General features: G+C 42.3%; 2 protein-coding genes across 3 annotated transcripts; both read left to right on the top strand.

The window, feature by feature from the left end:
- The first annotated feature begins 13,204 nt into the window (after positions 1-13,204).
- Positions 13,205-17,511, top strand: LOC147905657 (subtilisin-like protease SBT2.1). The gene is made up of 10 exons (XM_087373110.1): positions 13,205-13,352; positions 13,483-13,622; positions 14,131-14,525; positions 14,724-14,819; positions 14,939-15,005; positions 15,081-15,363; positions 15,592-15,911; positions 16,043-16,292; positions 16,466-16,726; positions 16,964-17,511. The coding sequence occupies exons 2-10, from the start codon at positions 13,515-13,517 to the stop codon at positions 17,509-17,511; spliced, it is 2,328 nt and encodes a 775-aa protein (XP_087229236.1). The 5' UTR covers positions 13,205-13,352; positions 13,483-13,514.
- A 19,202-nt stretch (positions 17,512-36,713) lies between these two features.
- GI (gigantea protein (GI)) lies at positions 36,714-68,392 on the top strand. Of its 2 annotated transcripts, none has more exons than XM_087373904.1 (14): positions 36,714-37,160; positions 44,865-44,936; positions 45,081-45,135; positions 45,249-45,391; positions 45,624-45,910; positions 46,092-46,150; positions 46,327-46,567; positions 46,675-46,825; positions 58,295-58,507; positions 58,605-60,176; positions 60,305-60,373; positions 60,745-60,966; positions 61,115-61,198; positions 67,858-68,392. In XM_087373904.1, exons 1-14 carry the CDS (start codon positions 37,074-37,076, stop codon positions 68,158-68,160), a joined length of 3,558 nt encoding a protein of 1,185 aa, XP_087230030.1. In that variant the 5' UTR covers positions 36,714-37,073; the 3' UTR covers positions 68,161-68,392. The 2 variants fall into 2 exon arrangements, with proteins under 2 accessions (XP_087230030.1, XP_087230023.1); XM_087373897.1 differs by having other exon boundaries at positions 45,615-45,910.
- Positions 68,393-72,089: the final 3,697 nt, after the last annotated feature.

The following is a 72,089-nucleotide window of genomic DNA, read 5'->3' as shown; positions in this document are numbered from 1 at the left end:
TTTGGGATGGTCACACTGAGGCGATGCGACCACGATCAGGGTTGCCCTTGCATATTTTACGTTGTAGGCACCCCATCATAGCAGCACACATTTATCTGAGATATCTCGCTACGAATGGTGGTCGATTGCCTCACAACCGTCAGATAGCCAGGTCATTTGCCATGTAGCTATACACTGAGTTTGTGCTTGGTCATCGGGTAGTATACCTTAGTACCCGTCCAGGATCGGGAGCAGGACATGGTAGGATGGGGCATCAAGAGCATCACACTGCAGGTGTTCGGTGTCGACGCGAGGCACCAGAGTTGCACACTATCCCTGCACCAGCATTGCAAGCTGTTGGAGGATGGATTAGGGGGGATGTTCATTCAGTGATATCATCCTTGCACCACATGGTCTCTGCCCTATCGAGATCACTTTCGATTCCACCTCCCCCACCTCCCACATCGATGGAGCCTCCCACATCTACACTGCCTCCCACATCTACACCACCTCAGCATGAGTTGGAGACTCGAGATGCATGGATTGTAGAGTTGGAGGCATTGTTGGCCGAGTCTAGGGACAAGGTTAGTTATTCTGATTATTTTAGTTTATTTTTTTGTAGCGTGTTTTGAACTGAAGTTTTTTGGTTAATTCTCACCATGTACGCGACATGTTTGCATTGCAGGAACATCTATTGTGACAGGATATGGAGTCTCATGTACGACTGTTGGAGGTAGATTTGGAGGAGCAGAAGATTCGGACACACATAGCATACCATCGTGCGGAGCACTATATTTTGCAGTTGAGACATATTAGTCGTGATCCATCTCGCCATAGGATCGACCCCAACGTGGCCCTATACCCTGCTCCTCCTATAGATGTGCTGACTAGGACACCCATAGATGCAGTAGTCATAGCCAGGCTTCCTACCACCACTTGCGTCCTTTGCCACGAGGAGTTTGACACCGTAGGGTGGTTTGGACTAGGGTGTGGCCACATCGCACATCTCCATTGCATGACCCGCCACATGGTGGCATGATCAGTGTGCCCTGTATGCTTTGCTGACATTGATGTGGCCACATACAGAGGACTAGGCATGGATGATCTGTATCTTGGTCATCGTCAGGCCATTGATCCATTCGCCCACGTGGTCTTGATAGAGCACTACAGGGAGGAGGCGTAGAGAGCTTTGCTGATGCAGGAGGGTGTTGATACATCTATGGTTGCAGCGTGTGTTCCACGATGCTTCTCATATGGTGATTTCATGCCAGGTGACAAGACACGAGTAGAGGAGGCATGCCGTATTGAGCGAGAGGCAGAGCTGCAGACATCATTGTAGCAGTGGGTGGAGCAGCAGCTTGGGCGGCGGGGCCGAGACCAGCATCTTCTACATGTAGAGATGATTACTCGCGCTAGATTTGAGGCACGAGTATTCGTAGATGCATGACTTTGGGAGCTGAGATGCACATACATAGAGAAGGCAAGGGAGGTAGAGATGGCAGTGGTGGCTCATGCAGCATGCTCTCCTCTTCATTAGGATGAGGCTGGCCAATCTCATGTAAGAGATGAGGCTGGCCCATCTGATCGGCTTTGCCTGAGGGCACATAGCGGACGGTTGCGCAGCAGGTCATACAGGAGCCACGTCAGAGGATGACTAGAGGATCATATGTGGAGTTATCAGATTCTAATTCAAGATGATTGTTTAGGCTTCACACATTTCTTTTTTAGGGATGCACTTCTGCACGATGATGATGATGATGTACACATTCATTTTGGTACTTTCATGATATTGTTCTTACTTTTATGATGTATGAGCATTTTCGTACTTTCATGATGTTCTTCTTACTTTGTTTATCTCAATTTATAGTTTGTTCAAATCTAACATAAACATTTAAAATTAGGAGTATGATTTTGAATTTCAAATATCTCAATTCACACATCTAATACATAAGGTATTTAAAAAAGAATGCCATGTGAAGTAATTGTAAACATTAAGCATTGAAAAAGTGTTCAAGTATAAGGTCTCTCTCTCTCTCTCTCTCTCTCTCTCTCTCTCTCGTGCTATGAACTTTATCATTTTGAATATCATATTGAATTTCGTATATATCAATGCTTGCAATTATTATACTAAACCTAAGAGCCGTGCGAAGTTTCATCCCCATGTGCGTATTTAAAATTAAGAGTATGATTTTGAATTTTAGATATCTCAATTCACACATCTAATACATAAGGTATTTTAAAAATAATGCCGTGTGTCATAATTGTAAACATTAAGCATTGAAAAGGTGTTCAAGTATAAGGTCTCTCTCTCTCTCTCTCTCTCTCTCTCTCTCTCTATCTCTCTCTTTCTAGAGCTCTCTCGTGCTATGAACTTTATCATTTTGAATATCATATTGAATTTTGTATATATCAATGCTTGCCATTTTTCATACGTAGTCACTAGTAGGGATTATACCTTCCACGTGGCACATACGAAATCAGTTGGAGACCAAATCTTGCATGGATGTATGCATTATACCTTCCATGTGGCACATACCAAATCAGTTGGAGACCAAATCTTGCATGGATGTACGTCTAGGGTAGCCTAAGAGCCGTGCAAAGTTTAATCCCCAACAGATAAGTCCACATGCATATTTGGTTAGTACGTGCGCCATTTTTCATATGCAATCACAAGTAGGGAGTGCTTGCAAAAATGTACGCATTAGACCTTCCATGTGGTGCATACCAAATTAGTTGGAGACCAAATCTTGCATGGATGTATGTCTCGGGTAGCCAAGAGCCATGTGAAGTTTCATCCCCAACAGGGTTTAGGGTTTAGGGTTTAGTCATGCTAGTACGGATTATAAAAATGTATGCATTATACCTTTCACGTGGTGAATACCAAATCAGTTGGAGACCAAATATTGCGTGGATGAACGTCTAGGGTAGCCTGAGAGCCGTGTGAAGTTTCATCCCCAACAGGGTTTAGGGTTTAGGGTTTAGTCGTGCTAGTAGGGATTGTAAAAATGTATGCATTATACCTTCCATGTGGCGCATACCAAATCAATTGGACACCAAATCTTGCGTGGATGTATGTCTAGGGTAGCCTAAGAGCCGTGCAAAGTTTCATGCCCAATAGGGTTTAGGGTTTAGGGTTTAGTCGTGCTAGTAGGGATTATACAAATGTACACATTATACCTTCCACGTGGTGTAAACCAAATCAATTGGACACCAAAATTTGCATGGATGTATGTCTAGGGTAGCCTAAGAGCCATGTGAAGTTTCATCCCCAACAGGGTTTAGGGTCTAGGGTTTAGGGTTTAGGGTTTAGTCGTGCTACTGGGGATTGTAAAAATGTACGCATTATACCTTCCTCGTGGCACATACCAAATCAATTGGACACCAAATCTTGCATGGATCTACATCTAGGGTAGCCTAAGAGCCGTGTGGAGTTTCATCCCCAACCGGGTTCAGGGTTTAGGGTTTAGGGTTTAGTCGTGCTAGTAGGGATTGTAAAAATGTACGCATTATACCTTCCACATGGCGCATACCAAATCAGTTGGACACCAAATCTTGCATGGATGTACGTCTAGGGAGTCTAAGAGCCGTGTGAAGTTTCATCCCCAACAGGGTTTAGGGTTTAGGGTTTAGGGTTTAGTAGGGTTGGACACCAAATCTTGCGTGGATGTACGTCTAGGGTAGTCTAAGAGCCATGTGAAGTTTCATCCCCAATAGATAAGCCCACATGCATATTTCATTAGTACGTGCGCCATTTTTCATACGTAGTTGTGCTAGTAGGGATTGTAAAAATGTATGCATTATACCTTCCACGTGGTGCATACCAAATCAGTTGGACATCAAATCTTGCGTGGATGTACGTCTACGGTAGCCTAAGAGCCGTGCAAAGTTTAATCTCCAATAGATAAGTCCACATGCATATTATGTTAGTACGTGCACCATTTTTCATACGTAGTTGTGCTAGTAGGGATTGTAAAAATGTACGCATTATACCTTCCACGTGGCACATACCAAATCAGTTCGAGACCAAATCTTCCATGGATGTATGTCTAGGGTGGCCTAAGAGTCGTGCGAAGTTTCATCCCCAATAGTTAAGTCCACATGCGTATTTCATTAGTACATGCGCCATAGCTTTGCCACAGTCGTGCTAGTAGGGATTGTAAAAATGTACACATTGTACCTTCCACGTGGAGCATACCAAATCTGTTTGAGACCAAATCTCGCGTGGATGTATGTCTAGGGTGGCCTAAGAGTCATGCGAAGTTTCATACCAACAGATAAGTCCACACGTGTATTTTATTAGTACGTGCGCCATAGCTTTGCCGCAGTCGTGCTAGTAGGGATTGTAAAAATGCACGCATTATACCTTCCACGTGGTGCATACCAAATCAATTGGAGACTAAATCTTGCATGGATGTATGTCTAGGGTGACCTAAGAGTCATGCAAAGTTTCATCCCCAATAGAAATGTCCACATGTGTATTTCATTAGTACGTGCACCATTTTTCATACGTAGTCGTGCTAGTAGGGACCAACAGATAAGTCCACATGCATATTTCGTTAGTACGTGTATGAATTTTCTTAGTCACGTTTTTAAAATGTCCTAAAGCACAAAACAAATGACAAAATTACTGCTAATAAACAATTTTTTATTTTACAAACACAACAAATCCCATTGAGAAGACATCGGACATCATGTATAAAATAGAATCTAATACAATGATGTGTATGAATGTGTATACAACCATCAGAGTGAAATACAAAATATGAGTCCATGAAAATTACAATGGTACGGTCACATAGTGAGCCTATACATATCGAATACAAAAATGTGTAATCAATTAGTGATACCCAATAAAAATCAATCTGATCAACTGATGATCCCAAAAAATATGATATGTAATGTGCTACTCCTCAAGATCAACTCTCATGCCAATAGTTGCAAGTATGCTCTCGTGATCCGCCACTGCAAGGTGCCATCGTGGAGTGGATGTCACCTTGCGAGTGCGAACACGACTCAAAGTAATCTTGATCGCAACAACAAGATGAGAATACATGTATGCCTCCTGATCCACCATGTACTCCTGGAACTCAATATAGCGACCACGCCTCTGTATCTGCTGAAAATAGTGGCCACCTATGATCATGCTATGAGCATTGAAGTGCATCCCATGCCCATCCACTGTATCCTCATTTAGCACACTCTTCAGCATAGAGCATCACAACAAGTAATAATCCACACCCTCCTCATTGCCCTCCGAAGCAATAACCGCGAAGATATCACCAATACACAAAATATCTGTAAGCTAGTCATAATATCTAGAGGAACTGAATCCCGCATCCTGATCATCATGTACCTCCTCCCAAGGCTGGAAAGGAGAAAGCACTCGCCGTACCCATGGATCGGCCCATGGTATCATGGAGCAACCTCTCCAATCATCATCAATGCATGCAGAGCAAAAACATGCAAACCGTCGAGAAAAGATCGCGGGGTGAGACTCACCTATGCTCCTGATGGAATGGAAATCAAGAGTGCCAGACATTGAACGACAATCAAAAGGCCTAGACCAATCAAGACTCCCAATGTCCACGCACCAAAAATACTGACTCACCACCCTATCGTCACGTGACTGAAACGAGGAGATAGCACTGGTGGATAAGTGCTGGCTACACCACCGCACCACATCATGTGCATCCTTGAAGCGATCGGCACTGTGATGCAACTGGTATCGATGCAAAGCATGCTTTACGTAAGCACCTGCACCATCATGCTCTCCCTTACTGTGCCTTGTCTCGAAGTAGCTCCATGTGATCGGAATGCCTGTCTCACGGTGCCATCTGTAGAACCAATAAAATTGTCTAGCAGATTTGAACTGACCACCACAGCCATCTAACCAGATCCAGTGCCACTGCCATGTGACACCATGATCCCTCAAGAAACTATCATGCAAAGTGAAGCAATGTTGCACAAAATGGGCATCATGCGATCGATCATCACTAATGTAGAAGTGATACTCTCGCACAATGACGCGTGAGTCCATGGTGCTATCAATGCCATCCACATGAGTCTGTGCATGACGATAGCTAATGTGCACAAATATAGCAACCTACAATATGGCATTGAAAAAAAATATGACTATTGAAATAATTTAATATAATGAGGCGGGGAAAAAATCAATACTCAATCACATGTCACCTGTTTGGAGAAATAATACTCCGATTGGATCTCATGCTGTGGTGCAAAGGTGTAATTCTCTGCAAAGTCCACCACTGAGACAACCACCCCTGTAGGAAATGTCCTCAAACATGCATAGAACTAACGATCCTCCCATTTCGCAATGTGCGAGTGGTGTATGTAGCGGTACAGCTTCCCTTGAAAACTGTCGATGAATGCAACATGTGTCTCCTTCCCCACAAGCTGCAACCTCCTCGACTGTGCACCACCATCTAATGTCAAGGTACTGTACTCATACTGCTGCCAACAAACCATCTGCACATCACAAGTATCTAGTGCAACTCGTGGCACTCTAGCAAAGTCACCACACAAATTACACCTGCCTTCCACACAATCAAGGGAGTGGAATAAAGCATCACCATCTCGTGTACACAATATGGAATGAATGAAGTCGCAAGGGCTAGTAGGAACCACTCCCCTATGACCATCAAGGGAACGGAATACGTCATACATCAATCCAAAATCCACATGGTAGCGACAACAACATGTGTCATGCTCCTGAGAGCATCGCACAAACCATGGCCTGCATCGCTCAAATGACCTCTGCCCAATCCTAAACTCCAAGTGCGCCTCTACAAACTGAGTGTACAACTCAGTCTGGGTACACTCCAAAAAACATGCACCATGCTCAATGTACACACCGCATGACACCCTCTTCTGCAATGCCTTCTTGAACACCGAGGATGCTCTGCAATGCTCCTCCCAAAACTATTGTATGAAGGACCTAGTGGAATCATCCAACAATTGATCGCTGCGAGGTGCACGACCACTCGAAGCCCAAAGAGCATCAGTCTCACTATCCTCTAGACTCTGCCTCCTAATCATGCCTACTCGTAATGTGCGTGGTGCAATCTAAAGAAGACGTGAAGCGGTACGCACATGGCCTATCACATGAGGTCTACTAATGGCAGCCACAATAGCACGACGTGTTGCCAAGGCATCACTGGAGTTCCTATGCTTAATAGAAGCCTAGGAACGTCGAACACTGCTAAGGACCTCGCTAGATACAACCCTATCTCTATGTGCACCAAGGCCAGCAAGCCTCCTACACTCTACCAAGTCAGGGTGATCAATCAGGGACGTGAGAAGAGAAGACTGCAAAGCTGGCATGAGGTCACAAAAAAAAGACTGCACAATCTTGCTAGTACGACGATGGATAGTGAACTTCGGCAAGTCACATCATGAAGCAACACTACTGCTGCAAGTTGGGGCAAGGGGATCAATGGGAGATGGTAGGGTGGATGGGGGAAGGGAGGTGCCAAGGGGAACGGGGGGAGGGGGAGGGGGAGGGGGGAGGGTGGAGGGGGAAGAGGTAGAGGTGGAGGCCAAAATGTAGGTGGCTAGGGGAAGGGCGGAGGCTAGAGGTAGGGGAGCGAATGAGGATGGGGGGACAATGGAGGTGGGGGTGGGGGTGGGGGTGGAGGTGGGATGTAGAGGTAGAGGTGGAGGTGGATCGGTGGTGGCAGCGCGAGCTCTAGCTCTAGATGCTCTCTTGCACTCACGAGCCTTCCGCTTGCGCTCCTCGTCAATGAGATTTGGGGGGGGGGGTTCCTACATCTTTTACGTCTACTAGCTCTACGGCTTTGAGAACCCATTCTCAATGAAAGTAGGATGGAAGGTGTGACAAAGTGATGAGGAGGCAAGAATGGCTAAGAATGGGTGAAATGAACCAAAACGTTGTGTCTTATAGAGAGCCTAAACTCATCCACTAGATTGCTCTTCATTATTATTGGTGGAGAAGGTGCTAAGATTGAAACTAATTGGCTGGAATCCAATGTTAATTTCGAATATTTGCATCGTTTGATTTTATTGCAGTTTTGTACCTACAAATACCTCGATCGAGGTATGCTATGCCTAGGTCATATACCTCGATCGAGGTATTTGACCCCTCACGCAGGTATAAACCTCGATCGAGGTACCCCTCAGTCATAGCACATACCCCACAGTCATATACCTCGATCGAGGTATTCTATGCCTCATGCAGGTCATATACCTCGATTGAGGTATTCTATGCCTCGCACATCGTGATGTGTATACATGTGGCTGATGTGGCACCATGCATGGTCATGATGTGGTGAGATAGTCTCTTCCATGATGTGGAAAGGTGATGTGGCATTATGAGTTGGCATTCATGAGGTGGTAGATTGACATGGCAAATTGAGGTGGAGGGATTGGTGATGTGGCAAGGTTGACGAGGTATGCCAAGGTGGCAAGGTGTGATGACATGGCTCATGATGTGGAAGGATGAGGTGGCACATGTGGCAGCACGTGTGGCAATGTAAGGTGACATGGCAAGGAGTGATGTCACATCTCCTTGATGACATGGCACCACATGGTCTAACAACGTGGCATGGTTGCAAGGCAAAAATAGATGACTCAGCCTTCCGCATGGGTAGCATGCACACTCCAAAGGCTTGCCACTAGGGTCGGTGATGCTCCTAGCCTACCTTGTCTTGGTATTAGGCTTGGGTGGCCCTTTTTCCCCCACAAAAGGGAGATTTCACTCTTGGAGGCCATATCGTACGTTTCCCTTACTCAAATTTAACCAAAATTTTTTCCTCTTATTCATCATGAGGAGGACTAAAAATATTGACATTTTTGAAATGTTTGGTCATGTTTGAGAATTACTAGATTTATTTTTAATATTCTTTGTTGATCCTCTGAGGAGTAAAAGTAAAAATTAAACTTCAATCTTCCTAAATCTAACTGTTGGATTTGGGATTTGATGATTCAACCACACACCTAAAAAAATGTGGTGTGCTACTAAAATGCATGTATTTTATGTCTTTATTTATTATAAATAATTATTTATAATTAGATAAATAATTCAAAAGATTACCAATAAATCAAGTTAAGCTCTACATAATGCAAAGAGACCACTTACAAAGTTTCAATAACATTTCGTCTAAAATGAGTGAGAAATTTAGAATTTAATATGACACTCTCTGTTCGTGACAAACGTGTGACCACCCTGGAACCATGCCGTGTGACACAAAGAAATTTTATGTGTGTGCATCGAATTTTCGATCAGACTATATGATTGTGTGCATAATAGCAAGTGTGATGTTGTGTCAGAAGACTTCATAGACTAGATCCATAGGGAAGTAGGTGAGATTTGCATTTTTGTGTTCTAAAAAGCTTGTTTTTCCACCTCCTAAGGATTGGGGAGTGAACAAAAAGTGGACACCCTTAGCTTGCTACTTCCCTCAAGAGGGAACTCAACTTGGCGGTGAGCTCAATCTAGCACAACATTCAATATTGGATAGGGAACTCAATCTGGTGGTGAGCTCCAGCACACTAACACATGCTCTCAATGTGTTATAGCATATCACCAGGTTGAGTTCTCCTTCCCTAGCATCGAAGGTTGTGCTCAATTATGAGAGTCTCATCACCAAGTTGAGTCCTCTGCCAGTGCTTGATGGAACAACGATGACCTGTTTCCCTTGGCTCCCCATCCTGCAACTCCCTTGGTCATGGCTATGGCTGGTAAAGTGTTACAGGATGGAGAACCAATGTAAACAATGGATCCCATGACTTGGGCAGCATTATGAAGGGGCATCGAGATTGCAGCAGAAGATTCATCATAGGGGTAGCAGGGGGCTTGGAGAGAGCATGGAAGGGGGTAGGAGAGAAATTTTCTTGGGTTGCATCAATTGTTTCTTTGCTCTTAAGGCCTTTATATAGCTATAGACTTGCCACCCTCCCACTCTTTTTCCCTTCGTTTCTTGTGTCAATTATGTGACTCTGGGCACTTATCGCTATTGCTAAGAGCACACAATCCACCCGTTGGATTTTTTTGGTAGCCCAGCTTAGTGTAGGCAATCATCTACATCATCATCTGGCCATGACGTGCGATTAGATGGTTGCCATGCTATAATTTATTCGTCATCAGAGCCAAGATCATGATAATTCAATAGGAAGAGGGGGGGAGTGGTGGCACATGCACCCAACTTACTGGTATCCTAGCCTAGCCTAGGCAGTCATTTACATCATCGTCTAGCCATGACAAGTGATTAGATGGTTGCCGTGGGAGAATTTATCGGTCATCGGAGCCCAGATCATAATAATTCAATGGGATGAGGGGGGACGAGCAGTGGCACATATACCCAGCTTTGATGATAGCTCAGTCTAGCATAGGCAGTCATATACATCATCGTCTAGCCATGACGTGCGATTAGATGGTTGCTCATGATGTGTAATTAGATGGTAATTCTAACAGTGTGATATGTTCTTACAGTCTATCTCAGCTTAATGCTAGTTCTCATTCTAAACTATTGCTATTACAGCCTGATAAAATGATTGAATGCTAATCTAAGCTTGTGAACTAGATGCAAAGTCATTGGTATTACAGTCTAATTTCAGCTCAATGCCAATCTAAGCCTGTGAATTAGATGGTCCCTCATGCACAATCTTTGTCACTAAAACAAACTCGGTGGTTGTTTAGGATTAGGATACTATTTGGGATTTACATTTTTCCTTGTTTGGGATTTATTGATTGTGATTTACTTAAACAATTGCGGTGCTTGTTTAGGATTTACTAAAAGTTATATTTTGGGGGGATTGCAGGTAATTCTAAACTAACAAAAATGCATTTCATTGCTAGTGCATACCTCCTCTGACCAGTGCCTACCTCCTCTAGCCTTAACTGGTGTTTGAGCTGACCCAATCACGATTGCATGATGTTCCAACCACCGAGCTGGTTTAGGACAATCACATTAAGTCCAAGCCATCCAAGTTTTGGTATTTGAGCTAAACTAGCCAGACGGTTGCATGATATTCCAACCATCGGTTTGGTTTAGGCAATCACATAATTGGTGTTTGAGCTAACCCAACCACGATTGCATGATTTTCCAACCACCGAGCTGGTTTAGGACAATCACATTAAGTCCAAGCTAGCCTGGTTCTGGTGTTGAGCTGAACTAGCCACACGGTTGCATGATATTCCAACCGCTGGGCTAGTTTAGGACGATCACATTAAGTCCAGGCTAGCCTACTAAACTATCCCAAAGCTCAATCACAAACAACCACCAGCCTGAGGCAACCACCCCCACTGACCTACATTGTATCAAGAAATGAAACAAGTAAACTATCCCAAAGCTCAATCGCAAGCAACCTCTGACCTGCATTGTATCAAGCATGTGTATGATGTGCTCATCAAACATCTTGCATCCCACCTACTTTCTACAAATGTCCTTGTTATTTGGAGAAACTCTCGAGAGATGCACAAAGAGTGGAAGCATTGATTGCAATAGTGGTGACATTTTGGCATGAAAATACAAGGTGTTGGTAGGGTTGTCACTCTATGAACTTTAGGGTGCAGGCTAAAGCTTGTGAAGACTCAAAAATGGTAATTACCTGAATGGTTGGATGTTGCTTCCTAAAATGCTACCACCAATCGTGACATCACAGCTTGTTTTCTTCGCTCTGATAGCAATGATCAAATGCGTACATCTACAACAATTGCTTCCTGCTACTGCTCTGCAAGGGTTCTTCTGTTTCTTGTGCCCTAAAATTTTGATGTTTTTGAATAAATTGCTATATCCTATAGTCTTCAAGATGCATGCTTCAAAAACATGTCTCGTTCCAAATCCTTATTCCATAATTTTTTGCTCTCATGTTCAAGTTTGGAATATGTACTACAACTTGAAGACAAAGTTTGCTAAATTTTGTTGAGCAATGCATAAGTTATGGATCATGCAAGATACCTATATACAGAAAAGTCCCTAAACTTCACCAAAAATAGCTACACCCAAGCAAACAATGACCCAATGTATTGAACTACCCTCAACCCCCTCAATAGTGTTCATTACTAAAGAAGCTTCGTAAGAGACCAATTAACCTTATTCGTCTTGCCGAATTAAAATTTGATAACCAATGCTCTTGGTTGCACCTTACAAGCTACCAACAAGGTGCCACCAAAGAATGGAAGGAGATGTTTCCAACACATGTCATAATAATGGTCTAATAATTATGGCATCACCTTCAATTCTCCATTGCCTCGAAAGTATAAGAACCATGCCACTGTGGGACATGAAGATAAATCTAGTGAGCTTATGTTTGTCTTTAGTACATATGGGGCCCTCTATCATGCCAGGTTTTTCCCCAAGCTACCGAAAATAGTCCTCAAGAAAAAAATAAGGACAAAGAATTTCCACAATGCACATGTCCTCAAAGTGCAATGTCCCTATCCAAAATATCCACAATGGATACAAACTTTCGCTAGGATTTAAACCTCAAACCTCAGTATCCATAGAGAAAGACTTTACAACTAAATAAGCTCCATTGTTGTTGCAATATCTCGTTTACACATGTGCATAAAGCAACATGTCATAGAAGGAAAAGATGTTACATGCGCTTGTGCTAACGGCCGTGTGCTTTTTCGGCCGGCCTATGCCGACCCTAGTCCCCATTAGGAAAAGATGAAGCTCATTTTGGGGCCTTTTAGGTTAGGCAAAAATAGAGATCCTCCAATGAGAGACATGCCAACGACGGTTACATAAAGCACTTTATGCATCCCCAGGCCACCGCGCAGTTAATGAATGAATCTGCATCATGAGCATTTTTGTCCGCGCACCAAACTTGGGCATGCCCGTAAGTCCCGAGGTGCCATGTAGAACTCATATACATCTGCAATTACATGTCAGTAGATGCTATTGCATGTAATTTAGCTCCTGTAGCATATCTACCAGCGGATTGTCCAAAATTATTGGACTCTTGTGCGTCTTTAGATTATCGCCCATTCTGTCGCATTGTATAGTTCTGCACTAAACTTATTCTAACATTAATAGCAGGCGCAGATCATGCACCGATCAAAGCCATAACATGCTGCTAATCCAGTCCCAGGTCCTCCAATTGCGTGTCGCACGACAAGATTCAAGCTCATATCGCAGAATTAACACTATAAGTTGATTTCAGCCAAAGAGTACGCAGCCATTTCATAGATCCTACCAGGTTTCCAATCATCATGATGCGTGGTCGTCTCTCAGCTGTGCTCACACTCTTGCAGCTGATGCTTCTGGCTCTCGCCGCATCTGGGTCAGATATCTACATCGTTTTTATGGAAGAAGATCCCGTCGTGACCAAATTCTTGGGATATAGTGGTGCTGCAGAGAGCACCAACGTGCATGCCTTAAGGTAAGCCAGTCACGTTATTCCTTGATATCAAGGGTCTGTGTCTAATTTCAAAGTTATGCTTTATCTCTGCGATAAACAGGAGGGTGTCAACAGCTGAACTCTCAGTTTCCGATGTTGCTTATTGTTTCTACAGCCCAGAAGCTCAACGGTATACGGCTTACCTGACAGAGATGCACGATTCATTGCTGGAACAGACTTTGGAGCCGGGAGGCTACCTAAAGCTCTACTCCTACACCCATATTCTGAATGGATTTGCTGTTCAGCTCAGCCATGAGAAGGTAGTCGCAATAACATAGGCCTTCTTATATTACATCGAAAGCGTGAATGAAGTGAGAATTAATATTTGGAACTAATGCTGGTATTGGATGGAACAAGTTGTGTTCGGATAGATTAAATAAGGAATCAATCGGCAGATAGCCTTGTTCCCGATAATCATGCTTCGAGACTCAGAACCGAGGATATGTTTTGAGCTCAACAAGAAGTGTCCTGATAATTAAACTACATGCAAATGCTGTGAGATTCCATGTAGGTAAAATTGAAATTATGCGAGGGATTGCGTGGTAGCAATCATAGGAAGTCATGTTCATATGAATATAAGCATATTTCTACTCAGGAATTTGTTATGAGCTTCATTTTGAAAACTAAACAAGGGTGACGGAATTCACGTGCAAAAAGTGTTGTGTTATTTATCACACATAATCAACGTATGTTAAGAAGTTGATAACTTTAAATCAAATCGATGATCTGATTGATTGTGAAAGAAATTATTGTGTCGTGATGCCGCAGATAGAATTACTAACATCAGCAACGGGGGTGAGGCACATCCAACGTAGCCGTCAGGCGAAGCGTCAAACTACACATACTCCGGAGTTCTTGGGCTTGCCTGGGGGTGCGTGGCGTGATGTGGGAGGAATTAAAGATGCAGGAGAGGGAGTGGTGATCGGATTAGTGGATACAGGCATCGACCCTACCCATCCAAGCTTTCTGGACGATCCATCCAAGCCTTATCTTACCCTCCCAAACTTCCAGGGCGGTTGCGACGTTGGACCCATGTTCCCTTCCGGATCTTGCAATGGCAAGCTCGTTGCAGCTCGCTTCTTCAACAAAGCTGTCATTGCTTCAGGAAATTTCAACGCTTCTGTTGATTACGCATCGCCTTTCGATCAAGACGGGCACGGAACGTAAATATGCTCCTCTCTGTATCCCATCACATACATCTACATCATCCTAACCCTTCACCTAAAAAAGGTTGTTGTGGATAGATCTAGTGTTGATCGATTACGTTTCTTGCATGCCTGTTATTTTGTGCAACCTCTTTGTCCTTCTCGAAGTTCCTGTTGGCATAACTAGCTCGTTGACTTAGGTTGCTGGTTTGATAGGCATACAGCTTCCACTGCTGCTGGAAATTCAGGCATTCAAGTTGTTATCAATGGAGTGAATTTTGGTAATGCCAGTGGTATGGCTCCCAGAGCACGGTAAGAATTTGGCGCCCTAGTTATCGAGAGCAGCACACCTCAACATTCGATGCTGGTGTTATCCACATTGTTGTAGCTTGTGCGCGTGATGATATCTAAGCATGTGTGCATTTTTCCAGACTGGCGGTTTATCGATGTCTTTATTCAGTTGCAGACGAAGCGGATGTGGTTGCAGCAATCGATCAGGTGTAGTTTCTCAACATTTGCACAATTTTTAAAGCTGAAAAAAGACTTTCCATGGATCGTCGCTTCTCGATGCAGGCGGTTCGAGACGGAGTGAACATCTTGAGCATCTCATTGAACTTCGACTTGGATGACGAAAACATAGCAACATTCCTGAGCGCGTTTGACATAGCTATGCTCTTTGCTTCCAAAGCCGGAGTGTTCACAGCAAATTCAGCTGGCAATAGTGGCTCTAGGCCGAGTAGCATGCAATCTAATTCCCCTTGGGTAATGACGGTAGCTGCGTGCTCTACTGATAGGACGTATCCGAAGGGCATTGCGCTTGGGAACAATCTGACTGTGAATGGAGTAGCTTTATCATGTAAGATCTTATCATTCACCCATCAATTACTGGTCTTTTGATTACTAATTGTGCTTTCGTCATCGAGGATTCCCGGATTGCTAAGCTTCTGTACACTGCAATTTGATCCATGGCTTGTGGAGTCTGGATCTTCTTTCCTACCTCATCTCTGTGAGATCCTCGGTTCTAAGACTGCTAACGTTGCGATTCTCCATCTCATCTAGCCCATGTCTTCCATGCCTTGTGTAGCGGGTACTTCAGAAGGAATTATGTACCCTTTGATCGCAGCGAAGAACGCTTTGAAAACAAATTTCACAAATCAAAGCTTCCCATGCCAGCATTCTGAGTTTTACGACAAAACGTTGACCCAAGGAAGCATCCTCCTGTGCGTCTTCCCTCAGTCCGTCGACCAGATGAATACGTCGCTGCTACTATCTGTAGAGAAAACTGTGAACAACCTTGGTGCAGTGGGATTTGTTCTAGATATCAGCAATTCAAGTCGAGGCAACATGCTTACCTTCATCGTAGAAACGCCAGCCGTTGTTGTTTATGACAGCGATGATTCACAGGTGAGAATTCATGGATTTGTGTCAATAAAAGCTGCATATTCAAATCCATGAATTCTATCTAAGGAATGCTATTCAAATCGATTTCAATCATCAACATAACTTATCAATGCCTTGAAATGTATCTCTGGCAGGCCATTTCTGAGTACTACAACTCAGTCAAACATCCGATCGGGAGAATTTTAGGCAACATAAAGGGCGAATTTGCAACGAGGGCGCCCCTCGTAACAGGCTTTTCATCAAGAGGTCCAAGCTTTGCCAACATTTCAACGGAGGAGCCGATCGATTTGCTGAAACCCAATATCTTAGCTCCAGGTCTCTCCGTCTGGGCTGCGTATAGCCTAGGTGCAGAAATGCAGGACGAATACCACGACGAATTCTTCGGTAAACTCATGACTTGAATGCAAAGCGAGCGTTCCAACAAATTATTCAACCGCTCTTTCTATTCATGTCGCCAACAACAATATGATCATGGCAAATGATTATGCATTGTAACTAATAATGGAATAAATTGCTGATGATTATGCATTGTAACGAATTATGCACATTGCACACAGGTGCCAGATTCGCTTCTCTATCTGGTACGAGTATGGCTGCACCCCACATAGCTGGAGTAGCAGCACTGATCAAGCAAAGGCACCCAACGTGGAGCCCTGCAGCCATTGCCTCCGCACTGTCAACTACTGCAACCACAAAGGACAATAGGGGATGGATGATCCGTAACGACGAGAGCTTGAAACGTGCAACTCCCTTCGATTTCGGGTCCGGATTCGTGAATGCAAAGGAGGCCATGGATCCCGGTCTGATCTTTGATGCAGGTACAGTGAAACTCAGTTCTAGGAGCCTCGTTACCTACGGAAAGCTACGAATGCAAACCACCATATTGACACGCTAGAAGTTAGAGTCGTGATCTAGATCTAACGGGGATCTAACCATTGCAAGCTATGCAGAAAACTCGGGGAAACGTTGGAAGTGTGTGACTTGGAGGATTGATCAAAATTTAAAAAATGGTGAAAGGAGTGGGTTATCTTTCTAACAGTAGTGGGATTCTGCAGGGTTCATGGATTACATAACTTTTGCATGCGGAGTAAGGTCTGGGGAGGAGGTGCATAATGTCACTGGAGTTAGCTGCGAAAGGCTAACGTACTCCCAGTCGGGCACTAGTAAACCAACAGACTTGAATCTACCATCCATCACGGTGGTAGCTCTGCCTCATAGTCCACTGCAAGTAAGACGGACGATCACCAATGTGGCTACGATGTCCGAGAAGTATACAACGGTAGTTAGTCTTTACAAGAATCGAACCCCGCTGGTAGTGACTATCTCACCGCCCTCCTTCACATTATCGTCGGGAGCCTCAATCAACCTCACCCTCACCATCTCTGTTCATCATCACCATCAGCAACATCAACAGCAGCAACAACCACAACAATACCAACATATCCATAGTTCCAATGCAACCCTACCTGGACTTGGTCGCCAACCTCGCCACCATCATTATTGCTTTGGAGAGATTGTCTTCCATGGAGACCAAGGCCACTCTGCTAAAATCCCCCTTGCTATCTTTCCTGGCCCCACCCCCCTGCCCCGTACTGTCTCCTAATAACCTTCTTCTTAAAGCTAAGTTTCTACCCTTTCTCATCCACCATGCATAACTAAGCTCTATTTGACAAATTTGGCAATGAAAATGCTCTGAAATTCTTTCAAGATGTTCAAGGGAATGTTTTCAGCAATCTTAAGTATTATGAGAGAAGAGCTTATGGTCTTCGAATAGCATATATGGATTTGGAGTCTACCCTTTACTTAAAGGTCAATTGTAGTTCTTGTTTTTTTTTCTTTCTATTTTGATTTGGACTTTCTTGCTTTGTGTGGATTTTTTTTGAAATGGTCACCTCCACTCAATATCACTTGGTAAACTTTAAAATTGGGGCATTACATGGGTCAAGTCCACACAAATATGGCCTAACAAAGCCAAAAATTCAGTGAAGTTTAAAGTGATGACCTCCACTCACTTAGACATCATGGGTACATTTGCAGCACTACATGGGTAACCTCCACATGAATATCGATGCCTAATAAACTTAAAATTCCACTCAAATTCCACCAATGTTGTCAGTGGTGACCTACACTCAATAATGATGTAGTAAACTCCAAAATTTGACTCAGTTATAGCACATAACCACACATTTGTGTGGAGGGAGAGTTGGCACACCATACCATTATCGCCAAAACTATTGTTGCTATTACTTCGGTAGTGAAAGTGGCTCTAAAGAAGAACAAATGTCATATTTCTTCCCTCGTTTATATTTTACTGCAACCATAGGGATCGTTGCACAAGCAATTTTTGAAAAAACTATTGTTACTGTAGTGAAAATGGCTCCAATAACCAGTACGGTGGTTTAGAACTATGATAACTCCAATAACCAGTGCGGTGGTTGCAAGAAAACTATACTAAATTGCAATGCCTGCATTTTCCTTAGCTTGCAACTAAACTAGCTCCAAGAATTTGTGCGGTGGTTGAGAAATTATTGCATAATGCATAGTAAGAATAGAGGAAATATGCATGCCTAAGCATGAAAATGATATTTTATCCACATAAAAATTTGCAAGCACAAGGATATTACTCTCATTAATGCCTACACAGAGTAGCATATCCATAAGACACACACACACACATTGCTAGAGGGAATTTTGGACTCAAAAAGGGCCTCTTGGATTAGTCCCTTAAGATTTGTGATTAGCAAACCAGCCAATGGGAAGGCTTGGGCATTAAAAGAGTGGAGGATTTCATATTGGCCTCTCATTGGTGGAGAGTACTCCTTGGTCCCCACTAGGCTTCCACTTGCCTCTCTCTTGCCCCCACCACCTCTTAAGGCATTTACTCCCCCCTTTCACTTTTGGATGGTCCCCATACCCTCCTAGGCTCTCTTGGTAGGCCCCCAAATCCGTGACTTTTTTTTCCCTCCAAAAAAGCAAAAATTTCCAAAATTGTCCCTAGCACCCCAAACTCCTCCCAGGAGTCTCCCCAAACTATCCCCATTGACCCCCACCTTTCTCTCAGCCTCTTCCTCCTCTCTACCTTCTCTCAACCTGCTCCCAACCTCTTCCTCCTCTCAACCTCCTCTCAGCCTCCTCCCAACCTCTTCCTTCTCTCAACCTCCTCTCAGCCTCCTCTCAAACTCTTCCTCCTCCCAACCTCTTTATCTTTGCTTGCTCCCATTCTTTCTACAATCATGAAGGACTCCCCTTCCCCTAGGCCAAAGCTATCAATTCAATCTTGTGTGGGTTGCATTTTAAAGGACAACAGTGATATTTGGATCCCTCAAGAGTTTAGGTTAATATCAAGGGTCACAATGCAACCATCTGCAATAGGTCCATTGAAGGTTTCTAGAAAGGATAGACCAAAGAAAGAGAAGCATTGGAAGGGTCGCATTGTTGGGCTTTGTAATACAAAAAAAGGACTTAAGATGAAGGTTCAGCATGTGTACATAGCTCGAGACATGAACTTGGATCCTGCCAGCCAAACTTGCTTTCCTTCAAATTGTATTTCTCTTTTACATTGACTTTTTTTCATTTTCAATTCACTTGTGTATTCTAATGATTGTATGTGAGCATGCGTTTTGAGAGAGGGTGTCATGGTGATAGTAGAGGGGGAGGGGGGGAGGGAGAGAGAGAGAGAGATGGGGGGGTTGAGGGGGGCTAGGGGGAGATAGTAGAGGGGAGAGATTTGTGAGAGAGAGAGAGAGAGAGAGAGAGAGAGAGAGAGAGAGAGAGAGAGAGGTGTGAGAGACAAAGATAGGTAGAGAGTGAGAGAGACAGATTGATTAGCCCATTAACATCTTTCTTTGCTTTCTATGTAGATATCTTTCCCTCTACCAAAGTTGAAACCCAGCCTCTAGATAGTCTCACGAGAATATTTCAAGCTTTCCATTCAAATATTGGGGAATTAATGTTCTCAGGTCGAAGTGTTACCTCCTTCACAAAGTCTAGTATTTTTTTCTATAATTCATGTTATCAAGTTCCTTGAAGAGAAGGTGCATATGGAAGCCTACGTCCTATTCCTCTCCCTAACTTTGATATTCCAGAATGGCCTCTTCCTGATCCATTCTCTATAGATGCATTTAGAAATCAGATATTCAATCATCAATGAAGTTTACTTTCGGTTCAAAATCTGTGGGTGTTAGTTGGTTCATGCCCTCCATTACATTTATTTATTTTTTCAAATCAGTCTTCATTCACAAGACAAAGACCACATGGGTATGCAAAGGCCTAGAAAATGAATTTCTTGATAATCTTCTATACCCAATGTGGGATGTTAGAGAGGGTTTGCAGAAGAGAGACCATTTTTGATGTATACTTACTAATTAGTAATAAGATATCAAATAGGGTGGAGTATTTGCTACATGAGATATGCTTACAGAAGTTGGAAAAATAATCATGGCACATGGATACCTATGGATTGTGATGTAGTAGGGACACCACAGAGGTAGAGGTACGTATGCCCAATGGGGATATCCAATATCTTGAGGTCACATGTAGTTGGAGCTTGAAGCACGTATCGTTGTCACCTTTGATGATAGTGATTTTTTCTTTACACTAAAAGGGAAGATAGTGAGAAGGCGACTCGAAGGAACATCAATGCTTGAGAAATGGAAGCCTCCTTGTAATGTCCATTCATACTGGTATTGAATAAATGTAATAGTTTTTGAAGTGTGATGTCATTTGTACTAGCAAAAAGAGTATACTTAATAAAATTAGTAGTTTTTTATGTGTGTTGTAATGTTTTGAAAATATGATATAGTTTTTGAAGTGTGTTGTAATAGCACTTGAATAAATGTAAAAGTTTTGAAACTATGTTGTAATAGTTTTTGACTAAATGTAGTAGTTTTTATTAAGTGTGATTCATTTGTACTAACGTAGGGCCCCCTAAATTCCCAAAAAAAAAACCATTATTTTGGGTGGCAGGGGGAGGCAGGAGTGGAATATGATGGCAAATAGCAGCTTGGGAGGGGGGAGGTTAATTTAATTAAAAACCACCCCTCCCAACCTGCTACGCGTGCAGCAGGTTGGGGGGAGAGGGGAGGATTTAACGTAATAACCCTCCCCCCTCCCAACCTGTTGCATGCGCAACAGGTTGGGAGGGGCGAAAGGTGTTAATGTAATTTAAAAAACCCCTCCCTCCCAACGTGCTGTGCATGTAGCAAGTCGAGGGGGAGGGAGAGGTTAACCTAATAAAAACCCCCCTTTCCTCCTAACCTGTTACGTGTGCAGCAAGTTGGGAGGTTAACCTAATTAAACCCCCCTCCCTCATGTTGCACGCACATCACATTAGGGGGGGGAGAGAAATTAACCTAATTAAAAACCCCCCCTCCCAACCTACTAAGTTATGCTAAAAATTTATCCCTCCCTCTATTTTTTTACTTTAAAAATAAATAAGTTAAAGACTCTCTTCCTTTATTTAAAAAATAAATAAATTCAGTTAAGTTAATTGTTTGTATTATTTGAATTTTTTTATTATGATAAAATTTAAAAAGTAAAAATAGAATAAAGTTACCAAATATGAAAATAAAGAAAAGACACGAAACATTTAACGTGAGAAATTTTATAATTAAAGAAAAAGGAGGTACAATTTATGTTTATTTTCTTTTAATCTCTTTGTAAATTAAAGCAAGTTTATTTTTCTAGTTAAAGCAAATATTAAACAAATTTTTTAAAGTGAAGAAAAAGAGAAATATACATCTCCCCTCTCTCTCTGTTATTAACCTTCCTTGAAATTTAAAGAAAGGGAAATATTAAAGAGGAGAAAATTCAAAGTGGGAAAAAATTCAAAGTGGGGAAAACATTAAAGTGGGGAAAAATATAAAAGTCAAGAACAAGAACTGGAATTGCGAATGTATATGTTTACTTGAAACTTTTTGTGGAATTTTTAAATTCTTGATGCTACGGATGCTATCGACGTAGAGTTATTGTTAGGGTAGCTGTTATGCTTTGGTTAGTAGTACTAAGGAGGGATTTTCAACTCCAAAAGACTTAAGTAGTTAGACACATGTTTTTTAGATAGTTAGACACTTGCTTTTTTACATCTCCCATGAAATAAGTTCTAATGTAAACAGATATAAATTTGCAAGAAATCATGGAAAAGTCTGTGGCTCCCAAGGTCATTAACAAGGAAATCACGGCACAGTCTGTGGCTCCCAAAGGTCAAGGTCATTAACAGATACATCGATCATGGCTGGTACTTCATGATAGGAAAAAATGCATCATGTTTTTTGTTAGTCTCACTGAGCAACATGTTTCAAGCCCAAAATCTAGCATAGAGGCAATAAGGATTGCTGGCATGTTCACAAGGATAGATATTCAAGAAGAAAATGGTTTGATCAAAGTTATGTGTACAGGCAAGAATAATGAATTGCTACTCCATACTCTATGAGTTAGCGAGACAAGAAGAACTTCATAAAGGCTATACCAGACTCACACTTAGTTCAAGGATCTTAAGAAATACTTCTAGCCTTGGGATCTTTGAAAAACATATGGGATGCATTCATAAACATTGTTTTACCTACAGCAATTGTGCCACCAATAGTATCTCGTGCTGAAGGAGAACCCCTCGCAACATCTAAAGTTGTAACAAGTGTGCCACCAATAGCATCTCACTATAAGGTTGTATTATCTTCGACTGCAACAATAGGAACTCCAAGGATTCATCTTGAGATTGATTCGACTGCCACTGCTATTCAAAGAAAAAAAGCCAAAATAACTCCAGTGCCACGTGTAGATCATTTGAGTGTAGCTTATCTACAAGTAGGCGAGAAGTTGGATAATGATGAAGAGGATGTAGATGAATTAGATGATTCTTTACTAAGCTGAGCTTTCTGAGGGCATGAAAAGCTTACATCCTCCCGAAGACGAGGGATATATTTGGGGATTGTCTCAATACATCATGATCATGCCAATGATTGATTGTGCTTCCTTGTTCACCAATCAACAAAATCTTGATGAGGAATTTGCATGCAAATTGTATGAAGATACGAGGGCCAGTAAATTGCCATTTTTTGGTGATATCACTCTACATCCCATGTCATTTAAGAGACATCAAGAAGATGATCCTCAATTGCATGTTGTCAAATTTCAAAAGGCCGAAGACTTTCACAATGCCTTTGAAAGCTTCAAAACTGGTCAAATGCTTGACAAGACATGGGGTAGAAAGTGGTTGAGTACAATGGATATTGACGGCACACCAACAAAGTATCTTAGAGCAAAAATGCCAAAGATCATAGAGATAGAGTATGGAAACATCAAGAAGAAGGTCTTGGAGCACACCTTTCAAAAAGTATAGCAACTCATTCTGCTTTTAGCTTCTCCTATGATATCTTGTTATCATAGGAGCATACAAATTCTATACACATCAATGGCCTTGATATAGAGTGCTTCATGGCAATGAGAGAAGATGCTTAGGAGAAGCCATGTGTATTTTTCATTGATGAGTTATAGGACCTTACAGTGTCGGGGATAGTTGATCTCATATGGTTTATCATAGAAGGTCCTTTGGGTGATAAGAAAAGATCAACTTTGGTTCTATTCATGATAGAAGCACAAAGGGATCCCTTGTATGCAAGATTGACAACTGTCATTGGTACCCCCTTTCAAACGTATATCATGGTATATTTCAACACCATAACTATACTCTCACAGGCGGCACTGCCATTCATGTCTTGCATCCTTTCTTGATTTGTTTCTTATCAAGGGGTGGTGGTCCTCTATTTGAAATTCCTATAAAGCTTCTGGAGCTATTTTACGTTGAGGAAGAATTGGCTAAACTAAATGCAACAATACAGGACTATCGAAAGCCGAAGCATCCCAACTTGATAGAGGAGATGCTAAGAAACTTATTGAATGTTGGATGGATGGTAGCACTTTATCGAATGGGTTACGCTGCAGAAACATTGCTATGGATGGGTATTAATGTAAATGTCATTGATACACCCCATCAAGTGAAATTTTTTAATACATATTACACTTGCACTACCTTCTTTGCAAAGGAAAATGTCAAAGAAAATAGAGAAGATAGTGACTCAAAGACTGATGAGACTCATGATTAGATATGATTCAGAGGAGGTTGAAAGCTCTACATCAGGTGAGAACACACCAAATGAAAGATGCTTAAAGTTGCGAGAGGATCGTAAATCAGAAAGAAGAGTCAAGGAGGTTCACCTTACCATATGGGAAGGTCGAAGGAAGATCGTAATCCATGAAGTGCAAGGAAAAGGGAAGGCTATAGAAGTGGAAACTAGAGACAAATTAAAACCCATTGAGCCACCCAAAGTCTCATTAGAAGGTGGTTCAAGCAAACAAGTCTTACCTATAGAAGGTAATGATGAGCCAAAACTTCAATAGCCCGATAGCTCCAATGGATCCTAGTAAGGAGGTGCATGAGGATATTCATAAGGAAGAGCCGATAGCTATAGTGGATCCTAGGAAGGAGGTGGAAGAGCCTGCAACCCTAGTGGATAATAGCAAGGAGGTGGAAGAGGATCCTAGTAAGGAGGTGCATGAGGATCTTGATAAGGAAGAGCCAACAGCTCCAGTGGCAAATCCTAGGAAGGAGGTGGAAGAGCCTATAGCCCTAGCAGATACTAGTAAGGAGGTGGAAGATCTTGCAACTCCATCAAATGCTAGTAAGGAGGTGCAGGAGTATCCTGATAAGGAAGTGAAGACTCCAAAGTAGCCTATTAGTCATGACCCTAGTAGTCAAGGTGAGCACTCGGAGTTGCCACCAAGAAAAGTTTTGCTGTCACCAGTTGAGATGACTCCTCTAACTCTGAGCGGCACCTTTCTTCTTCAGATAAGCCTTCTTCTTTTTGCAATGTTTTACAAAATGCCATGGCTCATCATAGTATAAGCAATTCCTTTCTTTCTTTCTCTTTTTGTTATTGTCTTCATCTAAACAATCCATTCCATCATTAGATTTGAGCTTGCCATTGCCAGGATCACCCTTGCCTTTGCCTTTGATCCTATCCTAAGCTATCAGGCCTTGTCATCCTTATTCATACCATTGTTGTACTTTGTTTCTCGAGGTTCTTGCTATAGTAGTACTGGAACTAGCTCCTCGAAAGTCACCCATGCCTCGCCCTATGCCCTGCAAGCATCGTAGTCACAAAACTACTATAGCTTCGAGGGAGCATTCCCAACAACAACCATGCCTTCCTAGTTGAGATCGCCCTTTGACCAACTACTACACCACCTTCAGCTTGGTGATGTGTTTTTGTACTGCTTCCCCTTCATCCATCCTCGTGCTATATAGCCCTGTCTATCTCAAGGTCCATGGTTCTCACCTCATTGTCGAGCTCCTACATATCTGTCATCCAGGCCTCAAAACAAGTGTTTGCCACCATCTGAATATGAGGCATCACCATATCTGCCGTCGGAACCTACAATGATAGCCAAGGCTTTCACATTCTAGATATGCCATGATCTCACTAATGTAGGGTCTATTGGCATTATAACCACCATTGATGATGATGTGGCTGGAGTAGCTCTATGGTGGCCTGAGGTATCAACTCCATCCCCAATGCAATCCCCCACGACTCCCCCAACAGTAAGTGGCTCCAACCTTCACTTTCCACAATGGGTAGTTGGTCCCATCATCTCACCAAAAGTTGGGATCTAGTATCTGTTCTCCATGAAATCAACTAATAGAGGTAAAGAGATTAGAGTGTCATATAGTTGTCTGAACTTAAGCCTGCCACTAGGTGCTATCTTTCAAACGTGTGCCTAATGAACTTGAGCCTCTGTCTGGGTACAATCCTTTGGACATCAAAGCTAGTTCCTTTGAGCAATGAATCAAGATTATCCTTTAGCAAGGTCCTTGCCTTCAAGCTCCACTTCCTGAGGACATTCATCACAAGGCTCTAATAACATGTTGAAAAATGAAATCACTACAAAGGGTATTCATGGCAGAAGATTGATATATGGGCCTGTGAATTATACAGGGAAGTGTTTCATTGTGGAATCAAGCTTCATCAACATGTGTGTACTTCAAAACCATTCATAATGTGTGCAACTCCACAAATAGATTGTGCTCAAAGAGAAATATATATATGTGTCCGTCTGTTAACAAGAAGAAATATGTCTTTGAAGAGGTGGATCTTGAAGAAGAGATGAAAGATGTCTTAATATATGAGGTAAACAACGAAATCTCCAATGCTCCTCCCATATCTTATAAGCCAATACAACCTCCATAGGATTACAATAGATACTCAAATCTAGATGGAGGGGACCTAATTTTTTATGTAGAGGTTGTGCTAAGGACGTCGAAGACTTACTATGGGATGAAAATGCTAGTGATGATGTGTTATCATAAGCACAAGATTCCTCTAATGGTTTGCATAACTACGGCACATGTTATGTTATACTTGCCTCCAAAAACTATATTCATGGGTTATATTAAATTAGGATTTTCTACATATGCACGTATAATGCCAACATCCCCACGAGAACACACTATTCAAAAAATTTGGACTTGTGTAAAGTCCAATTTCAAAACTGCTCTAAAGAAGAGTCCAAAAATCCCGAATGCACTCCTAAATGAAGTTTTCAAAGCTAACTTTAAAAACAAAGTTTAGTGAAAATACCAACTACTTGATGAGATTATCAAAATTCTTACTATTATGAATATTGTGCTAGTGATGAATAGTTTGCTAATGCAATTTTAAAGCTTGATTAACTATATATTTCTATCATTTTTAAAGATTAATTAAATGATGATACAAGGTCAAAAACTTTCCATGAACATTCTACTTTCTATCATTTCTTAAAAACACCAATGCTCTTGGGAAAGGTGGTGTACATATACACCGTCTTGGTGTAGAAATATACCCTTAAGTATAAAGTTAGAGATTGTCTGTTGATAATTTCTTTGTGAGGCCCTTATTGCTTCTTCAGCATCCGCATCAAATTGCCCATATCAAGTGCTGCGATAATGAAGATTACTTGAAAAGTCTACCATATCTTGTCGTGCTTTTGTCATATGCTTTTGTTACATTCTGTAAAAGTGTTTCACTCTCTCCTATCTTCAGAGTTTCCTTCCTCTATGCTTGCCTCTGCAAATTAAATTCATCTCTCTCCTAAATGTGGAGGGTGAGGAGTGGAGAAAATAAATAGAGCAAGGATGAGACAATCAGGATGGGTGAATGTGAAGTGAAAGGTTTAGAATAAAGTCAGTCGAGCATTGGCAATCAATTCTTGGAAGTGAATGCTCTATTTTTAGTGAGTGGAGCATTGGGAATCAATACTTAGAAGTGAAAGGTTACAAATATATTTTTCTCATCACACATTTAATATTTCCTAATAATCTCATCATCACACATTCATATCATAAAATAGTACACAATGTGAAATAATGAAACAAACATCATGAGTAAATGACATTCATGTAATAAGTAACATTTAGCATAAGCAACAAAAAAAATATCATGATTCAATACATCATTGTAGAAACAAAAATGACCATCATAATCTCAACAAGGCCATGTACAATGGAGTGGTCTCTTGTGATGCTTACTTTGACATTTAACAAAAAACTGCATCATAAGACTATCACAGTGGAGTGGTCTCATGACTATGCATGTTCTTAAGTACCAAGCTCTTCAATGTCAGGATAGACATTAGATACATGGACCCATTGTTACTATCTAAATGTCAGACATTAAGGATTGGTCAAAAGAGGAGTCAGGATTCTTTGTGAAGGTGATGGACATTGACGAGTGACTGGAGTCATCTAGGTGTGCTTGGTTGGTCTTACTAAAGCAAAGGGGGATTCTTTGACAGGACTTGAAGACCCACGAACAAAGACTGCAACTTAGAGGAGGACAACAATACAAAACCATAGTTGGAGCTTGACGATCTAGGTAATATGGAGTTGTGCTTGGGATATAATGTCTTGGGTATGTTGTTTGGGTTGCAGACCTAGCCAGACAAATAGATCTTGAGAGCTTGGTGCCTGGAGGACTTTAGGTTGTTCACCGATCATGAGGGAGACAAGTTGGAGTGCTGGTACTAGGAGAGCTCAAGTTGAGAGGTGGGTTTGTACTGAAGGTGGTGGTGCCATCAGGTGCTGCCAAATGTTGAGCCTATGTACCAGACTAGTATGTGAAAGCAAAACTGGACCTAAAGGGGTAGGAGCCATTGGTTGAAAAGCCAAGACAAGACTATGATGATGCCAAAGTGTTCCAGAGGGCTATGACATAGAAGCTACTGAAGCATCTTCATCGATGGATTGGGATCGAGTCGATGAGACAGGGGGTATTATGGTCACCTCTCCACTTGTGAGCCCCCATATAAGGAGTGCATCGGGGGGGTGGACCATAGAGAAGGAATAGGCATGGGGTTGCCATGTGGGCAACAAAGAGAGAGAGGAGATACCTAGCACATCAAGTCCAGCATGATGTGCAAGAGTGATGTAGGAGCTCTGTAGGAGTGCCACAAGAATATCCATGATAGAGAGGACAAGAATATGCAGGGGCACCTTGGGATGGACTAGTTGGAATGCCTAGAATAGGATTGAACAGACGGATCTATTGCAAATAGAAATAATAGCAAACATGGAGGTTTTGAAGGGCCTAGGGGCTTAGAATTGAGGCTAATTATTGGCACAACCTGCTTGGGCCATTGGCAAGCCTACTTGGGCTAGTAGAAACCTGCCACGCTAGGGTGGGCCAACCAAAGGTCTGCAAGTGAGCCCCAGAGGTGTATATATATGCTAGAAGGGCTAAGTCAGTTTATCTAGTCCTTATAAAGGGGGCACTTGGGCCCTCATATCACATTACTTGGAGCAGTAAACCAGGAGCATGAAGGAGTAGTAACAGGACCATCCTTGGGCCTATAAAGAGAAAGTGAAGGAGACCTACAAGGGCTGCAGAATTACCTCAAGGTGTTGCCCACCTAGGCTAGATTTCTAGACAGTAAGGTAAAAGAGATGCTTTGGACAAAGAGTCTACATATGCTCAGTGGAGCATGCCAGCTAAGAGATCTAGAGGTGCTAGGCATATAGTAGGAGAACTTGTCCAGTCTGTGGATTGATAGAATATGGAAGTTTTTCTTCCATATTTGTCTTTGAGCAATCTTTTTGTTGGCTTGCACACACATGAATGGTTATGAAGCACACACATGTTGTCTTTTTGAGTATATTCTTTTTGTTGGCTTGCACACACATGAATGGTTGTGAAGCACACACATGTTGATGAAGCTTGATGGTTGGATAAGGTCAACCTTTATTGCTTCATGTAAAGCTTTTATCTTCCCCTCTTTTTGTTTTTTCCTCTTTGTAATTGTTAATCCATCTTCCACAGTTATAGAGTCTAGAGAAAATGTATTTACCTTCAACTCTATTAACACTCGTCACTTTTATCGGAGTCTCAATTATGTCCTCATTGGCACCCTACTTACATAGAAAGCAAGAGTTCCAAAAGTTCAAAATGCTTCAAGTACCTAGTTCTACAACTATGAAGAAAATGCATGATGACATCAAACAAGATCTAGAGTTTTAAGCTTGTCAACATCTAAATAAATAATGGGAACATTGTTACAAAAAGATACTACTACCATGTATACCATACAAAGTAGATGAAGTCAAAGAATAAGAAGGTAATTCAAAAGAAAGAACAGGTCTACCACTCAATCTAACCAATTTCAATGCAAAAGATGTCAAGCTTCCAATTATCAAAGACACTTGGTTTGATGCATGGGAAGATTTGGGAAATAGGTTTATTGCAAAAAAAAAGACCACCTTGAAAACCAACCTAACATTGCCAAGGCATTACAAATAGACAAATCTAGTTACCTTGTAAGTTGAAGGGCATTGTAGATCAACTAACTACTACTAAGAAGGAAATAAAGTATTAATGCTTGATGCAAATGCATTAAATAATCTCAAAAAAGTTTAGGAATAATTTGCAATAGCCATGGTTTAATGCCAAAACAAGAAATACTAAGCTGTGTTATCTACGCGAAGAAATAGATCTAGTTTTAAAAAACAAAGTTGTTGACATCTCCACAAAATCGCTTTTCCTCGACAAGTTAAACTTATTTTGACATTAACTTAGCATCCTTTGAAACCAACTACAAAAGGGGAATTGATGAAATTTGTACTTTATGTACATGGTTATGTTGTAACCACTTTTACCTCTCTTCTCCAAATTTTCAAAGTTTCATTCGAAAACCACATCAGATATTTGATGCAATTTAGAACATGGTGTTAGAGCATGTTAGTTACTCTATGATGTGCATTTTCCCATTTGGTCTAGAGTTCATAAACTAAGGAACCTAATTGTGTTCACTCTAATGTATATTTGCCATTTTCCTCTTCATATTCAAATTGTCGAATTCAATACCCTCATTTTGCATAGGAATTATATGTTAATCTTACCAAACTTACTATTCTCTAAAATTACATTTTCAAAACCATGTCAAATATATTTTTTGAAAATGAAATGAATCTAAGTAAAATGATCAAATGTGTTTATATAAAGTTTCAATCAAAACCTACACCTACTCAAGGTTTACTCCAAGGCACTAATCTAGTGGGGACACTCGAGTCAACCATATGATTCACCGCTCATTTAAGACTTGTAATTTGATTTCCTCCCTACCATTAGAATATTAGATCTAGTTGAAACAATTTTACAAGCTACTCTAATCAATGTCTACAGATGAATTTCAAGAAAACCATTGACTATTGGAATCTCCTTAGCAACACAATTTAACCATTATGATAGTCATTCATAAGGTTGTAAACCTTCAAATCTATTATGCATAACAATGACTTGCTGTTGACATTTTCATGAAACAAACTCTCAAGAACATGATGGGGTTGAAGTTTTACATCTCCATCTAATGGGACACTCAAGATGCTATAATGATAATATGGATGAAGTTTTACAACTCATTGAATGGGGCACTCAAAGGGCTATAATGATAAGTTCAAAGGTGGCTCACTTACTAGTAAAGAATGAGTCTTCTGTAAGACTTTTCACTCTCAAGGCAACCAAATTGAGTTCGTCAAAGTCAATTATTGACCAAATCAATCAACCCTTTGACTTTTTGACCTGAAAAAAGAACTTTGGATATCAAAAATCGTAACATGTTTCTTTTTTGGATGACTTGCATGTCTTAGAGCCCAAATTATAGCTCTAAAAATCTAACTTAATCTTGCTTATTTAATGAATACGAAGCTCATAATACAGATGTCCAAACAAACTTATAACTTTGAGGACAATAGAGGTTTGGGGATAATTCCCATATAAATTAATCAAGTTCTAAAAACATGGATGGGCTATATGAATATGCAATTAATTTTCAATTGTCAATATATTTTTTAGCTTTTCACTATTATGTTCATCCTCATCTAACTTTGAATGTTGCCCTTCTAATGAGTCATTGGAAGACCTTGTTGATGTATGTGAAGCTAGGGAACTACCCACCTACTCTTTGCTTGCTTTATCATCTTGCATTTCTAGTTTGTTATCCATGTTAATGAGGTCATCTCATCAGCACCGTGTATGTGTTCTTCTAGTCAACATTATATATTCTCACTTGATAGCCCTTCGATAATAGGCCTTGCATGAAGGCTCACATGTTCACATACCACTGTCAAAACAATCATAATGAAAACATACCTATGGAAGTAAATCAGATGAAGATTATTACATGTTTTCAAAACAACATTAATAAACTCAAGTTTGTTGACAAACGTGCAATAATATATTGCAGAATGCACATTATCTACTCACTCACTCTTGGAAAGACAAGTTTGACTTTTTTTAGGGGTTGCTTTTACTGAATATTTTGGGGAAAATCTCTTTAAATGGGTGTTTAAATATAGAAATGCATGGGCAAAACATAAGGTTATTAAAGAACCAAATTTTAAAAAGTATAAATTGTGTAAATAATGCATTAGATGGATTGAAAAATACACCAAGGCTATGGAATGCTATAATTCACAGTCATGTTTTTTATGGTATGGGATTCCACCATCGGATTAGATCCATATCTTACATAAGAAATATGCCAAAGGGAATTATTCACATAGTTCTCAAGGTGGAGGGCTTGATAACGGTATGTAAATCCAAATGGCTCAATGTCTTTGATAAGTTAAAATCAACATCACAACAAAACTTGATATAAAGGACAACTTGATACAAAGATATGGGACAACTTTATTATTTTCTAGGCATAGAATACAAGAGATAGAGTTTGAGTTATGTTTAGCAAGGAGAATGTGTTGCAAAAACAAAGTTACTTGCATGATTATAGGCCACTCAAAACTTTGATGGAGTGCATTGTGCAATCTCAAGTTATTAATATGACAATATATATCCATATCAACACAGGTAGCTTATTGGAAGCTTAATGTCCTTGACAAATACAAGGCCATACATATCATTTGTTGTTGGTGTTTTTCTTTAGTTTATACAAAACCCCAAGGAAAACATATTTTCATGCATCAAAATGAGTGACTAGAAGCTTGGAAGGCACAAGGAGTTATGGATTGAGATATGATAGATTAACACATCTTGATTTACTTGGATGAACAGATGCCAACTAGGTAGGAACTATTGATGACAAGAAACGCACCAATGAAAGCATGAGATTAACAAATCTTTTGGTTTTCACAAATTGAAGATAGATACAAAGTAATAAGCTTGAAATAGTTTAATAACAACACATCTGAAGCAATAGGTTTGAAATAGTTTAATAAAAAAGTGTGTTATTTTCAAGAGACCTTTTTTGTTGTAATAAACGAGATTACAAATGATTTTTCATGCAAGAACAAAACATATTAAAGTGCATTACATCAGAAAAAATTCGTTTTGTGGAGAGATATAACTGATTCATTGTTTAAGACAATAATGTGTCACTAACATATTTAAAAAAACCATTTACTTTGGACATGTTTTTGACAACAACTTGGTTCTTAGTGGAGAGGTAGACCTAATTTAGTATTTCTTGGTGGAATGAAAAGGTTCTTGGTTCTTGGAGGAGTGAAGACTTTCTTGGCAAAGAGATAGAGCTATCTCATTATTTGAAACATAAAAATATGTCACTGACATATTCACAAAACTATTACTTCATACAAGTTTTCATGCTCTTGACAACAACTTGACATTTGGAAGAATGGAGTGCAATGTAAAAGAAGAGTACTCAGTAGATTAAGGATTCAATGTGTATAGATCTCCTTCTACATTGTTGAGATCACACACTTTGATTTCAACTTTACATCTTTTATCTTTCATTTGAAAGAAAATAAAAGAAAACATTGCATATTTTATTTGTTATTTGAAAAAGTAGAAAACAGAAGATGTAATGTACCCTCTACTCTTGAATTGCAATTCAAGAGGAGTTGATGAGAATTATGAAGTATTTTCACCTAATTTTTACATAGACTAAGGTCTACAAGACCTAAATGGAAAACCTAGTGTATAATTAGTGAGATTGTTGGTTTTGAGCATCCTCATGGATCATCCATGTGTTTAGTCTTCTCTTGTAATTGTGCACTCATGTCACTCCTCTTATCTCTAACAGGTGGGAAGATTTATAAGATGTATGCTTAGAAAAAAGGACACTTGTAGGAAAAAAACAACACCATTAAGGGGCAAGCTCCTATAACAAGAGACACTTTCGCATGCATACACACACTTGCATGGCAAGTTTGTATTTGCGCTCAGATTTGTTGAGTTGGTACTTCCACCACAATGCTAGAACTTACATAATTAATATGAGCACAATATTGCCTATGGGCAACTCATCCAAAATGAAGAAGTGCCCTCCTCCATCAATATCTAACATAGTTAAGACCTCCCAAATCAGTTAAAACTAAATTGTAGTGCTATGCTCATTCTTAGCCACAATATCTTCACATTGGTTTACACATTATGGTACAAAAGTGGTTTTTTAGATTTTTCTATGTTTGGCCCTTTTAGATGCTCCATTAAGCTGATGGTATTCCATAAATGTTGGCAAGAAATGGCAAAATTTGTATACATGTGAGACAAATCTTCCAATTGTTGCACTTATTCCCAAAGTTGCATGATTTTATCATGATAAGAAGATGTTACTCTCTTAGCATTATTTACCTTATCAAACGCCTTCAATACTTTAGACATGCTTTGCATGGCCCTCCATTCATCAAATTGCCCACATATTTGCTTGTTTGTCCTACCATCATACAAGGTTGTGCTCATAGGCTTCTCTTTTGTACATTTTGCCCTCATGTTGAGCTCACAATTCATCACAAATTGCATTAGTGCATAGTCCATGGCTACATCATCATGCATAACTATACATGAGTACTGAACCCATGCTTTGCACAAACAAATATACATGATCGTCCTCAACCACTTCCCATCTGAAGGTGGATCTTTCCTCAGCCAGCCAGCAAAATGATCGATTCTTAATTGCTAATCAAGTCACCTTTCATACTTGGATTGGCTTTTAAAATTTGTCTTAACCCATGGCTTTGAGACCTTCCATCTCCTCCTTTCATTCCATTAACCCTCCATCTCCTCCTTCCTCCCAAAGTTGAACTTCCATCTCCTCCATTCCATTGACCTTCAGTCTCCTCCTTTCCCCTAAAGCTACCTCTTGTCTTTCCACCTCCTCCCCTCTCCAAGCCTCCATCCAAGAGCTCCTTCTTTGTGACATGTGGTAGGTTCTTCTCCTCCAAGCTACCATGTGTCCTCTTTTTTTTTTTTTTTCTCATGTCCTTGGTTAATAGGTTAAAGATGCATGACTATAATTGCACCAGTGGATAGTGCAAGGCCACATCGTCATGCATAACTATACATGCATGACTATATCTCTTTCTTATGGGGGGGGGCAAAAGTCAAGACTCATACACTACCTACATAACCTGTTACTTGCAAGTACCATGTGAGTATTGCTAGTACACATTTTGAACATATGTTCAGAAGTAGCTAAAAGAGTCCAAGTGTCTCCACAACATATCAATGTAGAGCAATTGTAGTAGTGATAATTGTCTCTATGTTTGCTATGAAAGCAACGATTTTACGTATCATCCTGGTAAAGCATACACAGTGTGTGAATAAATAACTCTTTTCAAGTCATTAATGGTGGCTGATTTGCTTAGTGATAGTAAGGTAACATCTCTACATAAAATCCTTCATCCTCGTCACCCCTCATGATATCTATTTGGCTCCACCATTACTACCTTATCTTGCTGACAAAGGACTCCAATGTATGCAATAGCAAAATGATAGAACTTTAAAGAAATGACACTCTCACTACCCTCTCACGCACCTATCGTTGGCACAAACATGACTTTGAAAAACAAGGTTGACTACCCTACCACATGGAGTGTTAGCTTCTACAACTTTGTGAACAAGGAAAAAATTTGTAAAATCTAAGGTCAATTATCAGCCATATCCTTCATCTCGAACATGTCTTCACCATATCTTGCACCCAATCGAAAACTCAAGCTTATAAGTGGCCTTACTCCCTTGACTTTTTCATTCATCGAGACAAAAGACTTCCCAACGATCCCTATTTCATGCCTCCATGCAAAACATATGAAACCATTTATTGTCATTTAACACTCGTATGATACTAGTAAAAGCTTGGGCTTGTGAATTGCTGCTGTCCTTGTGAGGCACATGAGGGCGGTGACACACTGTGGGTGGATGCCTAATTCAGCGTAGAAGGTCTAATCGTAGTGGAAGAATACCCTTGGTGGCTGTAGCTTGCATACGCACATATAAACACAACCAACCACTCAGACGCGATTTAAGGCTATCCAGGGGCACCTGCCTTGCCTCTACCTCCCTTGGGGATCGAACGAGGGCTGTCACCCAAGTAGGCATGCAACCCTACCACTAGGCTATCGCTTGCGGCTTCCTCACCATACACACATATCTTTGAAGTCCTTTCTTGTAAGGGGAGCATTCATGCTCCTCTCAGCCCTCTTTTCCATGGATTGTAGGCAGGGGAGCTTCTCTCTGCCACCTCTCTATGTAGCCGTTCGAAGAGCATTATGCCAAAATTGTGTAGCCGTTTGGAGTGCTATGTGTTTGTGTGCTTGCCAAAAATGTGTCTAGATAGTCACTTGCTAAATGCGTTGCCCTCAAGTTGAGTGTGGCTTGGGCTGGCGGTGTATAGCCAGGCTTACCATGGAGGGGATTTGGAGCTTGAGAGGCGGGTTCATCAGCCACATGGGTGAGAAAAATCTTCTACATGATGAGGGCTAATATAACGTTTTTTATATTTCCCGAGAAAAATGATGGCCAATTAGCAAAGGTTCAAAATGGCCTATATTGTACGTGACACTATGAAAGCCAACTTTGACCGTTGTACTCGACCGGCAATGGGAAAGCACGAGACCGCCAGGTGACCCGTGATAGGGGATGGCTACAGCAGTACGGTGCTGCCACTTTGTCAAGTATCCGCACTATAATCCCGATGACAACCGGCGTTAGCCGGTGCAGCAGATCGCGAGAGCAAAATATCTTCAGGGGTGCTAAGATAGGGCCACGTGTGGAGGAGGGAGGCGTGGAGGGGCGGGGAGCCGTTGGATGCGAGATATTTTGTTCCGGAGTGGGGGGTGGGGGAGGATCAAATAATGCGCGGAGAAGGGCAAGGGCACAAGATATACGATATGCGGTGGGTCCACGTGGAGATGACGGGGCAAGCAAGTGCGCTGGGGAGCCAATGAGGGTCAAGGACAAGTCAGGGAAGGGGGTTGCCACGTAATCATCTTCTCTGTCTTAGCTTTCGTCTTCCGAAATAATAACTTTTTTTTTTCTGTTCTTCTTCATCTTCTTCTTCATCGGCATAGCTCCGTGCAGATCGTCTCAAGTCCTAAACGCTTCATCTTCCCCTTCCTCCCTCCATAGCTCCTCGAGGCTCTGTCGACCTCTTCATCGTTAGCTTCCCGCTTCTCCTCCTCCTTCCTCGCCCAACCTTATCCTTTCCCCCCCCCCCCATGATGATCTCCAACGAACCTGCTGATCGACATTTCCGCCGCAGTCACCACGCTTACCTCCCAGCTGCTGGATTTGGCGGAATCGTCGTCTACGTCAGATTCCTCTGACTGTACGGCTCTCGGAGCTCCGACTCCTCCACCCAGCACAGCTTAGGATTTGCAATTCGCTAGCTTCCATGTCGCTTCCCCGCCAGAAATGGCTTCGAAGCCTGCAGTCGTCGTCCCTTGTCAGGCCTCCTCCGCAGGACTTGGATCAACGGCAGGTCTGATGCTTATCTGAGTTTGTCAAACTTCATATTGAACTTCTCCATGTTAGAGAAAAAGACCGCAGTGCAGGAAAGGGCTTCATATCTTTGCACGCGCGCTAGTATCAAATTGTGGTTGATAGCTAATCAATGTTAAAATGATAAATCTTAGACAAATGCGCAAGTAAGAAGTTCTTCTTATACTGTATAGAAGTCTCTATGGAGACTATACATGCTTAATACTTTGGCACTCAACTAATCGAATTATAAATCAATATCATGCCCCTTCTAATTGTCAGCTCATGTACCTGATTATCTCTATCGTGACGCTGGTCTCGACGCTCTCTATCACGTGAAAGATTCCAATCCAGTATTATTTTAAGTGTTGTCATCATGTCTAAGGCCCCATGAAGGCAAGTGCTCCGATGTGGGAGGCGTCCTTAGTAAGAGAGCATACTCGCTTTGTCCACAAAAAATAGCAGATGTGGAAAAACAAGGTCTGGTGGCATCCTCGCAAGGTTCTCCCCGTCTCCTATGGGATCAATCAGGCCTTTCTATTGCTGGAGATGAAGCTATATAACCGGAGCTTCTACCTCCCAAAAGCTTGATGTTAGGATCCCCCCCCCCCCTCCCCATAGAAAAGACATTGATGTTAGCCTTGAAAATAGGAGCTCTTTAAAATTTTCCAACCTTTGTGGAGTCGTCCATTAATGGCAAGAATTTCCTACTTTCCCTTTTGGTTGAGGATTCCAGCCTCGTGGGAATGCACTCTAAGGGGGAAACGAAATGAAGGATCTTTGAATTTAATCAGTGCAGTTGGAGTAGGGAATATTTTTTGGAGCTAAGGCAGCTGCGAATGAATGCTTATGAGGGTCACTGATGAGGATCTGTGCAGGACGTATTGCAACGGTGACTCATGGCTCCTGCAGCTTTACCGAATGCTTTATTTAGGACTCGCCGATAAGGTAGAGGCACTATAGGAATAAATTAATATCGAAGCTCCCGCTAGGCCAGATTTTGGTTTTACAAGAGACTCACTTCCCATACGACCATGTGAATGTAACAGACATGTAAGCTCAAGTCTCTCACAAGCGTGTACATGTTAATTGACTCAGTCCAGAATTGAATACTAGCTGCCCTCTTTTACTCAGCAGCGGAAGGCCACATGGCTCATTATGTAGAACCTTGGTTCTCAGGTTTGCAGAGCTCGCCAGAGCAGTGATAATCATGTGTGCAGCTTTGGATTGAGATGAATGTTGGCTTAGAACCCCTTGCAACCCAGGGGAATTGTGCTCTTTTACTCAGTAGCTTTACATGTTCGTAGGCCACATGGTCCATTATGTAGAACTTAGTTGTCAGGTTTGCAGGGCTCGCCAGAGCAGTGACTGTCATGTCTGCAGTGTTGGACTGAGAAAAATGCTATCTCATTTGGTATTGGGAAGGGGGAAGCACTGGCCATTTGTTTGTGGTCGCCATTGGAAATTGTTGGATGCGAGAATGGCCTCCGGAGCTCCTTGGTGCTTGTTGAGGAGTAAAGAGTACTTTCCACGAGCTTGTGGTATGGGAGGCTTCATATTTGGCTCAGTCCAGAATTGAATACTAGCTGCCCTCTTTTACTCAGTAGTGGAAGGCCACATGGCTCATTATGTAGAACCTTGGCTCTCAGGTTTGCACAGCTCGCCAGAGCAGTGATAATCATGTCTGCAGCTTTGGATTGAAATGAATGTTGGCTTAGAACTCGTTGCAACCCAGGGGAATTTTGCTCTTTTACTCAATAGCTTTACATGTTCGGAGGCTACATGGTCCATGATGTAGAACTTAGTTGTCAGGTTTGCAGGGCTCGCCAGAGCAGTGACTGTCATGTCTGCAGTGTTGGACTGAGAAAAATGCGATCTCATTTGGTATTGGGCAGGGGGAAGCACTGGCCCATTTGTTTGTGGTCGCCATCGGAAATTGTTGGATCGAGAATGGCCTCCAGAGCTCCTTGGTGATGTGAATGTGTCAGACATGTAAGCTCAAATCTCTCACAAGCGGGTACTTGTTAATTGACTCAGTCCAGAATTGAATACTAGCTGCCCTCTTTCACTCAGTAGCGGAAGGCCACATGGTTCATTATGTAGAACCTTGGTTCTCAGGTTTGCAGAGCTCACCAGAGCAGTGATAATCATGACTGCAGCTTTGGATTGAGTTGAATGTTGGCTTGGAATCCCTTGCAACCCAGGGGAATTGTGCTCTTTTACTCAGTTGCTTTACTTGTTCGGAGGCCACATGGTCCATTATGCAGAACTTAGTTGTCAGGTTTGCAGGGCTCAGTGACTGTCATGTCTGCAGTACTGAGAAAAATGCGATCTCATTTGGTATTGGGCAGGGGGAAGCACTGGCCCATTTGTTTGTGGTCGCCATAGGAAATTGTTGGATGCGAGCTCCTTGGTGCTTGTTGAGGAGTAAAGAGTACTTTCCACAAGCTCGTGGTATGGGAGGCTTCATATTTGGTGGGTTTGGTCACGTCTGGCCTGCGCATATGCTAAGATGACACAACTGCTGCAGCTCAGAGAATTATTCTTTGACAGCTCTGGGAAGAGCTGACTTCTGTGGATCCAACAGCGAAGCAGGAAAAGAGCTGGTTGGAGTTGTGGCAGCAAAAAAGCACATCTGGTTTCAAGCAGCAACAGGAACAGCAACACGCATAATAACTTTGATGTGGCAGCAAACCACATCTGGCTTAAAGCAGCAACAGCAACACTGATCTGTAGTCAGATCAGGATGGCAACAACACAAGGTCCCTGACATTCAAGGAGACTGTGGACTCTGGCCCTAGGCAGGTAATCAGGTCTCAAATCAAGTGCTAAAAATCTCCAAATTCTAAGGAAAGGGCAAATGAGTTAAGCTCTTCTTTTCTGGAGGATTATTTCTTGGCAGCCATCATCTGTCCCGAAGCCAAGGTCACAGAGAATTTCAAACAGTGCAGCTTATGTCTCTGACTTTAGAGCCTGATTGAAATGGAGTGGCCTACAAAAGCTCCAGTTTGTCAGATTCATTGTCCATAGGATATCTTTTATAGGACGTTGTGTCATCACTGGCTCTCTATTCAGCTAGGGCACCTAGAATGGACAGCATGGATATAAATAAAGCACATGTGCCAACCCATGAGTAGCAGAGGGAAGCCATGTCATAAGCTTTTGAGAATAGCAAGTACATCTGCTAGTACACCTGTGTGACCATGGAGACAACTTTCATGAAGCGCCCCATGGCTGGACAGCAGGAGCAGCAGCAGTGTTCACAGGTGCAGCAGCAGGTAAACGTGGCAGTGCTGCCATCTCAGCAAACAGGGTAGCAGGTTTAATAGCTGAACACCCCAGGGAATCTTTTCAGTGATGCGATAACGATACATTGTTGCTTTTTTGGTGAAAACTCTAACTTCAGGTTGTTTAATTAGGATTTCTTCAGAGATCGCCCAATACCTTTGTTTCTTTCTCCTGTCTTAGGCTTAACCTCCAATAACTTTGTTTGAAAGCCTGCTTCTCTCATTCAATTACTAAGCGTAGCTTTGCTTACTAAGTTATTATTATTTTCTATTTTTCTCTTTTACTCTTAAATTTGTTTTGTTCTTTTGCTTCTTCAATAAAATTATTTAGTTTGTCAGATTGGATATATTCTAGTCTTATAAAGGCATGTATACTCATCCTCGATTCCAAATCAACTGAGATTTTTTACCTCAAATGGGAAGATTCTTTCTTGTCAGGCAACATTGCTACCAAAAGAAGTTGGGGTCTTAATAGGTAAAGGCTTCACATCCCATCCTTCCACCACCTTCGGGGACAGCCCTGACAATGTATTGTGACATTCAAACAAGTGGTTCACAAATGGGATTGCAATTGTTACATACATTTACAACTGTCGATAGAACAAAAATATGCAAATTGAAGCATCGTTGGTTCATAGAATTGCAATATCAAATACTACAATTCCTCTCTTCATTAGGTTGCATCCTGTGCTCTATGTCCATATTGTGTCCACCTCCTCACTTGCAGTGCTCATTATGTATCACCATTATGGATGCCAGGAAGATCGAAGTGATGCCACAGTGCTCTCCAAAAGTCACCCACAGTATTCATAAATGATTTACCCTTTGAAAAGCTAAATGACCTAAGTACTTCTTGCTTTTTGGGAAAGATATGGTCAATGTTTTATAAGCAAATTCATCTTATGCCTCTATATCATTTTATAAGCAAAATCATTTTTGGCAAAGGTATGGTCAAGATTCAATAAGCAAAATCATCTTATGCCTCTCTATCTTGACAAGTACCCTGCAGACAAAAATTCAACAAAAGGATGAGACCTTGTTTTGAGGATTTCCGAGATTTATAAGAGATTTTGTAATTTTCTGGAAAATGAGCTTGAGTTAATTTGATTACTTCCACACCCCTTCCTTTTGCCTTTACAGCCCCAGGACAAGTCCACACAGAGCAGGGCATCCATTGTGACTCCTCTGTTTCAAAGTACAGACTCGAAACTGTCAGATAGTTTTACCATGTGTTAGGCATAGTGCTGTTGGAGTTATATGCATCTCATAGTAAGTGAGGGCTTTTGTGTGAGTGTGGCCGTCTTATTTCTGTGAGGATAGGCTGAGATTGGAGGCCTTTCTCAAGGCTATGGGGAGGCTGCTTGGCCCAGCCTCTAGGGCTGGTAGGCCAGGCCATTTATGGCCCTAACCCTGGTCTGGTTACACTGACCTAGAGGTTGGGCCAACCTACCAGCATGGTTGTTGACTGGCCCTGCGGTTGGCCAGTTGGCTGCCCCTGGGCCCTAGGTCAGTCTACGTGACAGGCTATTTATAGCCCTGCCCACTCCTCTTCACGCTATCACTTCTGGAGTGTTTCTCTCCTGCTCTGCAGATGTGTTCCTCTTATATATACAGTTCCCATTGCCTCTATATGTGCAGATTCTCTCTCTCTCTCTCTCTCTCTCTCACACACACACACACACACACACACACACAAACGCTTTCGCACTGCAATGCACTGCACTCTCACATGGTATCAGATTTCTAGGTTGTATTGGCTATGGGTGTTGATTTGACTTCGAGTCAGTTGGCGTGCTCATCCTTGTGAAGCTCCCTCCAGATTATGACATGGTTGCATGAGCATTGAGGAGCCAGGTCACAACACACAAATTAGACTTTGTTAATCTGAGTTCCCTTCTTGTAGAGGATTCGTCTGCTCTTATCTCCCAGGAGAAGCTCAGGATTACTTTTAGTGTGACTGTAGGTGCTACTTCAGGTGGCGGTGAAGCCCTTGTAACTGAGCAGTGAGCACAAGAAGAAACAAAGCAAGTGTTTTAAATGCGCTAAACGAGGACATCTGGCCAAAAATGGAAATCCAAGGACTAGGACTCAAAGTCGGATTCCTCTTGTCAGCTTGGAGGTTCCAAGGCTGTTATGGCCATCACTACCCCTGCGTTCTAGCGCTAGTTCTGGGTCCTCCTACGGGTCACATTTGGGGAGGGCTAGTGGGAGGGTATGTGGGCTGCTTCTAGCCCTAATGAGTTGACATCATGGCAGGCAAGGTAACAATGTTGAGCTATGGAGTAGTTGAGTTTGAGGCTCATTGTTTGGTGGCGCAGAGACTACACTTGGTGAGTATCAGCGTTCGAATGAGCTCATTGGAGGATATAGCTCGCCGTGGGTACCACATATCATTATACCCCACTAGGACTTCAGTGCGTCTGGCTTGGGAAATCACATTTGAGGACATTTCTGTGTTCGAGGAGGTATTTTTGTTTGAGGATCCAAGTTATTTGGTGCTCTCTCCGAGGTGAATCTGGTATACTAGTGTTGGAGAGTCCATGGTTGCATTGTCATCGACATCTTTATTCAGATTATATGCTCACCATGAGCTGCGAGGGAGGGTGTTGGAGTTATATGCACCTCATAGTGAGTGAGGGCTTTCAGGTGTGTGCGCGCCCTTATTTTTGTGAGGATAGGCTGAGATTGGAGGCCTTTTTTCAAAGCACCTTTTTCAAGGCTGTTGGGGGTGTTTTTTGGCCCCAGCCTCTAGGGCTGGTAGGCAGGCCATTTATGGCCCTAACCCTGGTCAGGTCACACCGACCTAGAGGTCAGGTCAACCGACCAGCCTGGTCTGCTGATTGGCCCTAGGGTGGCCAGTTGGCTGCCCTTGGGTCGGTCTACATGGTAGGCTATTTATAGCCTTGCCCAATTTGTGTTATCGCTTCCATAGTATTTCTCTTTTGCTTTGCTGGTGTACTCCTTTGCTATATATACAGTTGCCATTGCCTCTATCTCTGCAGAGGGTTGTATGAGTTTCTTCTCTTGATGTACTTTGTCCCATAGGCCCATGAGGCCTTTCGAGGATGTTTATATATCTTTCTTTCTTTCTCTCTCTTGCATGCTTCCACAGTGCACTCCTCTCGGACAAGTGCTAGCTCGCCGGAGGAAGACTCACATACATACTGGCAGAGATAGCATCAAGCATCCTCTCCAACCCCCCACCCCCCCCAAAAAAAAAAAAAAAAAAACCTTTTTTTTTTTCCTTTTTACTCATAAATTTGGTGATATACAAACTCCCTTTCCTTTGCTCCTTCGCTTGTTTCTATAAAATTTTTTTGATTGTAAGATTGGATATATTCGAGTCTTATGAAGGCATATAGTGTCCTCCATTCCAAATCAACTCAGATTTTTACCTCTAGATGGGAAGATTGTTTCTTGGCAGTCATCTTGCTACCAAAGAAGTCGGGGTCCTAATAGGTAAAGGCTTCGCATCCCATCCATCATTCAACTGTGTGAATAGGACACCCTGGACAATGTAGTATGATGTTCAGACAAGGGGTTCACAAATGGTAAGGCAATCTATATATACATTTACAATACTCGATAGAACAGAGATATGCAAATTGCTTCTTGGCAGTCATCTTGCTACCAAAGAAGTCGGGGTCCTAATAGGTAAAGGCTTCGCATCCCATCCATCATTGAACTGTGTGAATAGGACACCCTGGACAATGTAGTATGATGTTCAGACAAGGGGTTCACAAATGGTAAGGCAATCTATATATACATTTACAATACTCGATAGAACAGAGATATGCAAATTGAAGCATCGTGCGTTCAAAGATTTTGAACATCAAATATTACATTCCCTCTCTTCATTAGCAGTTAAGTGCTTATTGATTTTGGGAAAGCTATGGTCAAGATTTTATAAGCAAAATCATCTTACAGCTCTATGTCTTGACAAGCAGCCCATATACAAAAATTCAATAAAGGATGAGACCTTTTGAGGATGATTTCTGAAATTTATATGAGATCCTGTTTGTTTCCTGCAACTTTCCTGGAAAACGAGCTTGAGTTAATTTGATCACTTCCACACCCTTGATCACCCGCCTTTTGCCTTCACAGCCCCATCGCAAGATCCGCACACAGCAGGGCATGCATTTTGACTGCACTGTTTCAAAACATAGACTTGACCTGTCAGATAGTTTTACCATTTGTTAGGCATATTTCTAGCTTGCTGGTTCTAGTTGTAGAGGTTGACACATATATATTGGCATAACTGAAAAAGAGAGCATCAAGTGTGGAAGAGAGGACATGTGATTGGTTTGGAAACACCCTCTCCCCCCCCTCCCCTTGCGCACGCCCCGCTCTTTCCGGTTGGATGTAAATTAGACTGTTGCATGGTTGTATCACTCATACGTGTTTGGATGCATTTGCAGACAGAAATATTGGCTTATGTCGAACTGTTTGGTCAGTTCGCTTCCGAGGCCTTTGGCAATGACATCAGCGAGGTAATTTTGATGAATAAGCTAAAGAGCAAACATGCATATATTGATCTTATTTTATTTTATCTGCTGTAATTTACTCCTCATCTTTCAGAAAAGCTGTCTATATGAACACTTCTGATTTCCTTTGCATGCAAAATGAGTTTGCAGCTTGTGCGCAATCATTATCCTCATGAAGAAGTGTGTCTGCTGGATGATGTCCTCGGTAAAGTTTATCAATTTTGTGTATTTGCTTGTCAAACATGTGTTGTCTTCCTATGCTTACCTTTACAAGATTTTACTTCCATAACATAACAGAATATTGGTCTTGTATTGCAGCAAGATTTATTTTACACCACCCAGAGCATGGTCATGCTATTTTGCATGCGTTATTGTCTTGCATCATTGATGGAACCCTCTTGTATGACAAAAATACTCCACCATTTCGGTCATTTATCTCTTTGTTCAGCCCGTCTTGTGAGGTATGTCTTCAAGGTGAATTGTGTCCTGAAATTCAAATGTCTTTAATTTGTCTGTCTTCTTATGTCCATTTATATTTTCTGCCCACTTGAAAAGTTTCAGAATGTCTCCCCTTCTTGGTTTGGGAAAAAATTTCCTGTCTTCTTTCAATCTTTGGACATGCTGTCATTAGATTGAGACTTGAAAGTCTTTCTTACTTGAGAAAGTCCTCCTGGTTTCATAAAGCATTTGCAGAAAGACTTGTCTGAGCAGTGGGCCCTTGCTTGTGGAGAAATTCTTAGAGTCTTAACTCACTACAATCGGCCAATTTACAAAGCTGATAACGCTCCTGCTGGCTCGAGGTCCAGTACGATCCTGGATAGTGCAGCCAGTTCCAGCAGTGCAGCTTTAGATCGCCGAGTTGAGGAAGCTGGGGTTCATCGTGATTATGACAGAAAAACTCCAACTAGACTGTTAACTCCATGGATAACAGATAGTTTACTTGCTGCACCTTTAGGCGTCAGGAGTGATTATTTCCGATGGTATGCTTTCTGTTGACTGTCCTTTTCTAGTCATGTGTATCTGAATCTCAGGAATATTGGCCACTTAAGTGATGTTTAGGCTGTAGTTTTACCATGCTCATGTCTACAAAGTTGCTTGCTGAAATATGAATCTTTTTTGCAAAGGTTTGGGAACTTTCTTATTGAGTTCTTGTTCATTTAGGTGCGGAGGTGTAATGGGGAAGTATGCTGCAGGGGGAGAATTAAAACCTCCAACAACAGGTGCCAGATATGTTTCATCACCCTGATTCCAAGTACCCAAGCTCAGTTTTCTGAATGGATGAAGAAGGCTGCGATTTGCTACCAGCTTTTTCTCGTTGAAATATCAGCAGCAGAGCTGTAGTTTTATCCTGTGAGAGGATCGAGTCAGTGATGCTTGAATTGTCGTTCTTGTGCAGTTGGTGCTCGTGGACCAGGAAAACAACCTCAGTTGATGCCATCAACTCCTCGATGGGCTGTTGCCAATGGAGCTGCAGTGATTCTTAGTGTATGTGATGATGAAGATTCTCGGTATGAAACAGCTGACCTCACAGCTGCTGCTGTCCCAGCCTTGTTACTTCCTCCTCCAGCAACGGCTATGGATGAGCATTTGGTTTCAGGATTACCACCACTCGAGCCATATGCCCGATTATTTCATAGGTGATCCTGAACACGTATACACCAATGGTATTCCTTTATACAGTTGATATAGGGTTTTTAAACTTATTTGTAGAAACTTTGTTTGAGTTTTGGAATCCTGATTTCAGGTACTATGCAATTGCCACACCTGGTGCAACTCAGCGACTCTTTCTAGGTCTTCTGGAGGCACCCCCATCATGGGCACCGGACGCCCTTGATGCTGCAGTTCAGCTAGTAGAGCTTCTTCGGGCTGCGGAAGATTACAGCTCGTCAATGCAGGTTTTTCCTTCTTTTCCTCTTTTTCAACATTTTGGAAGGATTGCTCATATAATAGATTGCTATGTTTTTGGACTGTTTCAAATAGTCCTTTGTGGAGGACATTGCAGAACTCAGTCCAAGTGTGCTTTCTAGCCTCGTCATGGGTGTCTCACACAGACATGTGCACGCAAGTCATAAAAACGCACACAAGACTAGAAGTAGACAACCAAGTAGACAGTCTAAAGTTATGCTCATTTGGAAGCCTCTACAATTGCCTGCATGGCATTCGTCTTTTTACCGAATATCTTGGAGCCTCTCACATCTCCCCATTTGGAAGCCTCTACAATTGCCCGCATGGTACCTATCTCTTTCCATAATATCTTGGAGGTGTCATGCTCCTTTGCCACAATCATTTGGGGCCTCACAAGTGGGCAAGAACCTTCATATTCCAACATCTCCTCTCAATGACCCATTTTGGGCCTACACTCACTCCACGACCATTGAAGTAGAAGGCGTAGGTCAGTGATAAGTTTGAGGGCACTTTGGACAAGTAAAAGGACAAGTTGATGCAAAAGGGTATGCTCAGGTCAAGGGGCTGAACTACGATGGGACTTTGCTCCTAAAGCCCACATGAAACCCATTCGGATAGTGTTGTATGTAGCGGCCCATCATGGTTGGCCACTATTGCAGATGGACATGAGGTCCGCAAGCAGTTGCTGTGCAAGTCGAAGAAGGCGTTATTCGGGCTGGAAAAGGCCCCAAGAGCTTGGTATAATAGGATTGACCAGCTCATCGCCACTATTGGAGTCAATCCACTATTAGAGTCAATCCAAGCTTATCTAGTGCCAACCTCTACACATTGCTACAAGGTGATCTCCTCTTGCTCATTATATTATATGTGCATGGCCGACATGAGTACCCAATATTTTCCAAGTTGGTACGCTTATCAATAGGATTAGTCAAGACAAGAATGCGGGTCTAGACGGCTCAAAAAGTGGAGTTATATTGAGTGAGATGGAGAGGAAAAAGGTTATGTCAAGTTATAGGTCATCACGTAGGGGGCATAAGAGATTAGAATATTTTGAGTGTATGGAGAGGGGTTAAGCAATCTTAGAAACTCTAGTACCAACTTATGTCTCAGGGAGAATCGAAAGCCACATTTGATTGTACGCCATCTCATGGGCTATCCATAGATGCCACTTATACCTTGGTATGAGCCTTGTAGGCCTAGTTATAGTCAGTTAGGACTATTGGTACAGTTAGTTTATGTACCATCTAGGTTAGTTAGAACACTTAGTCCAGTTCGGGCAGTTAGCCCTAGGGTTTTGTTATGTTGGCTCTCCCTTGAGCCTCCACACTTGTACTTGCAGCATTTTGATCATAGCAGCTCGTTTTTGGCTTTCTATCTCTCTTTTTCTGGGTTTCCATTGCCTGTCACACCCAACAGTGGTATCAGAGCAGGTTAGGGTTCAACCCTCCAGCCATTGGCAGCCTCCCCGAGCTTTGTCCTCGCCTTTGGAGCTGTTTTGACAGTCTTTTCAAGCTGTACGGAAGCTTTTCGTCACACGTGTGGGCATTGAATTGAATGCTGCTCTGTACAGTTCTGTCACCAAAACCTCTACTTTCAGGCTGCTACTGCATTTTCGTCTGCCACAAGTGAACATTCTTCAGCTGGCTCTGCATTTTCAGTGCATTTGCGCTTGTGGTGTACAGCCGTCCATACATTGTAGTCTGTACGGACAGCAGGCTTCATTTATTGTTGGTACGGATGCTGACAGCTGCCATTAGTGCTATACGGACTGTTGCTGTGGCACCTGTGACTGTACGGCGCTGTGTACAGCCTCATTGACTGCTGTGTACGGCCTCATTTACTGCTGTCAGGTCCATTAAATGCAGTACGGTCTCCGACAAGAGCATTGATTGCTGTACGAAGGCATTGCAGACTGCATTTTACTGCAGTACGGGCATCCGTACACAGACTGTCAGAGCTGTACAACATTATTTGCTGCATTCATTCAAGGCATGTGGTACGGACCTGTCTGGAATCTGCAGCAGCCTTTTCCCAGCATTTTGGTCCACATCGGGGCTCGTGCCAGCAGTACAGACCTGTATGGCATCATTTAATACAGTACGAACTGCAGACAGGTGCATTTACAGCATGTACGGATTGCTGACAGGCCATTGACTGCTGTACGGACCTGCCTCGGAATTTGTGCCAATTCTTCTGACGCATTTAATGCTGCTGTACTTCTGTATGGAATTGACAGCAGTGCATTTACAGGTTGTACGGGATTGCCAGCATTTGTTTGAGGTCTTTTCCACCACCGGATCTTGATTTTGGAGCCTTCTGAGGCATTTTTGGAGTAGCATTCTCAATCTACCTTCGTGTTTGGGCCTTGTAAATGCACTCTGGTGCATTGAAGGTCATAACATTTTAGTTTTTTTGGGGTTGGTTATTGCAATCTTGCAGTAAAGCCTTGAGGTTTGTGCAGTCATTTGCATTCCCTTTGTCAATAGTGCTATCATTTGCACTCCTTTTGCATCAATGGCTAGCCACAAGGATGATCTGTTTGGAATGATTGGGGCTGATGATAAGCTTGATGGCACCAATTATCCCATGTGGTCATACATGATGGGACATGTTTTGGTTGCCAAGAATCTATGGCATATTGTTTCAGGTTCTGAGGCTAGGCCTACACGCACTGTTACTGGTGCTACACCTACAGCTTCTGCTTTTTCAGGTGATGGGTTTTCAAGTGATGGTTCTAATGCTACTGCTAGGACATCTACACCTCCTGCTCCAGGTGCTTTGCCTCCTTCACAGGAGCAAATTCAGTGGGATGGTTGTGATGCCATAGCACATGCCTTGATTGCTCTTTCAGTGAAACGGGTTATTATCCCTCATATTCGGTCTTGCAAGACAGCTAAGCAAGCATGGGATCAGCTTGCATCTTTGTATCAGGTGCGGAATGAGGCGAGGGTTGCCTATCTTCGCAGGCAGTTGAAATATTTAAAGCTTGATGAGGGTGGTAACATGGATGCCTTTCTCACTAATGTGAAGGATTTGAAAGAGCACTTGGCCAACATTGTGAGATTATCCCTGATTCTCAGCTGGTTTCTAATACTCTTGATGGGTTGCTTGATTCATATCAAGGCTTTTGAGGTTGGTTGCAAGGGGTGATGCCAATCATTTCTCATTTGACCAGCTTGTTGCTCTTCTTCTTCAGGAGGAGCAAAGTTGTGTGAATCACAATGCTACTATGGCTAGTGATCAAGCATTTGCTGCCCATCACAAACAAAAAGGTAAAGGGAAGGTTTCAGCTGGAAAATCCTCTCATTCCCATTCTGATCATTCACATGGTGCCTCTTCATTAGGGGACAACAAAAAGAAGAAGAGATGTAATTATTGTAGGAAACGTGGGCATGATATTTTTGAATGCAGGAAGTGCATAGCATTTGAAAAGAAAAAGAAAGAGTCTGGTCTTGTAGTATCTGGTTCTTCTAGTGCAGAAGATCGACATGAGTCCGCTAATTTCGCACAAGACCAGCATTGGGCTTTCTTGGTTACATGTCAGTGTAATCTTGATGTTCATGATGCTATTTCAGATGTTCGTGATGCTTGGTTCTTTGATAGTGGTGCTAGCAAGCACATCACTTCCTACATGAAGTTATTCAGCTCATTGGAGCTTACATCTAAGGGGGGAAGTGCTACATGTGCCAATAATGCATCATATACCGTGAAAGGTATTGGGCAAGCTGCTCTTACTTATGTCTCTGGTGGTATTGTCACTCTAGAGCATGTGCTTTATGTTCCAGGCATTCGTAAGAACCTCATTTCTATTTTAGCCATTGCTACATGTGGCTTTCAGGTTCTTTTTGATGGTGTTAGGTGTGCAGTGTATGATGCTACACATGCCTTTACCATGGTTTTGACTAGCACATTGTCAAGAGGTCTTTATAGACTTGATGCTTATGACAGATGTTCGGATGATGATGCTGCACTTGCCGATGCACATGCCTTTGCTATTGATTCTATCATGGCAGATACTCATTTGTGGCATGAGAGGTTTGGACACTTCAATTTTGGAGCCTTGGTGAAGTTATATAAGGAAGATATGGTTGTGGATCTTCCCAAAATGCATATGCCTACCAAACATGTTAGTGAACCATGCTTGCTTGGTAAGATGCTCCGTGCTGCGTTTCCCAAGGATGGGAGAGTTGGTGCTTTACGCAAGCTTTATCTGGTTCATAGTAATGTTTGTGGACCCATGAGGGTTGCAGCACTTGGGGGGTTCTAGGCACACTTGAATTTTCCCATCGAAATCCAAATCTGATGTTTCTTCATGATTCAAGCACTTTATTGCCTTGGCTGAGAATGAGGGTGGGCTGCACATTGCTTACATTAATACAGACAAGGGGGGTGAATACATGTCGAAGGAGTTTGCTGTTTTTTTGGCCTCCCATGGCATCAATCATTGATGCACTGTGCCTTATATTCCTCAATAGAATCCCGTGGCTGAGTGGAAGAATAGATCAGTGATGGAAATGGTGATGGAAATGGCCAGATGCATGTTGAAAGGGAAGCATTTTCCTAATAAGTTGCGGTTGGATGCGGTCATGTGTGCAAATTGCATCTTGAATACATGTCCTACAAAGGCATTGCAGACTATCACACCTTATGAGGCTTGGACAGGTCGTAAGCCTCGCATTTCCCACATGAGGACTTTTGGATGCCTAGCTTATGCCCATGTGCCTTCACAAAAACGCACTAAGTTGGATGATAAACCTGTTAAATGCATTTTTTTAAGGTATAGTTCAAAGAGCAGGGGCTATAAGCCATATCACCCCGCACGGACAAGTGTTTTGTCAGTCGGGATGTTGTGTTTGATGAATCTTCGACTATGCCTTTGCTGGACTGTCAAAAACACCCCGTTGTTGATGCCCTAGACATATTTGACAGCTTGATGCCTTTGTTTCCATCCGATGCTCGGGATGATGTTCCATATGAGGTTGTCCCTCCTCCATTTGTTGGTCATTTGCAACCACATGTGCAGCTAGAAATTCAGTCTGATATGCCTATCATTGATCAGGATCATTTGCACAGGGCTCTTGACGAGGAAAGAGCAGAAATTCAGGAGCCCAAAAAGATACCCCGTTGGCTCCTTGACACATTAAAAGACAGCAAATAAGACACTCCACTGCCAGCCCGTATGAGAGCAGCTCTCCGGAAAGAGCATGCTAGTTTTGTTGCTTATGCTTTGGTTGCTACAGCATGCAATGAAGAGGCCTTATGTCATCAAGATGCCTTTGAGAATGATTGTTGGATGAAGGCCATGCAAGCTGAATCGGATTCTATCCATCAGAAGGACACTTGGGAGTTGTGTGATTTGCCTCATGGCACGAATGCCATTGGAACTAAGTGGGCTTACAAGATCAAACGGAAAGCCGATGGTTCAGTGGACCGTTACAAAGCCCATCTTGTTGCTAAGCGCTATGCTCAGCAGCATGGCATTGACTTTTGCTCCCACTTTCAGGATCACTACCATTCGCATTGTTATTGCCTTTGCTACCCACTTTCATTGGGAGGCACACCAGCTTGATATCAAGACAGATTTCCTTCATGGGTATTTGCATGAAGAATTCTATGTTTCCCAACCTCCTGGCTTTGAGATTCAAGGTACTAAAAGCAAGGTATGCCGCTTTAAAAAATCCCTCTATGGCTTGAAGGAGGCACCTCCGGCTTGCTCATACTCATACTCATTTGCTCACTCTTGGCTTTCAGAACAGCCCTACAGAGGATACCCTTTACATCCGCAAGCGTGGGACATATTTGCTGATTTTAGTTCTTTATGTGGATGACATGCTTGTGACTAGGACACATGCTCAGTAAATTGTAGATTTTAAGCTCGATTTTGTAATGAAGGTGGGAAAAAGATGGATTTTAAGGGGGAAATAGATGGGAGAATAGTAGGGGAAATGTGGAAACTGTGGGGGACTATATAAGTCAACCCAAAAGGATTGTAAGGGCCTATTGATTTGACGTCTAATCCACTTCTCCTTGCTTCCTTCATCACTTGTGTACTTCCAGTCTTGTTCTCTCTACTTCCCTCCCCTATTCCTTCTCTATCTCCCCCTGCCTTCCGTGGCTTTCTCTCACTTCCCCATTCACCTTCACTGCAGATTTGCAGAAGATATTTGCCATGTCTGATCTTGGTCTTGTGCACTACTATCTGGGCATCCAATTTGCTAGCCGTGAGGGGGGCATTTTGATGTCACAATCCAAGTACATTGGACAGCTTTTGCAGCGTTTTCAGTTTGAGGATTGCAAGCAAGTATCCACACCATTAGAGACTGGTTTTCACTTCTCTTTTGAGGGTGGTAGCGGTACATGTGATGTCACTCTCTATCAGTAGGTAGTTGGTTGTCTGATTTACCTATGCCATACAAGACCTGATCTACAGTATGTTGTCTCACAGTTGAGGAGATATATGCACAGTCCATCTATGCACCATTGGCATGCCGTGAAGCATGTTTTCAGATATCTTAAAGGCACTCAGCATTTAGGCCTTCTTTATGGGGATGATACTTCACTTGTCATGCATGGATTTACTGATAGTGATTGGGCTGGTTGTTCTGACACTCGTATGTCACATAGTGGCAACTGTTTTATGCTTGGTACTTCTTATGTTTCTTGGTCCAGCAAGAAGTAGAGTACAATTGATACTTCTAGCTGTGAAGTTGAGTACAAAGTGGCTTTTACAGCTTCAGTGGAGTGTGTTTGGCTTCGAAAGCTACTTGCAGATCTTTGTGCATGTTGGACTGCTCCTACTGTCATCTTCACTAATAGTCAGAGTGCTTTGGCTATTGCACGGAATCCAGTTTTCCATGCTCACACAAAGCACATTGAGGTTCACTATCGCTATGTCAGAGAGTGATTATCAGCAGGTGATATTGAGTTATCTTATGTTCCCACTGAAGACAACTTGACAGATCTTTTTACGAAGGCTCTACCTCGACCTAAGTTTGAGGCTTTTCGGTAAGCTTTAAACTTAGTACCTTTTGTAACTTGATCTGTTGTACTATGTACAGTCATAGGTTGCTATATCCCTACGCGACGAACATGTGTAACCATACACTAGATATTTAGGTATCCTGAGCCTTGTCCAGGATACTTCAGTCCATACCATGGAGGGGGGTTTGTAGGTCACTCTATGGGCTATCCATAGATGCCACTTATACCTTGGTATGAGTCTTGTAGGCCTAGTTATAGTCAGTTAGGGCTATTGGCACAGCTAGTTTATGTACCATCTAGGTCAGTTAGGACACTTAGTCTAGTTAGGGCTGTTAGCCCTAGGGTTTTGTTATGTTGGCTCTCCCTTGAGTCTCCACACTTGTACTTGCAGCATTTTGATCATAGCAGCTCGTTTTTGGCTTTCTATCTCTCTTTTTCTAGGTTTCTATTGCCTGTCACACCCGACATTGATGAGGTGTGACCACTCGCGTGTTCACATCCCATCTTCATGCATTCCACCTTGCTCATTCCATCATTCTCGACTCTCACGTCATGACCAATATTACACAACTTGGAGAGCACATAGGCTATGTCCTATGCATGTAGATAGTCAATCTAGTCTAGTCTAGCGTAGGAAACAAATAGGGTAGGGAAAAAAATACCTCATATGGAGGCCATGGTGGCGATACTGCAACTTGAATACTGGAGGAGGGCCTCTAAAGTAGTCATAGAGTCTTAGTTTCTCAACAAATCGAGTTGAAATCAAGAATTTGAGGAGAGTAAGAGAATTTGGTTCATTACATTATCATCTCTGAAAATCATCATAGCATGATAGGTGATACATGTTATGCTTCAAAATGAATTTGAGATGACCAAATCTTGGGGAGCTTTCATTAGTTCCTTGGAATGGAGATATAGAGGATGGTTGGTGGAATATTTCATAGCCAACACATTTATTTTCTGGAGCTTTTGGAGGGATTGTGGATGATAGATTGCAGCCTAGTAGTTACTACCATGGATCCGGGGAGTAAGCTTTCCAAAGATGACTCGTCTCGTGGTGGATTGCACTAGCTATCATCAGTTGATAACACTCGTCATGACAATTCTTTTGTAGTTGGGGTATTGAGTAAGCTCTCATAGCCGAGGGCATGTCTTCTCTATCTCATCTACACTCATCGACACAACTATGTTAAAGGTGTCGTGCAAGTTCTCATAGTCACCACATCAGACACATTGTTTAGAGTTCTATGGTATTTGAAGAACTTAGGACAATGATATTGTCTACTCCTAGGGAGCGAGCTAGAAGGATACACTTACTCAGATTGGGGAGAGATGTTGATACTTGATAGTCTAAGTGTGGAGTGCCTCATCAGATCACAGAGATAGGGGTGGGAGGTCTTATCTGACCCATCTTAGAGTGTGATCATAGAGTACTTCCAGCCAAAGCATGCTGCCTCCCCAATCATAGATAGCAAGAGAGGCAGAGACCCCGAGACCGAGACGTACCACACTCAACAAAGACTGATCATGCTAGATGACATCTCATCTATTTTCGGACCTGGTATACGATCGACAGGGGTTATTGTGGCGCTTGTTAGGCATACAGTAGCCGCTAGGAGGGCACAAGGGACTACTCCTCCAGACAGTAGAAGGCGATCTATCACGGGCTTCTTGTCTACACGGCCTATCTTGTCACTGGGCATAGCTTGATGTTTCATGCCATGTGTGTGCTGCATTGTATTGGATGGTATCGTTTCGTATTACATCTGTTATGATGATGATGACTATGGTGATCTGTATGATGATGGCATTGACTATGTCTACACAGTTTTCTAGCATGGGTTAGGGTGCTTGCTTAGTAGCTTCACCCTTTTGCTCATCGTATCGGGTTTTCTATTAGTCTCATAGACCCATAGGTCTTTAGTAAACTTTAATAAACTTTATTTCTTTCTTTCTCTCCATCTGTTGAGAGGTCCCCATTTGCCGCTCTCAATTTGTGGACAGCTCTTGTCCTTCCATCTTCGGGTAGTACATGCTTTGATCTTGACAAGTTGGCTAGCCATGGATGATGGGAGCAAGGTTGTTTTGTTAGATGTTAGCAAGCCTCCTTGTTGATGCCTTTATAATCTTGGGGCAGGTACCAAACTCTTGCTAGTGCGGTAGACCTACCACAAGCTCCTATGTAATAGGTCACTACTTTCAGATTCCTTTTGTTTATGGGGCAGAAAAGTTATATATTTATTATATAGAAGATTAGATATTACATTCTGTTCCATGAGTATCAACAACAAAATTTTTATTTCCAAAGGAGGGAACAACGAAACTTTGGAATCTGTTCATGGCCTGAGCAAGTTGGAGTAAACAGACGTAAACATAGAAGTCTGGACTGCATTTCTTCCTTGACCTGGAAAAGACCTGAGGAACCTTTGCCCTAGAGTACTTTCTGCATCACGTTGCAAGTACCAAAGAGCTTGTCATGTGCTTTGATTTCATTTTGCGACTATTGAAAAGCATAATTGCTGGTTTTGTGGACCTTGGAGCGGGCTTGCAGTGGTACTTAGACCCCGACCCTATGCTCTTGGCCTTGGGATCCTGGAGGTTGTGGTTATATGGAGGTGCACCTATTAGGTGCTTGCAGTGGGCCCCAGGAGAGTGGGAATGGATAGATCATGGGCACCAAGAGAGGGGGATTCCCTTCTTTCGTTTCACGGTTGGTAATGCCAGGAGGTTTCAGCTGAACAGTAGGGGTTGGATTCCCTCCAGAGCCCCCCATTGGGAAAGCTTCTTCATCACCGCAGACTGGCGTAGAAATTTCTGGAGGAGGCTCTGGAAATCCCTCAGAAATAGAAAGATCACTCTTTTCTTTTGGCTTTCTATTCATGGAGGGATTGCAGTGAACCTGTGGAGATCACGATTTGGGGCTGATCCCACTTGTCCTCGATGCCATTCTGCAGAGGAGTTAGTGCGACATTGCCTTTGGGACTGCAGTCAGGCGAGGACTGTTTGGAAAGGGGTTGCTCGGATACTCAGCATCTTTCACACTTCCTCGGTCGCATGGTTATCTCTTACCGGGCCCCAGGTGTTTTATGAGGGTGAGCCTTCTTCCTGGGCACTCTCGGTCCGCGGGCAGGTGATAGAGCCCTGCTCTCTACATGATGTACCACTTACTCCCTTCAGAGCTTCTCATGTTTCAGTGGACACCTCTTGGGAGATTTTGGCTAGCATTTCCTCTTGGCATATTTGGAGAGCTAGATGTACTGAGGCCTTGGATGGCACCCAGATACACCCATTACAGGTTTTCACGGGTATTTGGTCTGACACGGTTCACACTTTGATACCCATATGGGCTAGCATGCAGGGCCCTTCACGGGCAGCCTCTTCCAGAAGGATTATATTTCTTCGAGTTTGGAGAGGTTCTCCCTTTTTCTCGGAGGTTTCTACCGGATTGAGATGACACTATCAGCCTCAATCCTTTCTTTTTGGCTTTTGAGCTTTTCGTGCATTGCATGATATATCCCGTATGGAGCTTGCTCTAACGGTTTTTCTTTAATACTTAATAGAAGTCTCTTTTTGCAAAAAATAAATAAAATAAAATTGTAATTGAGGATCTGCTGGTCAATGTGCGTTTGAGCCTGTGTCAAGATCCATTACAAGAGATTAGATTAGCTACTTTCAGATTCTTATCTTAACATGTGTTTCAATGCTCTACAAGGACAACAATCACTAGTTTAATACAAGTAAGCTCTCTATTTTAGCACTTGTAGCCCAGGGTAAATAAAAATTGATCTATATCTGTTTTCTTTTTTTGAGAGCTTGTCCAAATTGAGCTTTTGTATCACTCTCTATGCAGGGCTGACTGTTCAGCTCTTAATAGCTACTTGAATCGGCAATATATCTCTCAAGGTTTAAGTGACATAAAGACGAACTAGGGAGGGATTATGTAAACGAGCTATGCATATCGTGCTTGCAGTAACAAAAATGTGATTGGTTTGCACTATTAGAACTTTGGTTAATCAGGCATGTGGAAAACTCTATTTTGTTTGGGGCTATGGGGTTTCTATCTATGGGAATAACTTTTTCACATTGTGATAGCAATTATCATGATGCTGTACAACGGTCAAAGAAAAAGGGGTGCTGATGCCAAGGTTCAACGATCTACCATTTAGCTTCACTTGTTATAAATTGACCGGGTTTCAGAAGGCGGTCTCCCATCATAATCATTGGTTGTGGATGTCATGGAGAAGGGCTTTCACATTTGGATAGTGTCAGCCATATTAGCGATTTGAATTGACCTTGTTTTGAATTTCGTATCTGGGTTGATTTCATGACTCAGCAGAGAGGCTGGGGAATAATATTTTAACTGTGGAATGGCTTTCAGTACTGACAGTTTGTAGTGCTGTTGTTCTAGCTTTGCAAATTGTAGCATTAATGTGTGAACTTCTTGTTGTTAATCTTGCCTTGCTATGCTTATTGTGCAGCTTCCTAGGAACTGGTTGCATCTGCACTTTTTGAGACCAGTGGGGGCAGCAATGGCCATGCGGTCAGGGATTGCAGCAGATGCAGCGGCAGCCTTGCTATTCCGTGTGTTTTCACAGCCAGCCTTGCTGTTCCCTCCACCTGGGCATGCTCAAGATGTCCATGGTAGACAATCTGTCTATGGATCTGCAAGGCCATCGTCAATTAAGGATCAGGTAGAGCCCATCCTGAGTTTTTTATTTCAATATCACTTATGCTTATTGTAATAATTAAAATTTTCTTACTCACATGATAACTGCTGTTCTTGAGAAGATGGAGGTTGCTGCTGCAAGAGCTACTGAAGAGGCAACTGCAAGAGGAATAGCATCCTTAATGTGTGACCATGGGCCAGATGTTGAGTGGCGGATATGCACACTTTGGGAGGTAGCCTATGGTCTTCTGCCTCTGAATTCCTCTACTGTTGATCTGCCAGAACTTGTTGTGGCAACACCGTTACAACCCCCTTCTTTATCTTGGAATCTTTTCCGGCCTCTCCTGCGTGTGCTCGAATATTTACCCCATGGAAGTCCCGCAGAGGCTTGCTTGTTGAGAATATTTACTGCCACGGTAGAAGTGATTTTACACAGAACCTTTCCCATGGAAGATAGTCAAGAACAAAGAAATGGGCTTGCAAGGTTTCACCGAACTGGTTTTGGTGGATCTGGCCTAAATCATGTGGCTATTGCAGAACTCCGGTCTATGGTGCACTCTTTGTTTACGGAGGCATGTCCATCAGCAGGTCTTGCTGCACGACTTCTTTCAATTGCTTTTACAGTATGCCTAAGCCATGATGCAGTGCAACAAGGTAGCAGAAAGTCAAGTGCTTGTATCTCCAACGACTCATCAAACGATGAGGGAGAACCTCAGGCAAAGGTGAGATTGAGGCCCTCTGGACGCTGTTCTGGAAAAGAGAGGGGGGCAGTCTCTACTTTTGACTCTTATATTGTTGCTGCAGTCTGTGCCTTAGCATGTGAAGTACAGCTCCTCTCAATATCTGCACACATGCGAGAGAAATCAAAACAGACACCCTCCCAAACAGCAGGATCAGGAGCCACAGACCTGCAGCATGTTGAACCTTTGATTAGTTTAGACAGTGGAGTTGCTTCTGCAGCCGATCATGCAAGAAGGCTCCTCAGGCTACTAGAGGCCTTTCTTGCTCTGGTTCCATGTTCTTCTTACAGCATTCCAGGTAATGGGAACAGCAGTTCTGGCGGGATTGTTGCAGCTGCGGTGGTTGCTGCCCATATATCAGATCTTTTGGGAAGATCAAAGGCATGTATGCATGCATTGACAGCTATCATGCGTTGCAAGTGGGAGCCTCAGTTGTCTTCTAAAGCAGCCACTGTGTTAGCCCTTGTTGAACAAAATGCAAAGGTTGTGGCTACAGTGGTTGACACTACAGTTGATTCTCATGCACATGAAGTTTCTACAAAGGAATCTAAGCAACATTCTACAGATTCAGTTCATGAATCAAGAATCCAGGCTCAATCAGCGGTTTCTCAGACTCAGGATATTGTCCAGACACTGCAGGTCTGCCATGGTTGTGATAGAGGGTCGAGAAGCTCTGATGGGCTAGAGCAGATGTCTATAACCACTGCTTTGAAACCATCTACAGGAAAAGCTTTGGCTAACCTTCCCATAAATGCTTCTGATGTTGTGTCACTCCTCTGTATGGATAGGCATAATGATCTGAACGACAATGTGGGTACTCTTGTCAAAGCTGTGCTACAAGAAAAGGAAAATTTGTCTGTGGCAGCTGTGCCTTTGCTCTGGCAAAGACTGATAACTGCACCTGAACTGCCGGTTGGTGGTGAAGGTACCTCTGCCAAGAGAGGTTGGCGACAGGTATGAGCTGCCCTGAAAAAGGAAGCTTTTTTGCCTTTTTAATCTAATTGCATGTGCTACTGAGCAGTTTCTTGTTTTTTGGTAATCGCCTTGATACTAATGCATTGTCTCATAACATGATATGCTAGGTAGTGGAAGCTCTTTGCAACATAGCATTAGTATACCCTGTGAAGGCAGCTTCAGTGATTGTGTTTCAGGTGGATATGCTTTCTTTCAAGCCTTTGTTTTCTTTTAAGAGATAAAAATAAGCGTTTGTGATGTCAAGTTTAAGTGCCCATTTGATGGTTTAAGGGGTGCTTATGCTATGCTCTTCGATAAGAAAATGCATTAGTTCTGCTCTGCTGGGCTCAATTGCCAGTCACCTGATTGGGTGGATGTTTGAGGTTTTTTTGTCAAGCCCCCTTCCCAGCTTTTATAATTGAAAGAATAAGGTTATATATTGCAAGTAGATCTCAGCTGGGCCAGATTGAGGCTCGAAAGAGGTGTACTGGTGCTCTGTATCGAGTCGATATCACAAGCATCATTGTGCTGGTTTCATAAGATGTTCTTTTATCAAGCTGCTTTGTAGGCCGAAAGGGACGTGCAGGTATGGAAAGGAAGTGAAGATGTGCCAGAATTTCAGCATATTTGGAGAGTCAACAAGCGAATACTGTGCCTTTTGACTGAGCTTCTTCGTCTTCACAGTGCACCTGAGGCTTTGAAAGTAGTTGCCAAGTCTCCTGGTCTTCTTGATCAGGCGACTGAAAGGATGGCTGTTGATGGTGAAGCTTGTACTATGTCTCAATTAGAGGTATCTTTATTCATTTCTTTTTTTCATAGTCTCTTTGTATTTTTGGTAGCAGGATGGTTCATGTGCCTGTCCACACACTCCATTTTGTTTGTTCAGTTTATATGCCATATTTTTAAGAATATGCCTAATGCTGACTTTCCTTGTACAGTTGCTAGAGGCCACTGCCGTTGCTACACAGGTGTTGGTGCCTTTCGACAGCTCTGCTGTAGATTCCTTTTCAGCTCTATTGAAGGTAATTCATAGGCATGGGGATCTTTCACATGGAGTCATATGGATTAAAAAGTCCGAGTTGTCTACTATAATCGTTTTGATGTTGTGGTCCTTATTACTGTTTCCAGTTTTGTCATCAATATATTGGAAGCTAAGTCTGAAGGTCATACGCATATGCACAAGAGCACACAGTAAATATATCATCGATTTATATGAGAAAGGTTCTTCTGATTTGTAATATTTCTTGTTTTGTTAGTGCTATGTAGCCCTATTAGTTACAGTTATAAGCTCTTTCGTGTATTAAGCCTCTCCCAAATACTGTTTCCAGTTTTGACATCAATATATTGGAAGCTAAGTCTGAAGGTAATACGCATATGCACAAGAGCACACAGTAAATATATAATCGATTTATATGATAGATGTTCTTCTGATTTGTAATATTTCTTGTTTTGTTATTGTTATGTAGCCCTATTAGTTACATTTATAAGATCTTTTGTTTATTTATGCTTCTCTTTGGGAGAGGCTTAACTGAAATTATTTGGCTTCATAAGCAGGCTGATAGCTTGGATGAAGAGAATCATTGCTATCTTTGAGTTGCCTTTTTATAAGCGCTAGCCGACATCTTGATGTAGTCTTCCCCTTCACCTCCGGATTCTTAGAGAACTCAGCATAAAGGCTGTGCTCCCATGAGTGGCAAGTGTGTCACATGCACCCCTGCACTTGGGTGCAAGGTGACACACTAGCTACATCGACAAGTGCATTATAGTTCCCAGATAGGAGATTTTGTCGTATGCTGTGACCCCTTTGTGAGCCCTTGTCCAAGGACAGTCAGGCACAAGCTACGTAGGTCAGTCTCTCAGCCTTAGGTCAAGTCAGTAGTCAGTTCTTGTTCACTAGTACCCACTGGAGAACAGTAGGTTAAGTGGTTACATCTTATAGTTTAGGTCTTAGCCTAGGTTAGGAGTCCCTTTAGGGTCCCCAAAGGCTGGACAGGTTAGCAGGGAAGGCAGCCTGCAAAGGCTGCCCAAAAACTCCCCTGGCAAATGAGCCAGGGAGGGCTTTAGGAGTCCCTTTAGGGTCCCCAAAGGCTGGACAGGTAAGCAGGGAAGCAGGCTGCCCAAAAACTCCCCTGGCAAATGAGCCAGGGAGGGCTTTTTATAGGCTGGTTGTAGGCCAACCAGTCTGTAAAACAGACTGAGTCGGTCTGTTTACAGACTGGGTTGGCTCAGTCCAGCCCTATAAAAGGGCCCCTTGGCTGCCCTGTTTTCTCATTCAGTTTGCTCCTGCCTTCAGTCCTCCTACAGCTCCACTTCAGCCTCCTGTGCAGCCCCTGAGATCCTCAGATCTGGCCCTGCTCTAGCCTCAGTCCCTTGGCCATCAGTTCAGCCTGATCTGAAGGTGACCACGCAGCACAACAGTCAGAGGTTTGGACCAGCAAACGGAGAGAGGTTTGGACACTGTTTCCTCAGCTTTCTCAGCTCTCTTTTACAGTTTACACAGCTGAACCATGCTTGCTTGGTAAGATGCATCGTGCTACTTTCCCAAGGATGGGAGAGTTGGTGCTTCACACAAGCTTTATCTGGTTCATAGTGATGTTTGTGGACCTATGAGGGTTGCAGCTCTTGGGGGCTTCTATTATTTTGTCACTTTTATTGATGACTTCACTAATTACACTTGGATTTTCGCCTTGAAATCCAGGCCTTGCAAACTATCACACCTTATGAGGCTTGGGCGGGTCGTAAGCCTCACATTTTTCTCACATGAGGACTTTTGGATGCTTAACTTATGCTCATGTGCCTTCACAGACACACACTAAGTTGGATGATAAAGCTGTCAAGTGCATTTTTATTGGGTATAGCTGAGAGTGCAAGGGCTATAAGCTCTACCAGCCCCGCACAGGCAAGTGTTTTCTCAATCAGGATGTTGTGTTTGATGAATCCACCTCTATGCCTTTGCTGGACTGTCGAAAACAGCCCCTTGTTGATGCCCCAGAGATTTTCGATAGCTTGATGCCTTTGTCTCCATCCGATGCTCAGAATGATGTTCCATCTGAGGTTGTACCTCCTTCCTCCCTCTATTGGTCATTTGCAGCCACATGTGCAGTTAGGTATTCAGCATGATATGCCTCATTGATCAGGACCATTTGCACACGGCTCTTGACTGGTGAAATTCAGGAGCCCAAAAAGGTACCCCGTTGGCTCCTTGACACATTAAAAGACAGCAAACAAGATACTCCTTTGCGAACCCGTACTAGAGGAGCTGTCCAAAAAGAGCATGCTAGTTTTGTTGCTTATGCGTTGGTTGCTACAGCATGCAATGAAGAGCCATTATGTCATCAAGATGCCATAATGAAAAAAGTTCGCACATTCTTAGATATGAAGTCTTTTATCTATGGTGGATGGTTCAATGGATCGTTACAAGGCTTGTCTTGTTGCTAAGGGCTATTCTTAGCATCATGGCATTGACTTTGAGGAGACTTTTGCTCCCACTTCCAGGATCACTACTATTTGCATTGTTATTGCCTTTGCTACCCACTTTCATTGGAAGGTACACCAGCTTGATATCAAGACAGCTTTCCTTCATGGGCATTTGCAGGAAGAGGTCTATGTTTCCCAACCTCCTGGCTTTGAGGTTCACAATTCTGAAAGCAAGATATGCCGCTTTAAAAAATCTCGCTATGGCTTGAAGGAGGCACCTCCGGCTTGGTATTCCAGGATTCATACTCATTTGCTCACTCTTGGCTTTCAGAACAGCCCTATAGAGGATACTCTTTACATCCGCAAGCGTGGGACAGATTTGCTGATTTTAGTCCTTTATGTGGATGACATGCTTGTGAGTGGGACACATGCGCAACAAATTGTAGATTTTAAGCTTGATTTACAGAGGACATTTGCTATATCTGATCTTGGTCTTTTGCACTACTATCTGGGCATCCAATTTGCTAGCAGTGAGGGGGGCATTTTGATGTCACAATTCAAGTACCTTGGACAGCTTTTGCAGCGTTTTCAGTTTGAGGATTGCAGGCAAGTATCTACACCCTTAGAGCTTGGTTTTCGCTTCTCTTATGAGGATGGCAGCGGTACATGTGATGTCACTCTCTATCAGCAAGCAGTTGGCTGTTTGGTTTACTTATGCCATACGAGACTTGGTCTACAGTATGTTGTCTCACAGTTGAGTAGATATATACTCAGCCTATCTATGCACCATTGGCATGCCGTGAAGTGTGTTTTTTGATATCTCAAAGACACTCCGCATTTAGGCCTTCTTTATGGGGCTGATACTTCACTTGTCATGCATGGATTCATTGATAGTGATTGGGCTGGTTGTTCGGACACTTGTGTGTCATATAGTGGCAACTGTTTCATGCTTAGTACTTCATGTGTTTCTTGGTTCAGCAAGAAGGAGAATACAATTGCTACTTCTAGCTGTGAAGATGAGTACAAAGCAGCTTTTACAGCTATAGTGGAGTGTGTTTGGCTTCGGAAGCTAGTTGCAGATCTTTATGTATGCTTGATCGCTCCTACCGTCATCTTCACTGATAGTCAGAGTGCTTTGGCTGTTGCACGGAATCCTTTTTTCCATGCTCGCACAAAGCATATTGAGGTTCACAGTTCACTATCACTATGTTAGAGTGTGATTATCAGCAGGTGATATTCAGTTGTCTTATGTTCCCACTGAAGACAACTTGGAAGTTCTTTTTAGGAAGGCTCTACCTCGACCTAAGTTTGAGGCTTTTCGGCAAGCTTTAAACTTAACATCTTTTGTAACTTGATTTGTGGTACTCTGTACAGTCATAGGTTGCTATATCTTTACAGGACGAACATTTGCAGCCATGGCATTAGATATTCATGTATTATGAGCCATGTCCAGGATACTTCAGCCCATACCATGGAGGGGGATTTTTAGGCCATTCTATGGGCTATCCATAGGTGCCACTTATTCCTTGGTATTTGCCTTAAAGGCCTAGTTATAGTCAATTAGGACTATTGGTATAGTTAGTACATATACCACCTAGGTCAATTAGGACGCTTAGTCTAGTTAGGAAAGTTAGCCCTAGGGTTTTGTTATGTTGGCTCCCTATTAAGCCACCACTCTCAGTTTTGATGCAATCTATTACATCATCTCGTTTTTCTCCGTGTTTTCTCCATTTTTGAGCTTCCATTGCTTGCCATAGCCAATAGGCACAACCCTGGGAAATCAAGGAGCAAGGTCATGGGTTGCTTGGTGTGCTAGAACCCCCTAGCAATTAATTCATTGGGGTTAAAATTTGTGGTTTGGACCAAGAAGAGCAAACTTTTCTTAGTTTTCAAGTTGGGCCATTGGAGTTGACTACATAGAAGGGTTGGGGGCAAACTAAAGACCAACGAAAAGATGAAAACGTGGGCTGCTACGTGGCATGCCCATGCAAACCAATTTGGCAAGTTGCCTTGGGAACCAGAGAGGGGGTTGGCTGGACGACGGATGCGCATGCATTTTTGGCTCTTGGTCAAAAGGCAGAGGGACCATGGAGTATTGCGCTGGCTGGAGAAGCCGTTTGCTGAGAATCGTATGTGATTGCAAGCTGCTGCATGGAGAGATCGTGCGAGCTGACTATGGACCAGAATGGAGGTCGTGTTTGGGATTGGAAGCTAGTCAGGTTTGCCACGAGCTCTACTATACTCACGGTGGGTGGCTCGCTGGTAGGCTTGGAGCTGAGGTGATGAGTTATCATACATCAAACCAGTACTAGATCTCTAGTAGAGCACATCACACACACACACCCCCCCACACACACACTCTCTCTCTCTCTCTCTCTCTCTCTCTCTCTCTCTCTCTCTTTGGCTATGATTTCTCCAACATTTTGTTTGAGCTCCCTTGCAGTCTCTCTCTCTTTGTCTCTCTCTCAGTTCAGTTTGTGTGTGGGTTGGTTTGCCCCTCCTTTCTGTTCAGTTCCGTTGCACTTCTCACAGTCCTCCATAGTGAAACTATGGTACCAGGGGAAGAGATGCACCACGTATGGGCCTAGGCGAATAGGACTCTGTTCCACGAGATGTGGTCCCCCTCTAGGCTAAGATTGCTCTGTATCTAGAGCCTCGAGGGTGTGAATCGAAAAGTCCTACTGCTTTGTCTTGAAGTGGCTGCTTCAATTTAACTTGCTGCTTGTCTGCTAGGGAAAGGAGGACCTTAACAGCATGGAGAGTCAAGGATGCTGCCAGGAGAGCTCCTCTTGCCAAACCAAGGGTCACCACCAGGTTTGATTTCCAAAAAAAACAAGCACGAGTGCTCCACTTCCAAGTAAGGAAGAAAAGGGGAGGGAGAGAGAGGAAAGAGGAGCGGGAATCTCCTGAAAGGCTGGGTGGAAAAAGCCAGAAAAATAAAGGAGGCTCACAGCATGGAATGAAGTCACTAGCCTTCCAAAAACCTTGCCCAAAGCTCTTGAAGAAAAGCCCATAGCCTGCCAAGGAAGACACTAGCTGTGGGGGGCTGCTGATTTGTATATGTGAGAGCATATTTTTATACTATGGTCTACACCCTCTGTTGGGCGCTGATGACGTCAATAGGTATGTCATTGTAGCAAGTCCCTGCTCTGCGTGACGGAGTTTGTGGTTTTCAATGGTACGAGTGACTATCGTGAGATTGAAAGTGCACTATGTTGTGTTTTTAGATGATGAGTTTGGGAATGCTCTTGGATTCATCTAGGTATATGACCTCTGCTGAAGACCCCCCCTTCCAAGCTGTACAACGACTCCACCAGGTGGGAAGGAGAGCCTTGACCAGCAATGTGGGCCTCCAGAACAGATGCAGGCTGAAATGGGGAGCACTAGACACTCTCTGCACGGGACAGCTCTAGGGGCTGCGCAAGCACCTAGTGTGTGTCTCTAGGGGCATCTGCGACTTGGGGTCTGCTTTGGTAGCTCCGCCTAGGCTCTGGGCTGCACCCACAGCACCTCAGACCACACAATCACGGTGGGAGACCAGTGAACTATAGGCTGTTAACCAGTGAACAATGGCAAGGCTACCGGGGAAGAGGGCCAGCAAAAAGGGCGAATGGAAGAGGAGAGCGGAGCAGAGGAACCCGGAGGAAGTGGCTACGGAAGGGAGCGGAGAGGAAGGGGGAGCGGATGGGCATTGCAAAATCTGCTCTATAACCTCTGACATGTGCAGGCTGTTCGTGGAGCTTTGAGTTTCTTGGTTTTGTGGTTATATATTTATTTTTCTGAAGGCCTCTTTCCTGTAGAATTAGTCGTTTCAATTAGATAATGTTCTCCCTAAACTGCTATTTACAGCGGAGGGCAACATGTAGTCTTTTGTAATTTTTCTAAAAATATCCAACTTTCAGAAGCAGAAGGCTTTCATCCAGCATCTAGGGCTTTTGTGTGGGCTCCAGCAATATAAAGTTGCAATTCCAGCAGTCCCCAAGCATTTTAACTCTCTACTTCTGTGCTTTGGACAGAAATGGAGGGGTTCTCTGTTTCATATCTTAACTGACATGACTTAATGAATTTTGCTGATGCTTGGATTCAGTAGCCATAGTTTTGCGCATTTCTTCAAAGATGTGAAGTGATGATGGTGACCTAGTTGAGAATCGTGCTAATTTTAAATGAAGAGCGCATCCTGATTTGTTTGCACTGAGAGAGAGAGAGAGAGAGAGAGAGAGAGAGAGAGAGAGAGATCTAAGGGTTTCCTCTGAATAATTCTCAGAGGCGGCTCCCCTCAATCGTTCGCTGCTTGTCCCACAATAGTGCACATGTTAGGGCATTGAGTATGGCCCTACTTCAAAATGTGCTGAGCTCAGAATCTCTTAGGCCAAAGCTTCAGAAAGATGGTGATATATATGGGTCAAGGTATGCTGATGGAAATGCTTCAAAGGAACAGATTGATGACTGGGCTCGAACAGTAGAGCAATGTGTTTCGTGGGAAACACATAACCTAAGAGCACTGGGTATGTCTGTTTCAAATCTCGCAGAGGCAGCAAACTCCTTGGGCTGCTCTGTTCCTGTTTGATCCAAAAATGGGATTTTGTATAGATGAGAAATAATATAGGAAGATATATTGTCTGGCTTTTGTTAATGCTGATCCTCTTTGATGGGACGATCTGTTGAGAGAAGCTTATACTTTCGTTGGTTTTACTGTCATTGTTCGCCAATACAATATTGGCTGGAATTCACTGGCGGCATGGGTTTTATTCGTGAAGCCAGATCAGGGAATCATTATTGGGAATTTAGAATTTAACATCTGATGGCTTGTTTAGTGCGAATGCTTCTTTACAAGTGCAGAGTATTTACCGTATCTAGCTAAATCTACTCTGTCAAGGGTTCAAGTCAGAAGTAATTGTGGTTTGGTTTACTTTTTATGGTTGTTTTGAGTGCAAATTGCATCCTACGTCCTGGGAAAGGCAGGGCATTTATCAAGTCACTAGGTGGTCAGGTGATATCATCGTTCAGCAGTACTTTTGTACATTCTATTGTCGTTGAAATTTTGTTTACATACACTGAATTTTAGTGTGCATACCTTGTTGATAAATCTTTGCGATTGAGTATTAACGTAGAAATTGAGGAATATTATACAACTCTCTGATGGATTGTTGCCTCGTCAAGTTGCTAATCAGATTTTCTGTAATGCTCATATAATACATCCATTTTCATTTATTCCTTTGTACATTACATGTACGTTGACCTTTTATTTGCACATATTGCTTCGTCTGTAATCTTGAAGCCCTTTGCATTTCAAACGTTATTGTTCTGACTAACTCTTTTTCGCAATCCGATGGGTGATAATCTTGGTGGATTTCTGTGATTGCCATTGTTATTATTCTTGTTTGTTTGAAAATTAAGCATCATTTAACAAAATAAAGGGAATGAAAAGGAGCTACCTCCTCGGGAGTGCGAAAACCAACAATGAATTCTTGCATGGATATATATATTACTATGTGTGAGGATCCATAGAGTAAAGACATTTTTGATAGTCTCAGCTCTAGTGGTGTTGCTGCTATCCAAGAACATGCTCTACTAGTACAAGGAATAGTCTTAGTGCCCTCCAATTAATGTAACAATAGGTAGGCAAAAAGGTCCTCTCAAGAAGCAACAAACCCCTTGCCCTTGGAATCCTCCCCTTCATGTTCCCCGCCCCTCAGAACCGCCTTTTTTCCCTTGCCATTGCCCATGCCCCCTAGTTATTCCCCTTCATAGCCTTTACTCGCTTGCCATTCCCTTGACACATTTCTGGTGTGCTCCCTACAACTCTTTTTATACTACCCACTATATAACTCATAACAACTAAGAACTCATCCATTCATATTGGGAGACCATGAAGAGAAATCAAAGGGGGTTCCTTTAACAAGGCTACCTCTAACTCACAACGAATGTAAGTAATCACCCTCTAGGGCAAAGGGTTCAACTAAAAGGTTGAGGGTGTCTACATCTTGAGGTTATTCTCCCTTGCAAGCACTTGACCTCAGATCACTATGGACCATTTTGATACCTTCAAAGCCCTTTCTAGAGTCTCTTAGGAGAGGAGAGGCGAGCCTCTTTGGTTGAATAAGATAGTGGTACTGTTGTCACCTTTCTTTCCAATAATGTGTGAACCTTACTTTCCAATAATGTGTAAACCTTACTGCAAGAAAAACTTAAAGGCATTTCATTCTATATAAAGCCTCTATAACTTTGCCTAATTATTCAAATATTCTTTGTTATGGTCCAGGGGTTAGGCCAACTAAACAAAAAGTCATCCATTAGAAAAATTTCCCACTAATGAGAGTTGAGAAGATAAGTGAAGCATATGTTTGTCAAGACCTACAAGTGCAAAAAGAGCCTCTTGATATTTTCTTGTAAAGTTTAGAACCTTAGCACCCTTGGATTATGTGCTTCATAAAATCATCCATGATTTAATCTCACAATACATGGACACAATTGAGACATTGTCACTTGACAAATAGTGTCAATCTTTCTTAATGTGGTCATCTAGGTGGTGGTGGCGGTGTACTTAGATCGCATCCACCACATCCATGCACTCTTTAATGCTATTACAATGGGGCATAAGAATAAATAACCTCTCTAACTATCCTTATCCCTTTTAGCTCGCAACATTATATGTAGTCAAAATGCTTTGTTTGACTTTGCAAAGTCCAACATCTGTGAGAACATAAATATGTGCAAAATGATGATCATGTATCTTGTAATTTTCATGCTCTCCCTAAGGACATCCCTCAAAGGACACTGGAGGTTTTCATCAAAAAATTACTCAAGTTCTCATGGTTGCCTATTAGCTCTATTGGACAATCTCTCTCTCTCTCTCTCTCTCCCCATACATGCGTGTGCACGTAGTTGTACATATGCACACATATTCCATATACAACCTAGTATTCTCTTGTATTATGAGCTTCGTATTCATTAAATAAGCAAGCTTAAACTAGATTTTTAGAGCTATAATTTGGGCTCTAGGATACTCAAGTCATCCAAAAAAGAAACATGTTACGATTTTTGATATCCAAAGTTCTTTTTTCAGGCCAAAAAGTAAAAGGGTTGATGGATTTGTACTTAGATCGCATCCACTAGATCTATGCACTCTTTAATGCTATCACAATGGGGCATAAGAATGAATAACCTCGCTAACTATCCTTATCCCTTTTAGCTCACTTTGCAAAGTCAAGTGATATCAACATTATTTGTAGTCAAAATGCTTTATTTGACTTTTCAAAGTCCAACATCTGTGAGAACATAAATATGTGCAGTCCACTGGCATATGCATCAATAATATCTCATCCAAGAGAGCATAGCACTATCAGTGCATCACCTGCAATGTGTCAAAGCTGTCCCTCAGCATAAAATAGCATCCATGTGCAAAGCGTCCATAAAAATAGCATCCCACAAGGCAATTTGGGCCTATCAGCGCATCCAATAAGGACCGCAATGCATCCAAATGGCCTATAAATCATCCACTGCAACCCAATGCATACCACGAATGAGCGCACACTGCTCAAACTGTGTTCATCATGTATCTTGTAATTTTCATGCTCTCCCAATGGACATCCCTCAAAGGACAATGGAGGTTTTCATCAAAAAATTACTCAAGTTCTCATGGTTGCCTATTAGCTCTATTGGACAATCTCTCTCTCTCTCTCTCTCTCCACACATGCGTGCGCATGTAGTTGTACATATGCACACACATTCCATATACAACCTAGTATTCTCTCGTATTTATTAATTCAACATTGCTAGCTTATAAAATGTTGTTAAATGAGAGACACTATTTATAGTTGTTGTAAAATACTTTGGTTCTTTAGTAAAAATACTTTTATTCTCTAGCTAGAAGTACTATAATCGCAACACAAGAAGAAATGTTGCTAGGTGACAAAACACAAGATTGTTTTAATAGTGGTCATCATTGTGTTCTTGAGAAAAGCTAAATTTATTTAGAATAAAGATTTTCAAAAAAAAAAAAGCTACGAAATGCTAATCTTGAGCACTAATAACTTTTTTGCCACTTAAAAAACTAATCATGTCCATACATTGCTTTTATCAGCCCCTTCATCGTTTGTGATCATCACTTTGAAAGTGACACCTCATGGTGTGAAGTCTAGATGTCTCAAAATGGTTGTTCAAAAAATCATATGTGTGAACGTGTGAAAGCTTTTCTACGATCTTCTTTCCATGTACATATTTGACCTTTTGCAACGACTTCTTCAATGGTGATGCAAGTTTGGCAAAAATAGGGAGAAATTGGATACAAAGATTCACTATAAGTAAGAAACTTTGAAGTTGCTTCAAGAAGTGTGGCTAAGCATACATTGAAAGTGTTTTGACATTTAACGTGTCAATTTTGATGCCTTCAGTTTTGATTATGTCGATTTACAATTTTTGATTTGGAGATTCAAGTGCATTCCTAGACTCTTTGAAGGACAATTTTCTAAAATACTTTATACTCTCCCTTACATT

This window comes from Dipteris shenzhenensis, chromosome 1 (genome assembly GCF_047967505.1).
Source record: "Dipteris shenzhenensis isolate YYH24624 ecotype China chromosome 1, Dip_SZ_1.0, whole genome shotgun sequence".
Classification (NCBI taxonomy): Eukaryota; Viridiplantae; Streptophyta; class Polypodiopsida; order Gleicheniales; family Dipteridaceae; genus Dipteris; species Dipteris shenzhenensis.
This window is presented reverse-complemented; position numbering and strand designations above follow the sequence as displayed.

Coding starts and splice junctions, on each gene's coding strand:
- LOC147905657 (XM_087373110.1), top strand. CDS start 13,515: ATGCACGATTCATTGCTGGAACAGACTTTGGAGCCGGGAGGCTACCTA. Junction 13,623..14,130: donor TTCAGCTCAGCCATGAGAAG/GTAGTCGCAATA, acceptor GTGATGCCGCAG/ATAGAATTACTAACATCAGC. Junction 16,727..16,963: donor CGGTCTGATCTTTGATGCAG/GTACAGTGAAAC, acceptor GGGATTCTGCAG/GGTTCATGGATTACATAACT.
- GI (XM_087373897.1), top strand. CDS start 37,074: ATGTCGCTTCCCCGCCAGAAATGGCTTCGAAGCCTGCAGTCGTCGTCC. Junction 45,911..46,091: donor AGGAGTGATTATTTCCGATG/GTATGCTTTCTG, acceptor TTGTTCATTTAG/GTGCGGAGGTGTAATGGGGA. Junction 46,826..58,294: donor ATTACAGCTCGTCAATGCAG/GTTTTTCCTTCT, acceptor CTTATTGTGCAG/CTTCCTAGGAACTGGTTGCA.